General features: G+C 45.6%; 1 long non-coding RNA gene and 4 pseudogenes across 2 annotated transcripts; 2 read left to right on the top strand and 3 right to left on the bottom strand.

Moving 5' to 3' along the window:
- Window positions 1-36,342: 36,342 nt before the first annotated feature.
- Window positions 36,343-47,107, bottom strand: LOC125554921 (BTB/POZ domain-containing protein POB1-like; annotated as a pseudogene).
- LOC147976846 (uncharacterized) lies at window positions 40,474-43,851 on the top strand (annotated as a pseudogene). Its single transcript, XR_015601728.1, has 2 exons — window positions 40,474-41,929; window positions 43,285-43,851. The product of XR_015601728.1 is annotated as an uncharacterized LOC147976846 (transcript).
- A 2,156-nt stretch (window positions 47,108-49,263) lies between the features above and the next one.
- LOC147976845 (uncharacterized) lies at window positions 49,264-50,015 on the top strand. Its single transcript, XR_015602179.1, has 2 exons — window positions 49,264-49,420; window positions 49,709-50,015. It is a non-coding gene; the product is annotated as an uncharacterized LOC147976845 (long non-coding RNA).
- An 11,598-nt stretch (window positions 50,016-61,613) lies between these two features.
- On the bottom strand, window positions 61,614-64,718 carry LOC125554922 (BTB/POZ domain-containing protein POB1-like; annotated as a pseudogene).
- Window positions 64,719-67,904: 3,186 nt separating this feature from the next.
- LOC147976844 (uncharacterized) lies at window positions 67,905-68,722 on the bottom strand (annotated as a pseudogene).
- Between the last annotated feature and the right edge of the window lie 3,367 nt (window positions 68,723-72,089).

Raw genomic sequence — 72,089 nt, 5'->3', positions numbered from 1 at the left:
TCTCCATCATACGGAGTGACAAATCCCAGTCTTGATCCGTGTCAACCCAACAGACACTTTCGGAGATACCCGTAGTATACCTTTATAGTCACCCAGTTACGTTGTGACGTTTGGTACACCCAAAGCACTCCTACGGTATCCGGGAGTTACACAATCTCATGGTCTAAGGAAAAGATACTTGACATTGGAAAAACTCTAGCAAACGAACTATACGATCTTGTGCTATGTTTAGGATTGGGTCTTGTCCATCACATCATTCTCCTAATGATGTGATCTCGTTATCAATGACATCCAATGTCCATAGTCAGGAAACCATGACTATCTGTTGATCAACGAGCTAGTCAAGTAGAGGCTTACTAGGGACATGTTGGTGTCTATGTATTCACACATGTATTATGATTTTCGGATAACACAATTATAGCATGAATAAAAGACAATTATCATGAACAAGGAAATATAATAATAATCCTTTTATTATTATTGCCTCTAGGGCATATTTCCAACAGTCTCCCACTTGCACTAGAGTCAATAATCTAGTTACATTGGGATGAATCGAACACCCATGGAATTCTGGTGTTGATCATGTTTTGCTCTAGGGAGAAGTTTAGTCAACGGATCTGCTACATTCAGGTTCGTATGTACTTTACGAATCTCTATGTCTCCATTTTGAACACTTTCATGAATGGAGTTGAAGCGACGCTTGATATGCCTGGTCTTCCTATGAAAACTAGGCTCCTTGGCAAGGGCAATAGCTCCAGTGTTGTCACAGAAGAGAGTCATCGGGCCCGACGCATTGGGTATGACTCCTAGGTCGGTAATGAACTCCTTCACCCAGACTGCTTCGTGTGCTGCCTCCGAGGCTGCCATGTACTCCGCTTCACATGTAGATCCCGCCACAACGCTTTGCTTGCAACTACACCAGCTTACTGCCCCACCATTCAAAATATACACGTATCCGGTTTTTGACTTAGAGTCATCTAGATCTGTGCCGAAGCTAGCGTCGACCTAACCCTTTACGACGAGCTCTTCGTCACCTCCATAAACGAGAAACATTTCCTTAGTCATTTTCGGGTACTTCGGGATATTCTTGACCGCCGTCCAGTGTTCCTTGCCGGGATTACTTTGGTACCTACCTACCAAACTTATGGCAAATTTTACATCAGGTCTGGTACACAGCATGGCATACATAATAGAACCTATGGCTGAGGCATAGGGGATGACACTCATCTCTTCTATATCTTCTGCCGTGGTCGGACATTGAGCTGAGCTCAATTTCACACCTTGCAACACAGGCAACAACCCCTTCTTAGACTGATCCATATTGAACTTCTTCAATATCTTATCAAGGTATGTGCTTTGTGAAAGACCTATGAGGCGTCTTGATCTATCTCTATAGATCTTGATGCCTAATATATAAGCAGCTTCTCCAAGGTCCTTCATTGAAAAACTCTTATTCAAGTAGGCCTTAATGCTGTCCAAAAGCTCTATATCATTTCCCATCAAAAGTATGTCATCTACATGTAATATGAGAAATGCTACAGAGCTCCCACTCACTTTCTTGTAAACGCAGGCTTCTCCATAAGTCTGCATAAACCCAAACGCTTTGATCATCTCATCAAAGCGAATGTTCGAACTCCGAGATGCTTGCACCAGCCCATAAATCGAGCGTTGGAGCTTGCACACCTTGTCAGCATTCTTAGGATCGACAAAACCTTCCGGCTGCATCATATACAGTTCTTCCTTAAGATAACCGTTAAGGAATGCTGTTTTGACGTCCATTTGCCATATCTCATAATCATAGTATGCGGCAATTGCTAACATGATTCGGACGGACTTCAGCTTTGCCACGGGAGAGAATGTCTCATCGTAGTCAACCCCTTGAACTTGTCAATAACCCTTAGCGACAAGCCTAGCTTTATAGATGGTCACATTACCATCCGCGTATGTCTTCTTCTTAAAGATCCATTTATTTTCTATGGCTCGCTGATCATCGGGCAAGTCAGTCAAAGTCCATACTTCGTTTTCATACATGGATCCTATCTCGGATTTCATGGCTTCCAGCCATTTGTCGGAATCCGGGCCCGCCATTACTTCTTCATAGTTCGAAGGTTCACCGTTGTCTAACAACATGATTTCCAAGACAGGGTTGCCGTACCACTCTGGTGCGGAACGTGTCCTTGTGGACCTTCGAAGTTCAGTAGGAGCTTGATCAGAAATATCTTGATCATCATCATTAACTTCCTCTCTAATTGGTGTAGGCACCACAGGAACATTTTCCTGAGCTGCGCTACTCTCTGCTTCAAGAGGCAGTACTTCATCAAGCTCTACTTTCCTCCCACTTACTTCTTTCGAGAGAAACTCTTTCTCTAGAAAGGATCCATTCTTGGCAACAAAGATCTTGCCTTCGGATCTGAGGTAGAAGGTATACCCAATAGTTTCTTTAGGGTATCCTATGAAGACGCATTTTTCCGACTTGGGTTCGAGCTTTTTAGGTTGAAGTTTCTTGACATAAGCATCGCATCCCCAAAACTTTTAGAAACGACAGCTTAGGCTTCTTCCCAAACCATAATTCATACGGTGTCGTCTCAACGGATTTCGACGGAGCCCTATTTAAAGTGAATGCGACAGTCTCTAAAGTATAGCCCCAAAATGACAGCGGTAAATCGGTGAGAGACATCATAGATCGCACCATATCCAATAGAGTGCGATTATCACGTTCGGACACACCATTACGCTGAGGTGTTCCAGGCGGCGTGAGTTGTGAAACTATTCCACATTTTCTTAAGTGTGTGCCAAATTCGTGACTCAAGTATTCTCCTCCACGATCTGATCGCAAAAACTTGATTTTTCTGTCACGTTGATTCTCAACCTCACTCTGAAATTCCTTGAACTTTTCAAAGGTTTCAGACTTGTGTTTCATTAAGTAGACATACCCATATCTACTCAAGTCATCAGTGAGGGTGAGAACATAACGATAGCCACCACGAGCCTCAACACTCATTGGACCGCACACATCAATATGTATGATTTCCAATAGGTTGGTTGCTCGCTCCATTGTTCCTGAGAACGGAGTCTTGGTCATCTTACCCATGAGGCATGGTTCGCACGTGTCAAATGATTCGTAATCAAGAGACTCTAAAAGTCCATCTGCATGGAGCTTCTTCATGCGTTTGACACCTATGTGACCAAGGCGGCAGTGCCACAAGTATGTGGGACTATCATTATCAATCTTACATCTTTTGGTATTCACACTATGAATATGTGTAGCATTACGCTCGAGATTCATTAAGAATAAACCATTCACCATAGGAGCATGACCATAAAACATATCTCTCATATAAATAGAACAACCATTATTCTCGGATTTAAATGAGTAGCCATCTCGAATTAAACGAGATCCTGATACAATGTTCATGCTCAAAGCTGGTACTAAATAACAATTATTGAGGTTTAAAACTAATCCCGTGGGTAAATGTAGAGGTTGCGTGCCGATGGCGATCACATCGACCTTGGAACCATTCCCGACGCGCATCGTCACCTCGTTCTTTGCCAGTCTCCGTTTATTCTGCAGCTCCTGCTTTGAGTTACAAATGTGAGCAACTGCACCGGTATCAAATACCCAGGAGCTACTACGAGTACTAGTAAGGTACACATCAATTACATGTATATCACATATACCTTTCGTTTTGCCGGCCTTCTTATCCGCTAAGTATTTGGGGCAGTTCCGTTTCCAGTGACCACTTCCCTTGCAATAAAAACACTCAGTCTCGGGCTTGGGTCCATTCTTTGGCTTCTTCCCGGCAGCTTGCTTACCGGGCGCGGCAACTCCCTTGCCGTCCTTCTTGAAGTTCTTCTTACCCTTGCCTTTCTTGAACTTAGTGGTTTTATTCACCATCAACACTTGATGTTCCTTTTTGACTTCTACCTCTGCTGATTTCAGCATTGCAAATACTTTAGGAATGGTCTTTTCCATCCCCTGCATATTGAAGTTCATCACAAAGCTCTTGTAGCTCGGTGGAAGCATCTGAAGGATTCTGTCAACGACCGCGTCATTCGGGAGATTAACTCCCAGCTGAGTTAAGCGGTTATGTAATCCAGACATAGTGAGTATGTGCTCACTGACAGAACTATTTTCCTCCATCTTACAGCTGAAGAACCTGTCGGAGACTTCATATCTCTCGACCCGGGCATGAGCTTGGAAAACCATTTTCAGCTCTTCGAACATCTCATATGCTCTGTGTCGCTCAAAACGCTTTTGGAGCCCCGGTTCTAAGCTGTAAAGCATACCGCACTGAACGAGGGAGTAATCATCAGCACGTGTCTGCCAAGCATTCATAACGTCTTGGTTCTGTGGGACGGGTGCGTCACCCAGCGGTGCTTGTAGGACATAATCTTTCTTGGCAGCTATGAGGATGATCCTCAGGTTCCGGACCCAGTCCGTATAATTGCTGCCATCGTCTTTCAGCTTGGTTTTCTCTAGGAACGCGTTGAAGTTGAGGACAACGTGGGCCATTTGATCTACAAGACATATTGTAAAGATTTTAGACTAAGTTCATGATAATTAAGTTCATCTAATCAAATTATATAATGAACTCCCACTCAGATAGACATCCCTCCAGTCATCTAAGTATAACATGATCCGAGTTAACTAGGCCGTGTCCGATCATCACGTGAGACGGACTAGTCAACATCGGTGAACATCTTCATGTTGATCGTATCTTCTATACGACTCATGCTCGACCTTTCGGTCTTCTGTGTTCCGAGGCCATGTCTGTACATGCTAGGCTCGTCAAGTCAACCTAAGTGTTTGCATGTGTAAATCTGTCTTACACCCGTTGTATGTGAACGTTGGATTCTATCACACCCGATCATCACGTGGTGCTTCGAAACAACGAACTGTCACAACGGTGCACAGTTAGGGGAAACACTTTCTTGAAATTATTATGAGGGGTCATCTTATTATTTACTACCGTCGTTCTAAGTAAACAAGATGCAAAAACATGATAAACATCACATGCAATCAAATAATAATAGTGACATGATATGGCCAATATCACATAGCTCCTTTGATCTCCATCTTGGGGCTCCATGATCATCTTGTCACCGGCAATGACACCATGATCTCCATCATCATGATCTCCATCATAGTGTCTCCATGAAGTTGCTCGCCAACTATTACTTCTACTACTATGGCTAGCACGTTTAGCAATAAAGTAAAGTAATTTACATGGCGTTTCTCAATGACACGCAGGTCATACAAAAAAATAAAGACAACTCCTATGGCTCCTGCTGGTTGTCATACTCATCGACATGCAAGTCGTGATTCCTATTACAAGAACATGATCTCATACATCACATATATATCATTCATCATTCATCACAACTTTGGCCATATCACATCACAAAGCACTTGCTGCAAAAACAAGTTAGACGTCCTGTAATTGCTGTTGCAAGTTTTACGTGGCTGCAATAGGGTTCTAGCAAGAACGTTTTCTTACCTACGTAAAAGCCACAACGTGATTTGTCAACTTGTATTTACCCTTCACAAGGACCCTTTTCATCGAATCCGCTCCAACTAAAGTGGGAGAGACAGACACCCGCTAGCCACCTTATGCAACTAGTGCATGTCAGTCGGTGGAACCAGTCTCACGTAAGCGTATGTGTAAGGTCGGTCCGGGACGCTTCATCCCACAATACCGCTGAAGCAAAATAAGACTAGTAGCGGCAAGAAAGTTGACAACATCTATGCCCACAACAAATTGTGTTCTACTCGTGCAAAGAGAACTACGCATAGACCTAGCTCATGATGCCACTGTTGGGGAACGTTGCAGAAAACAAAAATTTTCCTACGATTTCACCAAGATCCATCTATGAGTTCATCTAGCAACAAGTGATCGGATTGCATCTACATACCTTTGTAGATCACGCGCGGAAGTGTTCAAAGAACGGGGATGAGGAAGTCGTACTCAACGTGATCCAAATCACCGTAGATCCTAGCGCCGAACGGATGGCACCTCCGCGTTCAACACACGTACGGTCAGCGTGACGTCTCCTCCTTCTTGATCCAGCAAGGGGGAAGGAGAGGTTGATGAAGATCCAGCAACACGACGGCATGGTGGTGGATGTAGCAGTCACCACAGCAAGGCTTCGCCGTTCTACTACGAGAGGGAGAGGTGTTGCAGGGGAGAGGGAGGCGCCAAGACTCAAGGGTGCGGCTGCCCCCTCCCTCCCCCCTTTATATAGGCCCCCTAGGGGGTGTGCCGGCCCTAGGAGATGGGATCTCCTAGGGGGGGCGGCGGCCAAGGGGTGGAGTGCCCCCCAAGCCAGGTGGGGCGCCCCCCACCCTAGGGTTCCCAACCCTAGGCGCATGGGGTGGGCCAAGGGGGGCGCACCAGCCCACTATGGGCTGGTTCCCCTCCCCACTTTGGCCCATGGGGCCCTCCGGGATGGGTGGCCCCACCCGGTGGACCCCCGGGACCCTTCCGGTGGTCCCGGTACAATACCGGTGACCCCCGAAACTCTCCCGATGGCCGAAGCTGCACTTCCTATATATAATTCTTCACCTCTTGACCATTCCGGAACTCCTCGTGACGTCCAGGATCTCATCCGGGACTCCGAACAACTTTCGGGTTACTGCATATTCATATCTCTACAACCCTAGCGTCACCGAACCTTAAGTGTGTAGACCCTACGGGTTCGGGAGACATGTAGACATGACCGAGATGGCTCTCCGGTCAATAACCAACAGCGGGATCTGGATACCCATGTTGGCTCCCACATGCTCCTCGATGATCTCATCGGATGAACCACGATGTCGAGGATTCAAGCAACCCCGTATACAATTCCCTTTGTCAATCAGTACGTTACTTGCCCGAGATTCGATCGTCGGTATCCCAATACCTCGTTCAATCTCGTTGCCGGCAAGTCACTTTACTCGTACCGTAATGCATGATCCCATGACCAGACACTTGGTCACTTTGAGCTCATTGTGATGATGCATTATCGAGTGGGCCCAGAGATACCTCTCCGTCATACGGAGTGACAAATCCCAGTCTTGATCCGTGTTAACCCAACAGACACTTTCGGACATACCCGTAGTATACCTTTATAGTCACCCAGTTACGTTGTGACGTTTGGTACACCCAAAGCACTCCTACGGTATCCGGGAGTTACACGATCTCATGGTCTAAGGAAAAGATACTTGACATTGGAAAAACTCTAGCAAACGAACTATACGATCTTGTGCTATGTTTAGGATTGGGTCTTGTCCATCACATCATTCTCCTAATGATGTGATCTCGTTATCAATGACATCCAATGTCCATAGTCAGGAAACCATGACTATCTGTTGAACAACGAGCTAGTCAACTAGAGGCTTACTAGGGACATGTTGGTGTCTATGTATTCACACATGTATTATGATTTCCAGATAACACAATTATAGCATGAATAAAAGACAATTATCATGAACAAGGAAATATAATAATAATCCTTTTATTATTGCCTCTAGGGCATATTTCCAACAATATCATGTCACATATTTTGATTGCATATGATGTTTATCTTTTATACATCTTATCTTGCTTTGATTGACGGTAGCATTATAAGATGATCTCTCACTAAATTTCAAGATAAAAGTGTTCTCCCTGAGTATGCACCGTTGCCAAAGTTCGTCATGCCCAGACACCACGTGATGATCGGGTGTGATAAGCTCTACGTCCATCTACAACGGGTGCAAGCCAGTTTTGCACAGGCAGAATACTCAGGTTAAACTTGACGAGCCTAGCATATGCAGATATTGTTGGGTAACGTAGCATCTAGCAACAAGGGAGGAGTGGATCTACATACCCTTGTAGATCGCGCGCGGAAGCGTTCAAGAGAACGGGGTTGATGGAGTCGTACTCGTCGTGATCCAAATCACCGATGATCCTAGCGCCGAACGGACGGCACCTCCGCGTTCAACACACGTACGGAGCAGCGACATCTCCTCCTTCTTGATCCAGCAAGGGGGGAGGAGAGGTTGATGGAGATCCAGCAGCACGACGGCGTGGTGGTGGAAGTAGCGGGATTCCAACAGGGCTTCGCCAAATGCTGCGGGAGGAGGGAGATGTGTCGTGGGAGGGAGAGGGAGGTGCCAGGGCTTATGTATGGTTGCCCTCCCTTCCCCCACTATATATATGGCCAAGGGAGAGGGGGGGCGCATCCTTGGCCCTTCCTCCAAGGAAGGGTGCGGCCAAGGGAGGAGTCCCTCCTCCCCAAGGCACCTCGGAGGTGCCTTCCCCCTTTAGGACTCTTCCTTTCCCTCTTCTCTTGGCGCATGGGCCTCTTGGGGCTGGTGCCCTTGGCCCATATAGGCCAAGGCGCACCCCTTACAGCCCATGTGCCCCCCGGGGTAGGTGGCCCCACCCGGTGGACCCCCGGGACCCTTCCGGTGGTCCCGGTACAATACCGGTGACCCCAAAACTTGTCCCGATGGCCAAAATAGCACTTCCTATATATAATTCTTTACCTCCGGACCATTCCGGAACCCCTCGTGACATCCGGGATCTCATCCGGGACTCCTAACAACTTTCAGGTTATCGCATACTAATATCTCTATAACCCTAGCGTCACCGAACCTTAAGTGTGTAGACCCTACGGGTTCGGGAGACATGCAGACATGACCGAGATGACTCTCCGGTCAATAACCAACAACGGGATCTGGATACCCATGTTGGCTCCCACATGTTCCACGATGATCTCATCGGATGAACCACGATGTCAAGGACTTAATCAATCCGGTATGCAATTCCCTTTGTCTATCGGTACGATACTTGCCCGAGATTCGATCGTTGGTATTCCGATACCTTGTTCAATCTAGTTACCGACAAGTCTCTTTACTCGTTCCGTAACACATCATCTCGTGATCAACTGCTTGATCACATTGTGCACATTATGATGATGTCCTACCGAGTGGGCCCAGAGATACCTCTCCGTCACACGGAGTGACAAATCCCAGTCTCGATTCGTGCCAACCCAACAGACACTTTTGGAGATACCTGTAGTGTACCTTTATAGCCACCCAGTTACGTTGTGACGTTTGGCACACCCAAAGCACTCCTACGGTATCCGGGAGTTGCACAATCTCATGGTCTAAGGAAATGATACTTGACATTAGAAAAGTTTTAGCATACGAACTACATGTTCTTGTGCTAGGCTTAGGATTGGGTCTTGTCCATCACATCATTCTCCTAATGATGTGATCCCGTTATCAACGACATCCAATGTCCATGGTTAGGAAACCGTAACCATCTATTGATCAACGAGCTAGTCAACTAGAGGCTTACTAGGGACATGGTGTTGTCTATGTATCCACACATGTATCTGAGTTTCCTATCAATACAATTATAACATGGATAATAAACGATTATCACGTACAAGGAAATAGAATAATAATCAATTTATTATTGCCTCTAGGGCATATTTCCAACAGTCTCCCACTTGCACTAGAGTCAATAATCCAGTTCACATCGATATGTGATTAACACTCAAGGTCACATCCCCATGTGACTAACACCCAAAGAGTTTACTAGAGTCAATAATCTAGTTCACATTACCATGTGATTGACACTCGATGAGTTCTGGGTTTGAACATGTTATGCTTGTGAGAGATGTTATAGTCAACGAGTCTGAATCTTTCAGATCCGTATGTACTTCGCAAATCTCTATGTCATCTTGTAGATGCAGCTACTACGCTATATTTGGAGCCATTTCAAATAACTGTTCTACTTGGAGCTATTCTAAAATGTTGCTCCATTATACGTATCCGGTATCTCTACTCAGAGCTATCCGGATAGGTGTTAAGCTTGCATCGACGTAACCCTTTACGACGAACTCTTTTACCACCTCCATAATCGAGAAAAATTCCTTAGTCCACTAGTTACTAAGGATAACTTTGACCGCTGTCCTGTGATCCATTCTTGGATCACTCTTGTACCCCTTGACTGACTCATGGCAAGGCACACTTCAGGTGCGGTATACAGCATAGCGTACTGTAGAGCCTATGTCTTAAGCATAGGGGACGACCTTCGTCCTTTCTCTCTATTCTGCCATGGTCGAGCTTTAAGTCTTAACTTCATACCTTACGACTCAGGCAAGAACTCCTTCTTTGACTGATCCATCTTGAACACCTTCAAGATCATGTCAAGGTATGTGCTCATTTGAAAGTACCATTAAGAATTTTGATCTATCCTTACAGATCTTGATGCTCAATGTTCAAGTAGCTTAATCCAGGCTTTCCATTGAAAATACTTTCCAAATAACCCTATATGCTTTCCAGAAATTCTACGTCATTTCTGATCAACAACATATATTCATCAGAAATTCTATAGTGCTCCCACTCACTTCTTTGGAAATACAAGTTTCTCATAAACTTTGTATACACCCAAAATCTTTGATCATCTCATCAAAGCATACATTCCAACTCCGAGATGCTTACTCCAGTCCTTAGAAGGATTGCTGGAGCTTTGCATACTTATTAGCATCTTTCAGGATTGACAAAACCTTCCGGTTGTATCACATACAACCTTTCCTCAAGAAAATCGTCGAGGAAACAATGTTTTGACATCCTATCTGCAAGATTTCATAAATAATGCAGTAATCACTAATATAATTCCAACAGACTCTTAGCATCGCTACGAGTGAGAAAGTCTCACCACAGTCAACTCCTTGAACTTGTCGGGAAACTTCTTAACGACAAGTCGAGCTTTCTTAATGGTGACATTTACCATCATTGTCCGTCTTCCTTTTAAAATCCATCTGTACTCAACAGCCTTACGACCATCGAGCTGTTCTGCCAAAGTCTACACTTTGTTTTCATACATGGATCCTCTCTCGGATTTTATGGCCTCGAGCCATTTATCGGAATCCAGGCCCACCATCGCTTCTCCATAGCTCGTAGGTTCATTGTAGTCTAGCAACATGACTTCCAAGACAGGATTACGTACCACTCTGAAGTAGTACGCATCCTTGTCATCCCACGATGTTTGGTAGTGACTTGATCTGAAGTTTCATCATCACTATCATAAGCTTCGACTTCAATTGGTGTAGGTGCCACAGGAACAACTCCTGTGCCCTACCACACACTAGTTGAAGAGACGGTTCAATTACCTCATCAAGTCTCCACCATCCTCCCACTCAATTCTTTCGAGAGAAACTTTTCCTCGAGAAAGGACCCAATTCTAGAAACAATCCCTTATTGCTTTCGGATCTGAGACAGGAGGTATATGTTGGGGAACGTTGCAGAAAACAAAAAATTTCCTAATCGTTTCACCAAGATCATCTAGGAGTTCATCTAGCGACGAGTCATCGGATGCATCTACATACCTTTGTAGATGGCGCACGGAAGCGTTCAAAAGAACGGTGATGATGTAGTCGTACTCGACGTGATCCAAATCACCGATGACCAGCGCCGAACGGACGGCACCTCCGCGTTCAACACACGTACGGGACGGGAGACGTCTCCTCCTTCTTGATCCAGCAAGGGGGAAGGAGAGGTTGATGAAGATCCAACAGCACGACGGCGTGGTGGTGGATGCAGGGCGTCACAGAAGCAGGGCTTCGCCAAGACTACGAGGGAGAGACGTAACGGGGGGAGATGGAGGCGCCAGGGGCTGGTGTAAAATCCCTCCTCTTCCCCCCCACTATATATAGGGGTGCCATGGGGGGGGGCGCCGGCCCTAGTAGATGAGATCTACTAGGGGGGGCGACGGCCAAGGGGAGGTTTCCCTCCCCCCCAAGGCACCTAGGGGTGCCTTCCACCACATGCACTCTTCCATGGTGGAAACCCTAGGCGCATGGGCCTATAGGGGCTGGCGCCCCAGCCCACTATGGGCTGGGTTCCCTCCTATTTCAGCCCATGGGGCCCTCCGGGATAGGTGGCCCCACCCGGTGGACCCCCGGGACCCTTCCGGTGGTCCCGGTACAATACCGATAACCCCGAAACTTGTCCCGATGCCCGAAATAGCACTTCCTATATATAATTCTTTACCTCCGGACCATTCCGGAACTCCTTGTGACGTCCGGGATCTCATCCGGGACTCCAAACAACATTCGGGTTACTGCATATACATATCTTCAAAACCCTAGCGTCACCGGACCTTAAGTGTGTAGACCCTACGGGTTCGGGAGACAAGCAGGCATGACCGAGACGACTCTCCAGTTAATAACCAACAGCGGGATCTGGATACCCATGTTGGCTCCCACATGCTCCACGATGATCTCATCGGATGAACCACGATGTCGAGGATTCAATCAACCCCGTACTCAATTCCCTTTGTCAATCGATATGTTACTTGCCCGAGATTCCATCGTCGGTATCCCAATACCTCGTTCAATCTCGTTACCGACAAGTCACTTTACTCGTACCGTAATGCATTATCCCGTGACCAGACACTTGGTCACTTTGAGCTCATTATGATGATGCATTACCGAGTGGGCCCAGCGATACCTCTCCGTCATACGGAGTGACAAATCCCAGTCTTGATCCATGTCAACCCAACAGACACTTTCGGAGATACCCGTAGTCTACCTTTATAGTCACCCAGTTACGTTGTGACGTTTGGTATACCCAAAGCACTCCTACGGTATCCGGGAGTTACACGATCTCATGGTCTAAGGAAAAGATACTTTGACATTGGAAAACTCTAGCAAACGAACTATACGATCTTGTGCTATGTTTAGGATTGGGTCTTGTCCATCACATCATTCTCCTAATGATGTGATCTCGTTATCAATGACATCCAATGTCCATAGTCAGGAAACCATGACTATCTGTTGATCAACGAGCTAGTCAACTAGAGGCTTACTAGGGACATGTTGGTGTATGTTATTCACACATGTATTACGATTTCCGGATAACACAATTATAGCATGAATAAAGACAATTATCATGAACAAGGAAATATAATAATAATGCTTTTATTATTGCCTCTAGGGCATATTTCCAACAGTCTCCCACTTGCACTAGAGTCAATAATCTAGTTACATTGTGATGAATCGAACACCCATGGAATTCTGGTGTTGATCATGTTTTGCTCTAGGGAGAGGTTTAGTCAACGGATCTGCTACATTCAGGTCCGTGTGCACTTTACAAATTTCTATGTCTCCATTTTGAACATTTTCACGAATGGAGTTGAAGCGACGCTTGATGTGCCTTGTCTTCTTGTGAAACCTGGGCTCCTTGGCAAGAGCAATAGCTCCAGTGTTGTCACAGAAGAGCTTGATCGGCCCCGACGCATTGGGTATGACTCCTAGGTCGGTGATGAACTCCTTCACCCATATTGCTTCATGTGCTGCCTCCGATGCTGCCATGTACTCCGCTTCACATGTAGATCCCGCCACGACGCCTTGCTTGCAACTGCACCAGCTTACTGCCCCACTATTCAAAATATACACGTATCCGGTTTGTGACTTAGAGTCATCCAGATCTGTGTCGAAGCTAGCGTCGACGTAACCCTTTACGACGAGCTCTTCGTCACCTCCATAAACGAGAAACATTTCCTTAGTCCTTTTCAGGTACTTCAGGATATTCTTGACCGCCGTCCAGTGTTCCTTGCCGGGATTACTTTGGTACCTTCCTACCAAACTTACGGCAAGGTTTACATCAGGTCTGGTACACAGCATGGCATACATAATAGAACCTATGGCTGAGGCATAGGGGATGACACTCATCTCTTCTATTTCTTCTGCCGTGGTCGGACATTGAGCTGAGCTCAATTTCATACCCTGCAACACAGGCAAGAACCCCTTCTTAGACTGATCCATATTGAACTTCTTCAATATCTTATCAAGGTATGTGCTTTGTGAAAGACCTATGAGGCGTCTCGATCTATCTCTATAGATTTTGATGCCTAATATATAAGCAGCTTCTCCAAGGTCCTTCATTGAAAAACTTTTATTCAAGTAGGCCTTGATGCTGTCCAAGAGTTCTATATCATTTCTCATCAAAAGTATGTCATCTACATATAGTATGAGAAATGCTACAGAGCTCCCACTCACTTTCTTGTAAACGCAGGCTTCTCCATAAGTCTGCGTGAACCCAAACGCTTTGATCATCTCAACAAAGCAAATGTTCCAACTCCGAGATGCTTGCACCAGCCCATAAATCGAGCGTTGGAGCTTGCACACCTTGTCAGCATTCTTAGGATCGACAAAACCTTCTGGCTGCATCATATACAATTCTTCCTTAAGGAAACCATTAAGGAATGCCGTTTTGACGTCCATTTGCCATATTTCATAATCATAGAATGCGGAAATTGCTAACATGATTCGGACGGACTTTAGCTTCGCTACCGGTGAGAAAGTCTCATCGTAGTCAACCCCTTGAACTTGTCGATAACCCTTAGCGACAAATCGAGCTTTATAGATGGTCACATTACCATCCGCGTCTGTCTTCTTCTTAAAGATCCATTTATTTTCTATGGCTCGCCGTTCGACGGGCAAGTCAGTCAAAGTCCATACTTCGTTTTCATACATGGATCCTATCTCGGATTTCATGGCTTCTAGCCATTTGTCGGAATCCGGGCCCGCCATCGCTTCTTCATAGTTCGAAGGTTCACCGTTGTCTAACAACATGATTTCCAAGACAGGGTTGCCGTACCACTCTGGTGCGGAACGTGTCCTTGTGGACCTTCGAATTTCAGTAGGAGCTTGATCAGAAGTATCTTGATCATTATCATTAACTTCCTCTCTAGTCGGTGCAGGCACCTCAGGAACAGTTTCTTGAGTTGCGCCATTTTCCGGTTCAAGAGGTAATACTTCATCAAGCTCTACTTTCCTCCCACTTACTTCTTTCGAGAGAAACTCTTTCTCTAGAAAGGACCCATTCTTGGCAACAAAGATCTTGCCTTCGGATCTTAGGTAGAAGGTATACCCAATCGTTTCTTTAGGGTATCCTATGAAGACGCATTTTTCCGACTTGGGTTCGAGCTTCTCAGGTTGAAGTTTCTTGACATAAGCATCGCATCCCCAAACTTTTAGAAACGACAGCTTAGGTTTCTTCCCAAACCATAATTCATACGGTGTCGTCTCAACGGATTTCGACGGAGCCCTATTTAAAGTGAATGCGGCAGTCTCTAAAGCATAGCCCCAAAAAGATAGCGGTAAATCGGTAAGAGACATCATAGATCGCACCATATCTAATAGAGTGCGATTACGACGTTCGGACACACCGTTACGCTGAGGTGTTCCAGGCGGCGTGAGTTGTGAAACTATTCCACATTTTCTTAAGTGTGTGCCAAACTCGTGACTCAAGTATTCTCCTCCACGATCTGATCGCAGAAACTTGATTTTCCTGTCACGTTGATTTTCAACCTCACTCTGAAATTCCTTGAACTTTTCAAAGGTTTCAGACTTATGTTTCATTAAGTAGACATACCCATATCTACTCAAGTCATCAGTGAGGGTGAGAACATAACGATAGCCACCGCGAGCCTCAACGCTCATTGGACCGCACACATCAGTATGTATGATTTCCAATAAGTTGGTTGCTCGCTCCATTGTTCCTGAGAACGGAGTCTTGGTCATTTTACCCATCAGGCATGGTTCGCACGTGTCAAATGATTCATAATCAAGAGACACTAAAAGTCCATCTGTATGGAGCTTCTTCATGCGTTTGACACCTATGTGACCAAGGCGGCAGTGCCACAAGTATGTGGGACTATCATTATCAACCTTACTTCTTTTGGTACTCACATTATGAACATGTGTAGCATCACGTTCGAGATTCATAAAGAATAAACCATTCACCATAGGAGCATGACCATAAAACATGTCTCTCATAAAAATGGAACAACCATTATTCTCGGATTTAAATGAGTAGCCATCTCGAATTAAACGAGATCCCGATACAATGTTCATGCTCAAAGCTGGCACTAAATAACAATTATTATGGTTTAAAACTAATCCCGAAGGGAGATGCAGAGGCAGCGTGCCGACGGCGATCACATTGACCTTGGAACCATTCCCGATGCGCATCGTCACCTCGTCCTTTGCCAGTTTCCGCTTATTCCGCAGCCCCTGCTTGTTGAAGTTCATCACAAAGCTCTTGTAGCTTGGTGGAAGCGACTGGAGGATTCTGTCAATGACCGCATCATCCGGGAGATTAACTCCCAGCTGAGACAAGCGGTTATGCAACCTAGACATAGTGAGTATGTGCTCACTGACAGAACTATTTTCCTCCATCTTACAGCTGAAGAACTTATCGGAGACTTCATATCTCTCGATCCGGGCATGAGCTTGAAAAACCATTTTCAGCTCTTCGAACATCTCATATGCTCCATGTCTCTCAAAACATTTTTGGAGCCCCGGCTCTAAGCTGTAAAGCATGCCGCACTGAACGAGGGAGTAGTCGTCAACACGTGTCTGCCAAGCGTTCATAACGTCTTGGTTCTGTGGGACGGGAGCTTCACCTAGCGGTGCTTGTAGGACATAATCTTTCTTGGCAGCTATGAGGATGATCCTCAGGTTCCGGACCCAGTCCGTATAGTTGCTGCCATCGTCTTTCAGCTTGGTTTTCTCTAGGAACGCGTTGAAGTTGAGGACTACGTTGGCCATTTGATCTACAAGACATATTGCAAAGATTTTAGACTAAGTTCATGATAATTAAGTTCATCTAATCAAATTATTAATGAACTCCCACTTAGATTAGACATCTCTCCAGTCATCTAAGTATTACATGATCCGAGTTAACTAGACCGTGTCCGATCATCACATGAGACGGACTAGTCAACGTCGGTGAACATCTTCATGTTGATCGTATCTTCTATACGACTCATGCTCGACCTTTCGGTCTTCTGTGTTCCGAGGCCATGTCTGTACATGCTAGGCTCGTCAAGTCAACCTAAGTGTTTGCATGTGTAAATCTGTCTTACACCCGTTGTATGTGAACGTCTGAATAAAACACCCGATCATCACGTGGTGTTTCGAAACAGCGAACTGTCGCAACGCTGCACAGTTAGGGGGAACACTTCTTGAAATTATTATGAGGGATCATCTTATTTACTACCGTCGTACTAAGTAAACAAGATGCAAAACATGATAAACATCACATGCAATCAAATAATAAACGTGACATGATATGGCCAATATCACATAGCTCCTTTGATCTCCATCTTGGGGCTCCATGATCATCTTGTCACCGGCTTGACACCATGATCTCCATCATCATGATCTCCATCATCGTGTCTCCATGAAGTTGCTCGCCAACTATTACTTCTACTACTATGGCTAACGTGTTTAGCAATAAAGTAAAGTAATTTACATGGCGTTCCTCGATGACACGCAGGTCATATAAAAGAATAAAGACAACTCCTATGGCTCCTGCCGGTTGTCATACTCATCGACATGCAAGTCGTGATTCCTATTACAATAGCATGAACATCTCATACATCACATATAGATCATTCATCATTCATCACAACTTTGGCCATATCATATAACAAACCACTTGCTGCAAAAACAAGTTAGACGTCCTCTAATTGTTGTTGCAAGTTTTACGTGGCTGAATTAGGGTTCTAGCAAGAACGTCTTCTTACCTACGTTAAAGCCACAACGTGATTTTTCAACTTCTATTTACCCTTCATAAGGACCCTGTTCATCGAATCCGCTCCAACTAAAGTGGGAGAGACAGACACCCGCCAGCCACCTTATGCAACTAGTGCATGTTAGTCGGTGGAACCGGTCTCACGTAAGCGCACGTGTAAGGTTGGTCCGGGCCGCTTCATCCCACAATACCGCTGAAGCAAGAAAAGACTAGTAGCGGCAAGAAGGTTGACAAATCTACGCCCACAACAAATTGTGTTCTACTCGCGCAAGAAGAACTACGCATAGACCTAGCTCATGATGCCACTGTTGGGGAACGTTGCAGAAAACAAAAATTTTCCTACTCGTTTCACCAAGATCATCTAGGAGTTCATCTAGCGAGGAGTCATCGGATGCATCTACATACCTTTGTAGATGGCGCACGGAAGCGTTCAAAAGAACGGTGATGATGTAGTCGTACTCGACGTGATCCAAATCACCGATGACCAGCGCCGAACGGACGGCACCTCCGCGTTCAACACACGTACGGGACGGGAGACGTCTCCTCATTCTTGATCCAGCAAGGGGGAAGGAGTGGTTGATGAAGATCCAGCAGCACGACGGCGTGGTGGTGGATGCAGGGCGTCACAGAAGCAGGGCTTCGCCAAGACTACGAGGGAGAGACGTAACGGGGGGAGATGGAGGCGCCAGGGGCTGGTGTAAAATCCCTCCTCTTCCCCCCCACTATATATAGGGGTGCCATGGGGGGGGCGCCGGCCCTAGTAGATGAGATCTACTAGGGGGGGCGGCGGCCAAGGGGAGGTTTCCCTCCCCCCCAAGGCACCTAGGGGTGCCTTCCACCACATGGACTCTTCCATGGTGGAAACCCTAGGCGCATGGGCCTATAGGGGCTGGCGCCCCAGCCCACTATGGGCTGGGTTCCCTCCTATTTCAGCCCATGGGGCCCTCCAGGATAGGTGGCCCCACCCGGTGGACCCCCGGGACCCTTCCGGTGGTCCCGGTACAATACCGATAACCCCGAAACTTGTCCCGATGCCCGAAACAGCACTTCCTATATATAATTCTTTACCTCCGGACCATTCCAGAACTCCTCGTGACGTCCGGGATCTCATCCGGGACTCCTAACAACATTCGGGTTACTTCATATACATATCTTCACAACCCTAGCGTCACCGAACCTTAAGTGTGTAGACCCTACGGGTTCGGGAGACAAGCAGACATGACCGAGACGACTCTCCAGTCAATAACCAACAGTGGGATCTGGATACCCATGTTGGCTCCCACATGCTCCACGATGATCTCATCGGATGAACCACGATGTCGAGGATTCAATCAACCCCGTACTCAATTCCCTTTGTCTATCGATATGTTACTTGCCCGAGATTCGATCGTCGGTATCCCAATACCTCGTTCAATCTCGTTACCGACAAGTCACTTTACTCGTACCGTAATGCATGATCCCGTGACCAGACACTTGGTCACTTTGAGCTCATTATGATGATGCATTACCGAGTGGGCCCAGCGATACCTCTCCGTCATACGGAGTGACAAATCCCAGTCTTGATCCATGTCAACCCAACAGACACTTTCGAAGATACCCGTAGTCTACCTTTATAGTCACCCAGTTACGTTGTGACGTTTGGTATACCCAAAGCACTCCTACGGTATCCGGGAGTTACACGATCTCATGGTCTAAGGAAAAGATACTTTGACATTGGAAAACTCTAGCAAACGAACTATACGATCTTGTGCTATGTTTAGGATTGGGTCTTGTCCATCACATCATTCTCCTAATGATGTGATCTCGTTATCAATGACATCCAATGTCCATAGTCAGGAAACCATGACTATCTGTTGATCAACGAGCTAGTCAACTAGAGGCTTACTAGGGACATGTTGGTGTCTGTTATTCACACATGTATTACGATTTCCGGATAACACAATTATAGCATGAATAAAGACAATTATCATGAACAAGGAAATATAATAATAATGCTTTTATTATTGCCTCTAGGGCATATTTCCAACAGTATACCCAACTGTTTTGGGTGTCCTATGAAGATGCATTTATCCGCTTTGGGTTCGAGCTTATCAGCCTGGAACTTTTTCACATAAGCGTCGCAGCCCCAAACTTTTAAGAAATGACAGCTTAGGTTTCTCTAAACCATAGTTCATACAGTGTCATCTCATCGGAATTACGTGGTGCCCTATTTAAAGTGAATGCGGTTGTCTCTAATGCCTAACCCATAAACTATAGTGGTAATTCGATAAGAGACATCATGGTATGCATCATATCCAATAGGGTGCAGTTATGATGTTCGGACACACCATCACGCTACGGTGTTCCAGGATGTATTAGTTGTGAAACAATTTCCACAATGTCTTAATTCTGTGCCAAACTCGTAATTCAGATATTCATCTCTATGATAATATCATAGATATTTTATCCTCTTGTCACGACGATCTTTCAACTTCACCCTGAAATTACTTGAACCTTTCAATAATTCAGACTCATGATTCATCAAGTAAATATACTCAACATCTACTCAAATCATCTGTGAAGCAAGAACATAACGATATCCACTACATGCCTCAGCACTCATTGGACTGCACACATCAAAATGTATTACTTCCAACAAGTTGCTTTCTAGTTCCATTTAAAAAATGAGGCTTTCAGTCATCTTGCCCATGTGGTATGATTTGCATGTCTCAAGTGATTCAAAATCAAGTGAGTCCAAACGGTCCATTTGCATGGAGTTTCTTCATGCATATACACCAATAGACATGGTTCGCATGCCTCAAACTTTTCAAAAACGAGTGAGCCCAAAGATCCATCAACATGGAGCTTCTTCATGCGTTTTATACTGATATGACTTACGTGGCAGTGCCACAAGTAGGTGGTACTGTCATTACTATCTTATATCTTTTGGCATGAACATGTGTATCACTATGATCGAGATTCAATGAACCATTCATTTTAGGTGCAAGACCATTGAAGGTATTATTCAAATAAACAGAGTAACCGTTATTCTCCTTAAATGAATAGCTGTATTGCGATAGACATAATCCAATCATGTCTATGCTCAACGCAAACACCAATCTCGATGGTAGAGGGAGTGTACGATATTTGATCAACCTTGGAAAATACTTCCAACACATATCGTCATCTCACCTTTAGCTAGTCTCCGTTTATTCCGTAGCTTTTATTTCGAGTTACTAACACTTAGCAACCGAACCGGTATCTAATACCCTGGTGCTACTAGGAGTACTAGTAAAGTACACATTAACATAATACATCCAATATACTTCTATCGACCTTGCCAGCCTTCTTATCTACCAAGTATCTAGGGTAATTCTGCTCCAGTGGCTGTTCCCTTTATTACAGAAGCACTTAGTCTCGGGTTTGGGTTCAACCTTGGGTTTCTTCACTAGAGCAGCAGCTGATTTGCCGTTTCATGAAGCATCCCTTCTTGCCCTTGCCCTTCTTGAAACTAGTGGTTTCACCAACCATCAACAATTGATGCTCCTTCTTGATTTCTACTTTTGTGGTGTCAAACATCGCGAATATCTCAAGGATCATCATATATGTCCCTGATATATCATAGTTCATCACGAAGCTCTAGCAGCTTGGTGGTAATGACTTCGGAGAAACATCACTATCTTATCTGGAAGATCAACTCCCACTCGATTCAAATGATTGTTGTACTTAGACAATCTGAGCACAAGCTCAACAATTGAGCTTTTCTCCCTTAGTTGCAGGCTAAGAAAATCGTCGGAGGTCTCATACCTCTTGACATGGGCACGAGCCTAAAATCCCAATTTCAGCCCTCGAAACATCTCATATGTTTCGCGACGTTTCAAAACGTCTTCGGTGCCTCAACTCTAAACCGTTTAACTGAACTATCACGTAGTTATCAAAAATGTGTATGTCAGATGTTTGCAACATCCACAGACAACGTTCGAGGTTCAGCACGCTGAGCGGTGCATTAAGGACATAAGCCTTCTATGAAGCACTGAGGACAATCCTCAGTTTACGGACCTAGTCCGCATAATTGCTACTATCAACTTTCAACTAAATTTTCTCTAGGAACATAACTAAACAGTAGAACTGAAGGCGAGCTACGACATAATTTGCGAAGACCTTTTGACTATGTTCAGGATAATTAAGTTCATCTTATGAACTCCCACTCAGATAGACATCCCTCTAGTCATCTAAGTGATTACATGATCCGAGTCAACTAGGCCGTGTCCGATCATCACGTGAGACGGACTAGTCAACATCGGTGAACATCTTCATGTTGATCGTATCTACCATACGACTCATGCTCGACCTTTCGGTCTCTTGTGTTCCGAGGCCATGTCTGTACATGCTAGGCTCGTCAAGTCAACCTAAGTGTTTCGCGTGTGTAAATCTGTCTTACACCCGTTGTATGTGAATGTTAGAATCTATCACATCCGATCATCACGTGGTGCTTCGAAACAACGAACTGTCGCAACGGTGCACAGTTAGGGGGAACACTTTCTTGAAATTATTATGAGGGATCATCTTATTTACTACCGTCGTTCTAAGTAAACAAGATGCATAAACATGATAAACATCACATGCAATCAACTAGTGACATCATATGGCCATCATCACTTTGCTCCTCTTGATCTCCATCTTCGAGGCTCCATGATCATCATCGTCACCGGCATGACACCATGATCTCCATCATCATGATCTCTATCATCGTGTCTTCATGAAGTTGTCTCGTCAACTATTACTTCTACTACTACAGCTAACGGTTAGCAATAAAGTAAAGTGATTACATGACGTTTATGTTGACACACATGTCATAAATAAATTAAGACAACTCCTATGGCTCCTGCCGGTTGTCATACTCATCGACATGCAAGTCGTGATTCCTATTACAAGAACATGATCAATCTCATACATCACATATATCATTCATCACATCCTTTTGGCCATATCACATCACATAGCATACCCTGCAAAAACAAGTTAGACGTCCTCTAATTGTTGTTTGCATGTTTTACGTGGCTGCTATGGGTTTCTAGCAAGAACGTTTCTTACCTACGCAAAAACAACAACGTGATATGCCAATTGCTATTTACCCTTCATAAGGACCCTTTTCATCGAATCCGATCCGACTAAAGTGGGAGAGACAGACACCCGCTAGCCACCTTATGCAACTAGTGCATGTTAGTCGGTGGAACCAGTCTCACGTAAGAGTACGTGTAAGGTCGGTCCGGGACGCTTCATCCCACAATGCCGCCGAATCAAGATTGGACTAGTAACGGTAAGCATATTGAACAAAATCAACGCCCACAACTACTTTGTGTTCTACTTGTGCATAGAAACTACGCATAGACCTAGCTCATGATGCCACTGTTGGGTAACGTAGCATAAATTCAAAATTTTCCTACGTGTCACCAAGATCTATCTATGGAGTCATCTAGCAACGAGGGAGGAGTGGATCTACATACCCTTGTAGATCGCGCGCGGAAGCGTTCAAGAGAACGGGGTTGATGGAGTCGTACTCGTCGTGATCCAAATCACCGATGATCCTAGCGCCGAACGGACGGCACCTCCGCGTTCAACACACGTACGGAGCAGCGATGTCTCCTCCTTCTTGATCCAGCAAGGGGGGAGGAGAGGTTGATGGAGATCCAGCAGCACGACGGCGTGGTGGTGGAAGTAGCGGGATTCCAACAGGGCTTCGCCAAGCGCTGCGGGAGGAGGGAGATGTGTCATGGGAGGGAGAGGGAGGCGCCGAGGCTTATGTATGGTTGCCCTCCCTTCCCCCACTATATATAGGGCCAAGGGAGAGGGGGGGCGCAGCCTTGGCCCTTCCTCCAAGGAAGGGTGCGGCCAAGGGAGGAGTCCCTCCTCCCCAAGGCACCTCGGAGGTGCCTTCCCCCTTTAGGACTCTTCCTCTCCCTTGATTCTTGGCGCATGGGCCTCTTGGGGCTGGTGCCCTTGGCCCATATAGGCCAAGGCGCACCCCCTACAGCCCATGTGTCCCCCCGGGGCAGGTGGCCCCACCCGGTGGACCCCCGAGACCCTTCCGGTGGTCCCGATACAATACCGGTGACCCCGAAACTTGTCCCGATGGCCGAAATAGCACTTCATATATATAATTCTTTACCTCGGACCATTCCGGAACCCCTCGTGACGTCCGGGATCTCATCCGGGACTCCGAACAACTTTCGGGTTACCGCATACTAATATCTCTATAACCCTAGCGTCACCGAACCTTAAGTGTGTAGACCCTACGGGTTCGGGAGACATGCAGACATGACCGAGATGACTCTCCAGTCAATAACCAACAGCGGGATCTGGATACCCATGTTGGCTCCCACATGTTCCACGATGATCTCATCGGATGAACCACGTTGTCAAGGACTTAATCAATCCCGTATGCTATTCCCTTTGTCTATCGGTACGATACTTGCCCAAGATTCGATCATTGGTATCCCGATACCTTGTTCAATCTCGTTACCGGCAAGTCTCTTTACTCGTTCCGTAACACATCATCCCGTGATCAACTCCTTGATCACATTGTGCACATTATGATGATGTCCTACCGAGTGGGCCCAGAGATACCTCTCCGTCACACGGAGTGACAAATCCCAGTCTCGATTCGTGCCAACCTAACAGACACTTTTGGAGATACCTGTAGTGTACCTTTATAGCCACCCAGTTACGTTGTGATGTTTGGCACACCCAAAGCACTCCTACGGTATCCGGGAGTTGCACAATCTCATGGTCTAAGGAAATGATACTTGACATTAGAAAAGCTTTAGCATACGAACTACATGATCTTGTGCTAGGCTTAGGATTGGGTCTTGTCCATCACATCATTCTCCTAATGATGTGATCCCGTTATCAATGACATCCAATGTCCATGGTCAGGAAACCGTAACCATCTATTGATCAACGAGCTAGTCAACTAGAGGCTTACTAGGGACATGGTGTTGTCTATGTATCCACACATGTATCTGAGTTTCCTATCAGTACAATTATAGCATGGATAATAAACGATTATCACGAACAAGGAAATATAATAATAATCAATTTATTATTGCCTCTAGGGCATATTTCCAATAGATATGGCCTCGGAACACTGAGACCAAAAGGTCGAGCGTGAATCATATAGTAGATATGATCAACATAGCGATGTTCACCATTGAAAACTACTCCATTTCACGTGATGATTGGTTATGGTTTAGTTGATTTGGATCATGTAATCTCTTAGAAGATTAGAGGGATGTATTTCTAAGTGGGAGTTCTTAAGTAATATGATTAAATTGAACTTAAATTTATCATGAACTTAGTCCTGATAGTATTGTGCAAATTAAGTTGTAGATCAATAGCTCGCGTTGTTGCTTATCTGTGTTTATTTTGATATGTTCCTAGAGAAAACTATGTTGAAAGATGTTAGTAGCAATGATGCGGATTGGATCCGTGATCTGAGGTTTATCCTCATTGCTGCACAGAAGAATTATGTCCTTGATGCACCGCTAGGTGACAAACCTATTGCAGGTGCAGATGCAGATGTTATGAACGTTTGGCTAGCTCAATATGATGACTACTTGATAGTTTAGTGCACCATGCTTAACGGCTTAGAATCGGGACTTCAAAGACGTTTTGAACGTCATGGACCATATGAGATGTTCCAGGAGTTGAAGTTAATATTTCGAGCAAATACCCAAGTTGAGAGATATGAAGTCTCCAACAAGTTCTATAGCTAAAAGATGGAGGAGAATCGCTCAACTAGTGAGCATGTGCTCAGATTGTCTGGGTACTACAATCGCTTGAATCAAGTGGGAGTTAATCTATCAGATAAGATAGTGATTGACATAATTCTTTAGTCACCATCAACAAGTTAGTAGAACTTTGTGATGAACTATAGTATGCAAGGGATGACGAAAACGACTCCCGAGCTTTTCATGATGATGAAATCGATGAAGGTAGAAATCAAGAAAGAGCATCAAGTGTTGATGGTTGACAAGATCACTAGTTTCAAGAAAAGGGCAAAGGAAAAAGGGGAACTTCAAGAAAAACAGCAAGCAAGTTGCTGCTCAAGTGAAGAAGCCCAAGTCTGGTCTAAGCCTGAGACTAAGTGCTTCTACTGCAAAGGGACTAGTCACTAGAAGCGGAACTACCCAAGTGATTGGCGGATAAGAAGGATGGCAAAGTGAACATAAGTATATTTGATATACATGTTATTGATGTGTACTTTACTAGTGTTTATAGCAACCCCTCAGTAATAGATACTAGTTCAGTTGCTAAGATTAGTAACTCGAAACGGGAGTTGCAGAATAAACAGAGACTAGTTAAGGGTGAAGTGACGATGTGTGTTGGAAGTGGTTCCAAGATTGATATGATCATCATCGCACACTCCCTATACTTTTGGGATTAGTGTTGAACCTAAATAAGTGTTATTTGGTGTTTGCGTTGAGCATGAATATGATTTGATCATTTTTATTGTAATACGGTTATTCATTTAAGTAAGAGAATAAATTGTTGTTCTATTTACATGAATAAAACCTTATATGGTTACACACCCAATGAAAATAGTTCGTTGGATCTCGATCGTAGTAATACACATAATCATAATATTGAAACCAAAAGATGCAAAGTTAATAATGATAGTGCAACTTATTTGTGGCACTGCTGTTTAGCTCATATTGGTGTAAAGCGCATGAAGAAACTCCATGCTGATGGGCTTTTGGAATCACTTGATTATGAATCAGTTGATGCTTGCGAACCATGCCTCATGGGCAAGATGACTAAGACTCCGTTCTTCAGAACAATGGAGCGAGCAACAAATTTGTAGGAAATCATACATACTGATGTATGTGGTCCCAAGGTTGTCAGAATCGCGATTCTATTGTACGATTCTACGACTTTACGATCCAAACTAACCCCTCCGATTCTACGACTTTAGTCTATAGAATCTACGTTTCTACGATCCTGATAGTGAAGAGTCTACGATTTGCGATCCTACCATCAGAGCTCCGATTCGATTCAGAATCACGATTCTGACAACCTTGTATGGTCCGATGAATATTGAGGCTCGCGACAGGTATCATTATTTTCTGATCTTCACAGATGATTTGAGCAGATATGAGTATATCTACTTGATGAAACATAAGTCTGAAACATTTGAAAAGTTCAAAGAATTTCAGAGTGAAGTGGAAAATCATCGTAACAAGAAAATAAAGTTTCTACGATCTGATCATGGAGAAGAGTATTTGAGTTACGAGTTTGGTCTTTAGTTAAAACAATGTGAAATAGTTTCACTACTCACGCCACCTGGAACACCACAGCATAATGGTGTGTCCGAACGTCATAACCGTACTTTATTAGATATGGTGCGATCTATGATGTCTCTTACCGATCTACCACTATCGTTTTGGAGTTATGCATTAGAGACAGCTGCATTCACGTTAAATAGGGCACCATCTAAGTCCGTTGAGACGACACAATCTGAACTGTGGTTTGGCAAGAAACCAAAGTTGTCGTTTCTTAAAGTTTGGGGTTGTGATGCTTATATGAAAAAGTTTCATCCTAATAAGCTCAAACCCAAATCGGAGAAATATGTCTTCATAGGATACCCAAAGGAGACTGTTGGGTACACCTTCTATCACAAATCTGAAGGCAAGACTTTTGTTGCTAAATTCGGAGTTTTTCTAGACAAGGAGTTTCTCTCGAAAGAAGTGAGTGGGAGGAAAGTAGAACTTGATGAGGTAACTGTACCTGCTCCCTTATTGGAAAGTAGTTCATCACAGAAATCTGTTCCTGTGACTACTACACCAATTAGTGAGGAAGCTAATGATGATGATCATGTAACTTCAGATCAAGTTACTATCGAATCTCGTAGGTAAACCAGAGTGAGATCCGCACCAGAGTGGTACGGTAATCCTGTTCTGGAAGTCATGTTACTAGACCATGACGAACTTGCGAACTATGAGGAAGCGATGATGAGCCCAGATTCCGCGAAATGGTTTGAGGCCATGAAATCTGAGATATGATCCATGTATGAGAACAAAGTATGGACTTTGATGGATTTGCCCAATGATCGGCAAGCCATAGAAAATAAATGGATCTTCAAGAGGAAGACGGACGCTGATAGTAGTGTTACTATCTACAAAGCTAGAATTGTCGCAAAAGGTTTTTGACAAGTTCAAGGTGTTGACTACGATGAGATTTTCTCACTCGTATCTACGCTTAAGTCTGTCCGAATCATGTTAGCAATTGCCGCATTTTATGAAATCTGGCAAATGGATAAACAAAACTGCATTCCTTAATGGATTTACTAAAGAAGAGTTGTATACGATGCAACTAGAAGGTTTTGTCGATCCTAAAGGTGTAAACTAAATATGCAAGCTCCAGCAATCCATCTATGGACTGGTGCAAGAATCTCGGAGTTGGAATATACGCTTTGATAAGTTGATCAAAGCATATAGTTTTATATAGACTTGCGGTGAAGCCTGTATTTACAAGAAAGTGAGTGGGAGCACTACAGCATTTCTGATAAGTATATGTGAACGACATATTGTTGATCGGAAATAATGTATAATTTTCTGGAAAGCATAAAGGAATATTTGAAAGGAGTTTTTCAAATAAAGACCTCGGTAAAGCTTCTTACATATTGAGCATCAAGATCTATAGAGATAGATCAAGCCGCTTGATAAGTTTTTTCAATGAGTCCATACCTTGACAAGATTTTGATGTAGTTCAAAATGGAACAGTCAAAGAAAGAGTTCTTGCCTGTGTTACAAAGGTGTGAAGTTGAGTAAGACTCAAAACCTGACCACGGCAGAAGATAGAGAGAGAATGAAAGTCATTCCCTATGCCTCAGCCATAGGTTCTATAAAGTATGCCATGCTGTGTACCAGACCGATTGTATACCCTGCCCTGAGTTTGGCAAGGGAGTACAATAGTGATCTAGGAGTAGATCACTGGACATTGGTCAAAATTATCCTTAGTGGAATAAGGATATGTTTCTCGATTATGGAGGTGACAAAAGGTTCGTCGTAAAGGGTTACGTCGATGCAATTTTTGACACTGATCCAGATGACTCTAAGTCTCAATCTGGATACATATTGAAAGTGGGAGAAATTAGCTATAGTAGCTCCATGCAGAGCATTGTTGAGATAGAAATTTGCAACATAATTACGGATCTGAATATGGCAGACCCGTTAACTAAACTTCTCTCACAAGCAAAACATGATCACACCTCAGTACTCTTTGGGTGTTAATCCCATAGCGATGTGAACTAGATTATTGACTCTAGTAAACCCTTTGGGTGTTGGTCACATGTCGATGTGAACTATGGGTGTTAATCACATGGTGATGTGAACTATTGATGTTAAATCACATGGCGATGTGAACTAGATTATTGACTCTAGTCCAAGTGGGAGACTGAAGGAAATATGCCCTAGAGGCAATAATAAAGTTATTATTTATTTCCTTATATCATGATAAATGTTTATTATTCATGCTAGAATTGTATTAACCAGAAACGTAATACATGTGTGAATACATAGACAAACAGAGTGTCACTAGTATGCCTCTACTTGACTAGCTCGTTGATCAAAGATGGTTATGTTTTCCTAACCATAGACATGAGTTGTCATTTGATTAATGGGATCACATCATTAGGAGAATGATGTGATTGACTTGAACCATTCCGTTAGCATAGCACTTGATCGTTTAGTTTGTTGCTATTGCTTTCTTCATGACTTATACATGCTCCTATGACTATGAGATTATGCAACTCCCGTTTACCGGAGGAACACTTTGTGTGCCACCAAACGTCACACCGTAACTGGGTGATTATAAAGGTGCTCTACAGGTGTCTCCGAAGGTACTTGTTGGGTTGGCGTATTTCGAGATTAGGATTTGTCGCTCCGATTGTCGGAGAGGTATCTTTGGGCCCTCTCGATAATGCACATCACTTAAGCCTTGCAAGCATTGCAACTAATGAGTTAGTTGCAGGATGATGTATTACGGAACGAGTAAAGAGACTTGCCGGTAACGAGATTGAACTAGGTATTGAGATACCGACGATCGAATCTCGGGCAAGTAACATACCGATGACAAAGGGAACAATGTATGTTGTTATGCGGTCTGACCGATAAAGATCTTCGTAGAATATGTGGGAGCCAATATGAGCATCCAGGTTCCGCTATTGGTTATTGACCGGAGACGTGTCTCGGTCATGTCTACATTGTTCTCGAACCCGTAGGGTCTGCACGCTTAAGGTTTCGATGATAGTTATATTATGAGTTTATGAGTTTTGATGTACCGAAGGAGTTCGGAGTCCCGGATGAGATCAGGGACATGACGAGGAGTCTCGAAATGGTCAAGACGTAAAGATCGATATATTGGACGACTATATTCGAACATCGGAAAGGTTCCGAATGGTTCGGGTATTTTTCGGAGTACCGGGGAGTTACGGGAATACGGGGGAAGAAGTATATGGGCCTTATTGGGCTTTAGGGGAGAGGGAGAGGCAGGCCGCGCGCCCCCCCAAGGCCTAGTCCGAATTGGACTAGGGGGAGGGGCGCGCTGCGCCCCCTCCTTCCTTCTCTTCCCTCTTCCCCTTCCTTGTTTCCTACTCCTACTACATGGAAGGACTCCTAGTTGGACTAGGAAAAGGGGAATCCTACTCCCGGTGGGAGTAGGACTCCCCTAGGGCATGCCATAGAGAGGGCCGGCCCTCCCCTCCTCCACTCCTTTATATACGGGGGCAGGGGGCACCCCATAGACACACAAGTTGATCTTCGTGATCGTTCTCTTAGCCTTGTGCGGTGCCCCCCTCCACCATAATCCTCGATAATATTGTAGCGGTGCTTAGGCGAAGCCCTGCGACGGTAGAACATCAAGATCGTCACCACGCCATCGTGCTGACGGAACTCTTCCCCGATACTTTGCTGGATCAGAGTCCGGGGATCGTCATCGAGCTGAACGTGTGCTAGAACTCGAAGGTGCCGTAGTTTCGGTGCTTGATCGGTCGGGCCGTGAAGACGTACGACTACATCAACCGCGTTGTGCTAACGCTTCCACTTTCGTTCTACGAGGGTACGTAGACAACACTCTCCCCTCTCGTTGCTATGCATCACCATGATCTTGCGTGTGCGTAGGAATTTTTTTGAAATTACTACGTTCCCCAACAGATTTTCCTCTTCACATCTCTGACCTTCTTCGACTTCCAGTCCGTAAGCTGCACTTGCATGTCTAGAAGGGCCTGTTCTATGCCCTGGAGACCTTGCGTGCCAACCCCCTTGCGCCACCCATGCATGACCGCGGCATCATATGATTCTTCCTGCTGCCACGCCTCCTCATACATGAACCTGCGCTGGTACCTTTCTTCTGGCAAGATTACCCCCTTCATCTTCACCACTCTCATACAGTGGTCTGACTTTGGCGTTGGACAGTGTCGCACAAATGAAGATGGGAACAATGCCATCATCGCTGGATTCGCTAAGAATCTATCAAGGCGAACTTTCACGTTTGAGTCGCCATGTTGCATATTATCCCACGTGAATGGCACACCCTGGTAGCCCAAATCGTGTAGTTCACAATCATCCACACATTGCCTAAAACCCTCCATCTGCCACTCCGGGCGGTCATGGGCACCAAAATACTCCGAGCTATCGAGAATTTCATTAAAGTCACCTCCACATAGCCACGGGGCATCACTTTGAGCCTTCAACCATCTCAGCAAATTCCAACTTTCTGCACGTTCACTTCGTCTAGCTTTCGCATAGAAACCCGTAAACCGCCACATTTTATTACCACCAATATTCTTAACCAATACATTAATATGCTGGTTTGAAAAATTATTAAGAGTTACATCAACCTCTTTTGACCAAAACAAAGCTAGTCCACCACTGAGGCCATCGCTACTAACTGGAAACCCCGTGAACTTTTTTTCCCCTTGGAGGAATCCAACATTTGCCAATAGGGCCTTGTGAAGCGGCCGAATTGCAAACACGCCAGCGTAGTAGTACTGAGAAGTGCCTATATTTTCAGAATTCTTAAAACTCCCAATAATGTTTCTCGTTAGGGAAAACATTATCACTCAACCGGTGGATGTTTGTGTGTGCGTCGACCTCCACCGTGGCTGTCGGATTTGATTTGAATTGAACGACTCAGAAACAATTTCTATCCTAGTATAGTTTTTTGCAATTCGCCCCTTGTTTCAATTGGCTTGACCGAAATAAATGGTCTGTTGTGGACCGAACACGCGTGACCAGCAGCCTAGACGAGCGCCCCTGCCTGTAGATCGTCGTCGCTGAGCGCGGCCGCTTGTAGGTCGCAGTCGTCGAGTGCCACCGCCTGTAGGTCGTCGTCGCGAGCGCATCCATGCTGGATCTCCGCCGCCAAACGCCTCCCGGCAACCGGATCAATGGATCCGGCAAGATTCACCACGTCGGCATGGAGCGCCATCAACCTCACCTCCTTCATGGCACCACCAGCACTACTAGCAGCCACATCACCACGCCGTACGTCCACGTCCACTCCAAGTTTCTGCAGCAACAACAACATTGTTGCGGAACGGTGGCAGCAAAAGATGACTGTGTTACTACACAATGCGGCCGGAGATGTTGTTGCAACTTTGGCAACAAGGGTTTTGTTATAGAAAATTAAGCGCGGCGGGAGATGTCTTTGCAATTTTTTGCAACAAGGGTCTTGTTGCAGAAAATTAGAAAAGATATTTTGCAACAGGGAGTTGTTGCAGAGAATTAGAGAAGAGAAGGTTTCACAACAAAGGTCTTGTTGCATGAGAATAATGAAGAAGAGGTTTCCCAGCAAAAGTATTGTTGCGGAAAATTACATAAGAGAAGCTGACATCACATGTCACACAACCAGACGGCTCACTAGACGCCGTATCTTCCTAAAAGACCCGCCGGCCGACCGTAGCACGCCCTTTTCTTTATGGTTTCAAGTAAAAGGGGAATGCATCATTTTTCCTTTTTGCCCATCTTATCAGTTCTAGCCAGCGAGGACCTTCAATACATGCATAGAGGTAAAGGAGTCGTCGAGAAGAGGGGAGTAGAGTGATGTCACTAGGCAGAAGGGAGGAGTGTGAGGTGAGAAACATTCGGTACTTCAGTAGACATGTCATGCCATGATGTGCGGTGAAACTAGATGTCCTTGCTATGCCCGACACCTAGGTGATCGCGATGGCATGGCCTACCACGATGGCGAGTCTACCTCCCCAGATGGCCTTTTGTCATTGCTTCGGTTCTCCGATCGCGGTTTATTTCCCTTAAAACTCCGTGTTAAGATCAAACTTAGATTTATATCCTACGACATGATAGAATATCTCGTATCAATCAATTTTACCAAGAGAAGCGCAAAAAAATGTGACACTAGTGGTGCTACCATGTGTTGGTTGCGTAGTATAGCAAGACAAGACTTGGTAGCACTAGAATTTGACTTCTCCGGACGAATATTTTTGAGCTAGCAAATTAGCAACGTATGAGGCTAGAAACAGTACCATTTTTCAAAATATAAGTGTATATTACGCATGAGTTTACACATCAGAGACCAGTGCAAGAACATGCGGTGCCCCATGTTTGGTTTTGGCAATTGATGACAATCTCTATGGACTAATGGTTGCCTTGAGTTATATATAAAGATTTTGTCCATAGGCTTTTCTTGGAGTACATGTGTTGGTTTCAAGGAGAGTTTGTGTCAACCAAGGTGAAATTCAAGGAATTATCCAAAGATTGGTCATGTGAGTGTCGAGCTTATTGCAAGCATGTCTTGAAGAAGAAAATTGTGTGATCATTCATATCTACCTTCGAGACATCATCCAAATGAAGAGGATTGGAAAAATTTAAGGTTGATCAAGATTAAGTCAAGAATGAATTAAGTTGATCAACTCACAAAGCGCAGAAGATGTACCGAGAGGGATCAAGTGATCCCATGGTATGGTAAGCATTGTCAATTTTGCTTTGTGTACTAACCCATGGTCTTCGTGAGAGTTCTTTGTGGGGTTAGGTTGCGGTGTGCAAGTTCAAGTGGAGAATCATTAAGAGATCAAATGCTTGAAGCTTGCCGTCCATTGTGGTGACGATGGACATGTGAAGATGTGCGGAAGAGTGACTCACCCATAGTGGAGTATGGGGGAGCAATCAACTAGTCTTCATCGAGCCAACACAATCAAGAAAGGTGGTCTAACTTGAGGAAGTCAAGATCGTCATCATCTAGCTCAAGTGGACCATGTGCAAGGCAAAGATTTGCCCTTGATAGGTTTTTTATTTTACCGGTCTCATGATGGTAGTTAGGAGACCGGGTTATAGGATCGATTGCCGTACTATCAAGGGGGCTCTCGATGAGTAGCTTGATCGTATCGTTCGTTGAGATCTCAAACCATTGCATCCTTGCATCATCTTTCTTGGTTCTTGTTTGGTTCTCTTTGTGAGTCTTAGATCTTATGGTCATCTTGATGACAAGCTCGAGTTCATCGAAAACGGAGTTCACATGCATCTTCTATGATGTTTTCGATGTTGAAGGTTTTGCCGGTTCTTCTCGTTTGGAGGTTTCACTCCTCTTTTTGTTAGGCATACCTCCCCTACCTCTTCTTACTATAAACAGTCGTTGTTTTGATGCTACTCGTCGTCTTGTTTCCAACAAGTTTGAGTTTGCTTAATTCGGAGCTCACATGCAAAAGTTATGGCAGTTCTTATTTTCTTGAGAGTGGCTTTTGTCTGGTCCCAGCGGTAGTACCGCTTGGAGCTCTCAGCCGTAGTACCGCTGCAGTGCCGTTCTTCTACCGCCTCGATTTTGGGTCCTGCTCTTTTCGTGTCGGGTTTAGCAGTAGTTGCACGGCAGTAAGGCACGGTAGTACCGCCTAAGCGGTAGTACCGCTCTGGTCGGGCGGTAGTACCGTTTCTGCTTCACTGCCGCCATACTCTGCTCTGCCTGCCTCTTTTGGTCCCGTGTTCTGCTCCTCCAGCGATAGTACCACTGGGGTGAGCGGTAGTACCACTGGGGTGAGTGGTAGTACCGGTTATATGCGGTACTACCGCCCCAAGGTTCATGTTTTGTTGCTCCTCTTCCCTGCTTCTTCCGCCCAAGCGGTAGTACCGCTTGTGTACGGGCTGAGCACATAACGGTTGGATTTTCCCCCTCCTATAAAAGGGGGTCTTCTTCCCCAATGAACCTTATCCTTTGAACTCGTGTTCTTCCCCCCATTCTTGACCTTCTTCGAGCTTTCTAACTCTCAATCCCTCCATGGATTCTTGCTAGTTTTTCAGAGAAAAGAGAGAGGAGATCTAGATCCACATTTCCACCAATCACTTTCTCCTCTATGTGAGGGGAACCCCTTGGATCTAGATCTTGGAGTTCTTTGTGTTCTCCTTCTTGTTCTTCCTCTCATTTTCCTCCCTAGCATTAGTTGCTTCGGTGGGATTTGAGAGAGAAGGACTTGGGCACTCCGTGTGCCCTTGCCATTGCATTTGGTGCATCGGTTTGAGTTCTCCACGATGATATGTGAAAGTTACAAGTCGAGAAGCTTATTAATCTTGGGTGCTTGGTACCCTTGAGCTTGTTCCTCTTGGGTGCTTGGGCGCCCTAGACGGTTGGTGGTGTTCGGAGCTCAATCATTGTGGTGTAAAGCTCCGAACAAGCATTGGGGTCTCCAATTAGGTGTGGAGATCGCCCTGAGCAATTTGACGGGTACCGGTAACCGCCCCCAAGGGTTGCCAAAGTGTACGGGTTCGGTGACCGCCCCCAAGGGTTGCCATTTGTACGGGTTCGGTGACCGTCCTCAAGGGTCCCTTAGTGGAATCACGGCATCTTGCATTGTGCGAGGGCGTGAGGAGATTACGATGGCCCTAGTGGCTTCTTGGGGAGCATTGTGCCTCCACACCGCTCCAAACGGAGATTAGCATCCGCAAGGGTGTGAACTTCGGGATACATCATCGTCTCCGCGTGCCTCGGTTATCTCTTACCCGAGCCCTTTACTTATGCACTTTACTTTGTGATAGCCATATTGTTTCTTGTCATCTATCTTGCTATCACTTAGTTGCTTATCTTACTTAGCATAAGTTGTTGGTGCACATAGGTGAGCCTAGTTGTTTTAGGTTTTGTGCTTGACAAATTAACCGCTAGGTTTATTCCGCATTTGTTCAAGCCTAAACCGTAATTATTTTAAAACGCCTATTCACCCCCCCCCCCCTCCCCCCTTTAGGCGACATCCACGATCTTTCAACCAGGACACCAAGTTTCAACAAGCTAGGGTAAAGTGCCGGATCAAAAGCATAACATTGCAGATTGATAGCATTTAGCAGAGACATCAGCAAAATAAGTTCCATGAGAAGGCATATCTTCATGGAATCCACTAATAGTTACTGGATCCAATCCTAAAAAGTGTTGTGGCTTTAGTTCAGCTTTAAACTAAAGCGAACTAAAGCTAAAACTGAACTAAAGCCCCAACACTTTTTGGGATCGGAGGGAGTAGTTTTTAACATAAATAGCCAAATATATGCCAAGCCAAGCGCTGCAAGAGAACGACCCAGCTACAAAACCATAGCCGCACCATGCATCCAAGAAAAGTAACAGCAAACATACGTACAAATCCTACTACAACTGCAGGGACAAGGGACCAAAGCATAGCAGAAAACGGCATATAGTAGCAATATCTTGACACCGACAAGAATGTGATCATGAAGAAGCAGATAACTCATTCCAGATTTTTTTTTTTTAAAACTCATTGAAGATCAATCCATGATCTGCTCAGCATCAGGCCTACAATTTGTAGTGTAAGAGCCCAAGTAATAAGATATCAAGTTCATAAGTCCGACTGCTCCGCCACCGTCCAGTCAACTCTCAGATGCAGCACGTCATCGATGAAGAGGTTGTTGTCAGCAATAAAGTTCGACCATGCAGTACCAAAGACATCATTGCATCCATGCTTGGATCCAGTACTGAAGGAACCCTGACCCTCAAACCTGCTCACAAATTTGCCCGAACGCCTTTGTCCTTGCAGCAAACTCATACTGTAATGTCACACGCTTTGAACTCTTGCTGACGTACAAGAATAGGCCAAAGCTATACAGCCCACTCACCTTGTTCCCGACAGATTGTGCTAAGAGAAACAAGTTAAGGCCTGCATGATGGAGCGAATGCGACAAAACCTCTGTATAACGGTTCTGTTTGGAATGAAAAAATCGGGAGCAGTCCTCATGCTTTAGATCCCAGTAAGCTATAACCTGTGGGCAGGGTCCATCAAATGCAACTAACTTCACAGGTTTGAACAAGTAATCTCGCTCTTCAAGCTGCCATGTTGTCGCGTCTACTGCACGGTCACCATACAAGTGTCATGGGTAAGCTTTGTGCAGAAGTACCTCACTGATACACTTATTTACTTGATCATGGTCTATATCATCATCAGTGCACAGTAGGACCTTCTGCAGTCCATTATGGCTCATATGACTGAAGCGCACCAGCGGAAGTAAACGAGAACTCAGGATCTTGCGCCTTTCCTTCAGATCTGGGTATCGCGAACGGGACCAACTGAGCATGAAGTCATATATGTCATCTTCAGTTCGTACATGTAATCCAGTACTTGAGAAGATGGCTTCGATCCCAGCAAGAGGGAAATTCTTAAGTTCGCCCGTGAACCTGAAAAGGAGACATACAATGCCTTGAGTACACTCTATACATGATTTGGTGACAACAATGCCCAAAGATTTTTCTCAGGAAATAAAATAAAAAATATGTCTCCTTTCAATTGGGATCACTCACTCAAGCACATCCTCATATTTGAAGGCTAGGAATTCCTTGGCTGCAACTACCAAACGTTCAACTTCAACTGGCACTGAAATGGAGCATGAATGCTTTAAATAGATCAGCGCAGATTCTGTGGTCATGGGCAACCTTGTGAGCAACTGACTGCAGTAACTCACGCACGAAAGAACCTCATATTTATCGGCAGCCATCAAGATGTTGAGCAGAAGAGTGGGCTCGGTTGTTGTCAACTTCCCACTATGCATAAAGCTTAAAATCTCCATAAGGGCATTTTCCTCTGTTCCATGTAGAATAAACATAAAACAGCAAAATGATTAAGAAAATAATTAAGAATTAAGAACTTGACAAAAACGGAAGGTTTTTGTGCCTAAGTTATTGAAGTATTATTATTGACATTTAGTATTGAGGAAATATACCTATGGCAAAAAGTAGACAAAATATTCATTTGGTAGGTAAAATTGAAGAATGAAAAGAGACTAATAAACATTTCATTATCAAAGAGAGAAAGAAGAGTGAAGAAACTCAGAAACATAAATCACTATTTATTATATGCAATCATGTTTTTGTTTTAGAAGTACAGAAAATAGTAGCATCACCACAACAATTAATCAGAACCAATTATAAGAGGAAGAATGTTACATTTGAGTCATAACGTTGCCTGAATCAGCAATCCTAAGTGTTGGACGTGTCTGGTCAGATTCTTTCATGCCATTTGAGAACAACTAAGAAGCATGAAATTTTATTAGAAAGGATGAACAGACAATAAAGCAAATGTATTTCAAATTGTTATAAGTATTACCTTGAGAAAGAAAGGACTTCTAACAGAAAGAATCGCTGAATTGATATGAATTGTCTTTACTCGTAAAACTGGTGTGCCTGCCATGGTTGAGGAAGATAACAAGGAAAGTGAGCAAACAAGGAGAAACACTAGACAAATAAAAAATACCATGGTGCAGATTCATTTAATTGCTCATCAGCAAATATGGTAAAAATGATTAACTAAAATCACGAAAATTAGGAATGCACTCACGCAGCTGCATCCAGCAACAGAGGCATGCTTGTAGCTCACTCGGTAATCATAAATGATTCCCATAACCCAAGGATCATATCAGAATTTTGTATATATAAACATGTACCCAGTAAATAACGGAAAAGGCACCCACAAAGTTTTATACTCCCTCTGATCCAAAATAGGTGTCGCAGTTTTGAACTAAGATTAGTTCAACCTTAGTTCAAAACTGGCACACTTGTTATGGATTGGAGGGAGTATCATTTAGTAGCAGAAATAAGTCAAGTAGCTAAAAAGGGGGGAAAGGGGGTTAATTAACTAAGACCTGGTGGGAAGGCGCGACTGCCAGTGTTGCCATTTGCCCCTAACTTACATGTGTTGCAAAAGAAGCAGCCAAGGCATACGTTTGATCAGGACATTTGCCAGTACCAAATTTACCAGTATACACCAGGTATTTATATTATTCTACTTATAAAAGTAAACACTCATCGGGCAGGGTGATGATGATCTTAAATGTTTCAACAGGCAGAAAGAACGGAGATAAACAATAACAGTGTACGAACAGAAAAGAACAACCCCAGCTATTTGCACAAACGAAATTAACCCTCCAAACAAAAGAAAAATAATGAACAACCTGTGTTATACTCGTGGATTGTGGTGGTGAGATCCTTGGACTCTCTCGACGCTCCCCAACCACGGCGACCTCACGCCCCGCGCCCGCCATTGCCTCCGCCACAGATCTCGCCGCGCGAGCTTCCCGCTATGCCTCCGCGGCGTCGAGGGACGGCGACGGCTACCGGAGACGCCCCCCTCCCCGCTCCCCCACCCGTCTCCCGCCATCCCCCCCCCCCCCCCCCCCCCCCCCCCCCAATTTCAGGAAGCCTCTGCAGAGTTGGTGAGATTGATCTCTCTGATCCCTCAGGCTGTTTCCATGGCGTCGGGGAGCCGAAGCTGGGTAGAGCGGGCGACAAGGATTCGCGATGCTACGGCGGCGTGGATCTGGCGGGTTCAGGAGTGGAAGGCGGCATATCAGGCGGTGGCGGCGGCGAGAGATCCAGTCACGCGAGCCGCGGCGAGCAGCTACGCAGATTCTTGCCGCCTGCGAGCAGAAGAGCACCAGAGGTTGCTGGCGAATCTACGACGAGGCTACAGTGGTGCAAAGGCAGAGGATGCCTCCATACCCAAACTCCATGTCAGCGGATTTTGTGAAATGGGCGAGGACAGAGGCGAAGTCCGACGATCCTCGCAGAGCATTGAGATGGGAGAGCATGCTTGGTGTGATCCCTGCAGGCGCCCCGCTTCAGGGGATCTCGACTTGGCCTCCGGCTTCGCTGGATTGAGCCCTGGAGTTGTCGCCACTCCTCCCGGCTCGCCCATGAGCTTCAGAAGAGATGCTTCCCCTCCGCCGATGTTCAAATCGCCGATGAGGCGCGGTGGAGGCCGGAGTGTCAATGCCAGGAGGGCCCTGCGGGTCAGTGAGAGGACGGCGGACCCCGCTGGCTCTGCCCCCATGCCTTTTGCGAGAAAGGTGGTTGCGCCTCTTCAAAAGGCGTCTCCTCCTTTGGCTCTGCTGCTGGAGCCCGAGCGTGGGCGGGCTAGGGTTCGTACGACCCGAGAGAGATCCAGAATTCCAACCTAGTGTGGATTCAGAAAGACAAATTTGCTAGTGGAGTATTCGTGGAAGCTGACTGCCACCCGATCGGAAGGTCAAATCGATTACCAACTCCAAAACAGTTCTCATTCTCTAGAGATTACTGGGCTAGAAAGTTGGGCAAGATCCCCTTTGCCGCTGTGGTCAAGATGGCTGGAGGAGGTCGGGATGGCAACAGTCGGGGTGGAAGATATGGCTCGGGGAGAGGCCGCTCTGGTCGCCCTCCTGCTCCTTCGTTGTCGGACCAGGTGGGGGCTGCGCCGCCGCCGGTTCCTCAGACGGTGCAGTCTGCTCCCCCGTTATCGATCTATGCCAAGCCCCCTTTGTTTCCGGTCGGCTCTGCACAAGCCATGATGCAGTCTGGTGGGCAGGTCTATGGATACCAAGGTGGATGGAACCCGCAGATGCAGCAGATGCAAATGCCCCAGTGGCCTAATCAACAGCAGTTTCCATTCCAGTACATGCCCCCCCCCCCCGCAGGTATTTCCATAGCCCTTCAACCCTCAGATGCAGCAGAATCGGTATGTAGGGAGTGGATGCTCCACTAGGAGCAGTGTGCAGAGCAGCCAATCAGAGCCTGGCAAGAGCAAAAAGAAGAAAAATCAGAAGAATAGGCAAACTGCTGTGCAGACTAGCTCTAACAGTGAAGAGTCTGCTTCTTTTAATATTGATCCAAAATACATCGGTGCAATTTGCTACAACTGTGGACAACCTGGTCATTTTGTGGGAATGTGCCCCATCCCCAAGGCTTGTTTCATTTGCAGAACTCCTGGACATCACATGGATGCTTGCCCTACTTGGTACAAAACCATATCCTGCAGCTATGTACTGGGGGAGTGCCAATAATGGTCTGGGGTTTTTCCACATAGAGGCTAGTGGTAAAGAAGACAGTGAATGGCTGAACCTTGGGAATGTGGGTCTAGTTTTAGTTGAAAAAGGAGAGATAACTGAATCAGAGCTGGGAGTCTGCTTTTCTGAGATGTGGAAGACTAATTGGCCTTGGCAGATCAGAAAGTATGACAGCAAGAAATTCATTGTAAGGTTCCCTCCAAACAGAAAGATCAAGGAGCTAGTGGAATATCCTTCCATTAATCTGAAGAAGGAGGGTGTAACTATATCCTTAAGTGATTGGATGGGAGAGATGCCAGCTTATGATTATCTGGAGGAAAACTGGGTGGTGATTGAAGGAATACCCCCTAAATGGATCTCTTGGAGTACTATTTCTCAGGTAGCTACTATGCTTGGGGTCCTTGTGAATATAGACTGGCACACCATCTTCAGGAGCTTCTATGGGAAGGTGATAATTCAGGTTGCTGTGAGAGATGCTACTAAAATCCCTAGAGACAGAGTGGTGGAGATAAACCATAAGCTATATTTCCTGAAATTCTCTATGGAAGCTGAGTTAGGAAGTGGTCAATCAGATATACCTCCAGGACCTGATGATAACTCTTCACAGAAAAAGCACACTAAAGAGGAGTTTGACACCAGTGAAGATGACTTGCTTGGAGAGGATATGGACACTGGAAATAGCAATCAAGCTACCAAGGAAAGATCTAGTACTGCTGGACACAGTGGCACTGTTCATAAATGCTCCACCCCTACCCCTGTTGCCAATGACTCTGATATGGTCTCCTCCAAGCTATTAGGTGCCCCAAGGACCAAAAGCTATTTGGAGGTGGCAAAGAAGAATCAAGATGTCAACTTGGGTGGCCCACTTCTGGAGAAATTCGAAGCTGTTGCTGTTGGATCTAAATCTGAAATTCAGAAGAAACCTAGTACTCAACAGAAATGGGGCCCTGTGGTGGCCTCCAGGGTTAGCACCAGAATCAAAAAGGATGACAGGCTGCTATCCAAAAAGCTCAAGAGTTGAAGCAAATCAAAAACTTGGAAAAACCTATGTTGAGGAAAGGTACTCAAAATTCCTTTGCATGCCTTGATAATGATTTTCTAATAAAAACTGCAGAATGTTCAGGGATTAGCCTGGGCAACAGCAGTGATAACATTCAGAATAACATTTGCATTATTAAACATGTGGAATTAGATAGAATTACCAAGTTTAATTCTGATAATCCTGATATATTTTTACCTCACAGTATAGATATTACTGGTGCTGAATTTATGGGTGCTGAACCTGTTCTTGGGAATAGCAGTGAGAAAGAAGTGGGGGCTCAGAATACTGAGCTCCCTACTTCAGACTCCCCTTAGATAGAGGTTCATAAAAACTCTTCTTGTAAAGGAAGAAGAAAAATTAATTTTGATTGTAAATGATAGGTATTTTCTGGAATATTAGAGGACTTAACAGTCCTTATAAGGTGGACAAATTAAAAGAGCTCATTAGAGCCAACAACCCTGAATTTATTTGTATTTCTGAAACCAAAAAAATTAGATTTCTCTATTCTGCAAATTGAAGCTTTTGACCCCAGGTCCAATTTCCACTGGAAATGGCTGCCTGCTATAAACACTGCAGGAGGGGTCCTGTTGGGGTGCAAGTTAGATATATTTGACATTATCCAATGTGATATACACAACTACTGCATCTCCTGTCTGATTAGGAACAAACAAGATAACTCTGTTTGGAGACTTATTTCTGTATATGGCTCTGCATATGACCAATTAAGATGGACTTTATTAATGAACTTCATTCCATTTTAGCTGGCTGGGCAGGTCCCACCCTGGTAGGTGGAGATTTCAATTTAATTAGAGAGGCTAGTGAAAAAAGCTCTGGTGCTATAAATCAGCACCGGGTTGACCTCTTTAATGATTGGATTAATAAATTTGGCTTGATTGAGTTAAAAATTAATGGTCGGAAATTTACTTGGGGGAATAACCAGGACAATCTAGTAATGGCTACTATTGACAGAGTTTTCATGTCCACTGATTGGGCCTCTGAATTCCCTGGAGTTCATCTTAAATCCCTTCCTAGATTGGGGAGTGATCACACCCCACTGGTTCTGAATACCTGTGCCTTTCACATTCCCAAAATTAAACATTTTAGATTTGAAAAATGGTGTCTGGAGGTTGAGGGCTTTACGGAGGTTGTTACTAAAGCCTGGACTGCCAAATGTCCTTTTACTAAGGCTATTGATATTTGGCAGTTCAAAATTAGAAATTCTAGAAAAGCCATTAAAGGCTGGATGGCCAATTATGAGGTTGTTCAAAAGAGGCAGAAACAAGCTCTGGTGGCTGAATATAACTGCCTAGATATTCTTTCTGAAACTAACCCTCCTTCCCCCAACACTAATAGCAGAATTAAAAAAATTGCAGGTGATTTAGAGGATATTTGGAGGAAAGAAGAAATCAAGGCCAGGCAGAGATCCAGAGAGAGGGATATACTTGAAGGAGACATGAATGTTGGTTATTTTAAAGCTATAGCAAATCAGAAGAGAAGGAGGAAGCAAATTCTGATGCTAGAAGGAGATTCAGGTAATGTGACCAAACATAAAGATATTATGAAAGTTGCTGTAAACTATTACAAAAAATTGTTTGGTTTCCAAGAGAAAATCAACATCGACCTGAAAGATGACTTTTGGGGAGATGGTGAGAAAGTGACGAATGTGCATAACAACATCCTGGATACCCCCTTCTCTGAAAAAGAGATTAAAGAGGCTGTCTTCGGCTCTTATGCAGAAGGAGCCCCTGGGCCGGATGGATTTTCCTTTTTATTTTATCAACAATTCTGGGACCTTATTAAAGGTGACATGTTTGCCTTATTCCGTGATTGGGAGAATGATGAGTTAGATTTGTATAGACTCAACTTCTCATTATTAACCCTAGTTCCTAAAGAAGCTGATGCTAGCAAGATAGAGAAGTTTAGACCTCTTCCATGATCAATTGTAGCTTCAAAATCTTTGCCAAGTGTGCCAATAATAAGTTTGGCCCTATTTGTAGAGATTTAATTTCTTTAAATCAGACTGCCTTCATAAAAGGCAGATATATTGCTGAGAGTATAATCATAGCTCATGAAATTATTCACTCTGTGTACTCCAGTAAACAATCTGGTTTTATTTTTTAACTAGATTATGAGAAATCTTATGACATGATCAACAGGGATTTCCTGCTTGACATGATGAGCAACAGAGGATTTAGCCCTAGGTGGATGAAGAAGGTTTCTTCTCTACTAAATAAAGGATCTGTTGGGGTTAATATAAATAATACCAACAGTGATTTCTTTTTAACTGGTAAAAGAGTCAGACAGGGGGACCCTTATTCCCCCCTTCTGTTTAATTTAGTAGCTAATGTCTTTACCAGAATTCTTGCTAAAGCTGCTAGCAATAACATCCTAGAAGGACTGTTCCCTAGCTCTAATCCAGCTGGTGTCATTAGTATGCAATATGCTGATGACACTCTTCTATTCCTGAGTAATAACTCTGCTCAAGCCAAAAACCTTAAATGGTTATTATCCTGCTTTGAGCAAATTTCTGGGATGCGCATAAACTTTCATAAATGTGAACTGGTTCCCATCAATGTAGATAGAGAGGAGGCAAACATATTTTCTCAAATTCTGGGTTGTAAAATTAGTGATTTCCCCATTAAATATTTAGGAGCCCCTCTCCATCACAGAAAGCTGAAGAAATGTGAACTTCAGCCTACTGTGGACAAGATCATTAAAAAGGGAGCTGGGTGGAGGGGCTCTGTCCTCTGGCAAGAGACTCACTTTAGTGAAAACTTGCTTGGCCACTATACCTAGTTACCTCATGGGTATTTTTAAATTTCCCAAGTGGGCCATTAAGTTGATTAACTCTCAGCTGGCTCATTGCTTCTGGGATAACTATGAGGGTCACCACAAATATCACCTGGCTTCCTGGGGGTGTGTGGCTCAACAAAAACAACATGGGGGCCCTTGGTGTCCCTAATATTGCAGATATGAACTTGTGTTTATTAGCTTCATGGGTTAAGAGATATTTTTTTAGATCAGGGCAAGATTTGGCAACAAGTCATTGATGCCAAGTACAACACTCATAATCCTAATATTTTTGCTTGCTCTAATCTTGGTGCTTCCCCCTTTTGGAAAGGAATCCTATGGACTGCTAAAGCTACAAAAATAGGCTATTCCTGGACAATAGGAGATGGTAAAAGTATCAGGTTTTGGAGAGACCGTTGGATAGGGCATACCACCCTAGCCACGAAGTATTGGAATCTATATAGTATTGCCAATGAGGAGAACATCACTGTATGTGAGGCCTGGGATGGTACAAACCTGAAAATCACTTTTAGGAGATGTTTTTCTCCGGATATGTTAGCTGAGTGGAATGATCTTTTCAATGATGTCAAAAATACTGTCCTGGTGGACAAGAGAGACACTGTTTGTTGGGATTTTGTCTCTAAAGGTGTATACATTGTCAAGTCCTTTTACAACATTATCAACTTTAGAGGGGTCTCTCCTGGGAACAGTGTAGCCATCTGGAATATCAAAGTTCCTCTTCACATTCACATTTTTCTTTGCCTCATGTCTAATAACAAACTATTGACTAGGGATAATCTGCAGAAAAGACAAACAGTGGATAATGCTTCCTGTATTTTCTGTAGTGATCCTGAAACTGTAGAGCATTTGTTTTTTGATTGTGTTGTTTCGCTGGAGCTCTGGAGAGTGATTGGGGACATTTCAAACAACCATTCTGGGATGTCCGTGAATGACATGCTAGAATGGTGGTCCCTTAATAAAAATCACCCAGCAGATTGTCTTTTACACTCTGCTGTCCTATGGGCTTTATGAAAATATCATAATGATATGTGTTTCAATCATACCTCCTGGTCTGGGATGCAGGTATTGTGGAGGAGGATAGCTGCTACCTTAGACAGCTGGGCAGTTCGGTGCTCAGATCCTGTCAAAGGAAAAGTGCTGATCATGGTGCAGAAGCTGGAACAGATGGCAAGATCCCCGCCCCTCCTACTATGGCCGGATCCTGGCTAGGACTGAAGAAGTGCTCAAGAGGGACTGCGAGCGAGTGATTGCTTAGTATTGGCTTGCAGCTCCCCTGTGTTTTACTTTGCTTCGTAACATTCAGTTTAATAGCGACAGAAGCCCTGTGGGCTCAGTCTGGTGCTTTTGCTAGGGCAGCGCGTGTGCTGTTTTCTCCCCCGCGTTCTTGTAAACATACTGAATCTTGTCTGGTTTCTTTTGGTAATCCAATTGGAACCGGGGCTTTGAGCCCTTTTCCTCTAAAAAAACAAAAGAAAAATAATACCTCAAGCATCGAAAATGGATTGCAAATTGTACAAGAGATTCGTATGATTACCAACAGCTAAATCCATCCACCGCCCAGCCAGGGATAGGGAGGCAGTCTACGCACCTTCCTCCTCGCGGTGGCACGCCGGTTCCGGGAGGGATCCTCCGCCGCCGGAGACGATCTCTATCCGAAGCATCTTGTCGGAGAAGCGCTCTGAATCGAACGCGAACTCGAAGCTGGGTCCCCAGCCCTGGCGTGAGAGGTCAGTGTCCATCTCCGCTTCCGCTGCCGCGGCCGGCATCGTCGACCCTTGGGCGCCGGCCATGCGCTCCACCTCCTCTGGTAGAGGGGCTAACAAGGCGGCCGTAAACCCTAGCTTTGCGGTCGCGGTGGGGGAGGCGGTAGGATACTCTCAGCTTTTGGAAAACCGCGAACATCGTGGTGTGACATGTCTTTTTTTTTCTTTTTGAGAATCGTGTGGCGTGACATATGTCTGCAGATGTACCGTATGTTTTTTTTTAAATTGGAGTACTGAATGTTTCTCACGTTGTACTATTTTATTTTTCTTTTCATGGTAATTCCTGTTGTATCATATAGTCCATCCGTTCCAGTCTTTTGTAGACATTTCAACAAATGATTATATACGAAGCAAAATGAGTGAATCTACACTCTAAAATACGTCTATATACATCTGTATATTGTAGTCTATTTGAAATGTCTAAAAAGACTTATATTTAAGAACGAAGGGAGTAAGAAATATGGTACTTTATAAGTCAAATACACATCGACCTGACAAAACTGAAAAGGGAACAGAATGCTAGCTTTTGTACAAATATACATCAACCCAGAAAGAAAATTACAATCAAGACCAAAAAAATCCTCTGAACTTGATACCAACACCCGTCACCTATCTCTGCCATAGCAGTCATCTAAGGAAAAAAGATGAATCACCTCCTCACCCGAACTCGACACAGCTCCATCATTAATATGCAGTTTTGTGAACCTCCAAGGTGGCTCACCAAAGGCAAAACTATTGTCGTTGATCAAATCAGACAGGGGCAACACCTCGGACACACCATCGAACTTCAGATCTGACACCCATCATGATTAAGACATCGAAGGAGAAAACCATGCATACATGTCATCCACGAACAACGAACTCTAATCCCTACATTGTACTAAATCAAATCAAAGACATTTTTTTGAGACCAAGTACTATTATTTTTGAGCATTTTGTACTATCAATTCTATCTCTCAGCTTTATTTGGGGAAAGCCATCACGGCAAGGCTACGGAAAGTATATAAGTATTACTTTCACAAGTGCATATTATTATAACTTAGGATCTTAAATTGTCCCCTTAAGACCGACCCTTTTAGTACTGTTTGGGGCTATTTTAGCCCTTTTAGGGTTGCTTTGTCTTTTAGGAGTGTTTTGGCCTTTTTAAGTCTTTTGGGCCTTTTTTTAACCTAAAGAACAGAAGACCCAGAAAACCCAGACAACCTAGAAGGCAAAAAATCAACTTGGGATGGCCCGACCCTTTTCTCTGGCTTGTTAGGCACCCCTCAAAAAATTCTGACATGTTAGGCCGATCCACGCCTCCATCAGGCCGGCACAAGACGACCCGTCAAGGCAAGGCCTTTACATGATGTCAAAAAAAAAGGCCAGGCCTTTATAAGGTTAGGTCGGGTTGTGGCACCCGAATGGCCAGGTTTGATCCCCATTAGGGACCAAATTGCAATGATGCACCGAAACACGCGTGCCACTCAACCATGCAGGGAGAGGGTACGTGAGAAACCATGTGTCAAACAACAACAAAGAAAGCCAACCGGCGCCGCCCCGTCTCGAGTCTTCATCGCCGCTGCCTAGCACCATGCTTGCCTCCCGCGCACGTTGGTGATGAAGATGAAGGCACCAACCCAATCAATTTAAAATTGCATGGTCATTCGGGTATTTTGAAACAGCCGACCACATTTTTGGTAGATATCAGCGACAAAAAATTTTCTGATAGTTTTTTAGAAACCTAACCCAAAAGTGATAGTTTTATGCAATTTACTCAAAGTTTGGAGGTACCAGTGTGCATGTTCTGATTCCACCACAGCCGCCGGCGCCCACAAGAACCCCCAAGACGCCGAATCCACGGAAGGCATTGAGAACACAGGCCAGGAGCGCTGCCCACGGAGCCCTCGCGCATGTGGAAGCGAGGCAGAGTTAGGGCCCACAACAGCAACCCGGCGCACGGCCGGGGCAGGGCGGGGCGGCGAGGCAATGCGAGGACGCCGGCAACCTCACGAGACAGTAGCAGTAATCTGACGGGTAGGTAAGTTATTTTCTTTTTGCGGGTACGACAGGCAAGTGAGTTTAGTTGAGTTAATACCTTAGGGAGTTCATATTTGAGTTCATCAGGAGATATTTGAGGGAACTTTACGACCATTTGCCCAACAAACCATGCAAGGACCGATTGATTTCACCATGCTGATATAGGGAGACAAGATTAAGATTTTTCGTTTTTCAGTTTTACAATGGAAATGCTTCACTTTGTTGCTGATGCGTACAAACACAAAGAGCATCTACAAGCAGAGAACAACGGAAAAAATAGATCTAATAATATTGATCTATTGGCACTACATAGACTTCACATTAAAGAAGCAAAAACCAATTTTAGCTGGTTACAAAGCATCATCAACACAGAAAGGCTCACCTCTTCAAATTATCAAACAATGACATGAACACAATGAATGCAGTAATCTTCCTCCAGGTTTCACTGACCTATGTGTATTACATGCATCATTTTTCATAACTTTGAGGATAAGAATACGTACAATATATGTCATTAATTACCAAATTATTATTCTACTTCAACTATTGTGAACAAAAGTTAACTAAAAACGGACACCACCTTTTAGTACTTGGTCATGATATCTTATGGATGCACTTACATGTCTATGTCTAGAAGTCTAGATATGGCACGTCATTTCATATCCTTTGGACTTTATGTGTTGTCACTCTGGCTTTCAATTGGGACCGCCTATTGGTACTTGGTAATCTTATCTTGTGGATGCACCTTTATATGTCTTTTTCTAGAAGTTCTGAGTTGCCACGTAATTCCATATCCTTTTGACATTATATATTGTCCCTCTGGCTCTTGCTGGAATGTATACTGAAAGAATGGATAGAAGGTCTGTCATCGCTTGTTTTCTCGTGATGCTTGTGTTGCTCGAAAGCGCATCTGCAGGTGTGTTCTCACATTTGCTGTTCTTAATTAAGTAGAGTTCCTTCTCTATAAAAAAAAAGTAGAGTTCCTAGAGTAGATGTTATTTCAAAAGAATAACCTTGAAAAATCTACATAAGATTTCTAGTCGTATTACCAAGAGTTTTCTCAAATATTATGTTGATACAGATTGTGTGGATGTCCCTGAGGGTTTTCGCATCGTACCGCTTTTATGCAGTGTTGGAAAAATCATGTGTTACAATCAATGTCTCACTATTATGGTATTAATTTTCATTGGTTTGTGATGCGCAGACTGTGAGGATGTTCAATTTCAGATCTTGTTCTGCATCAAATCATCATGCGAGGATATATGCAAGTTTCAGTGGAAGGGTAAGAAGGTCTACAACCCTTGGTGCGATAAGTTCTTCGGTGGCTACTGCCACTGCAAGATTTGCCATGATTAATAGAACTTAATGGATATGTTAGGCGCACTTCATGCTAGAAATAAATAATTCATAACTTTGTGTCCTGGATCACTGATTTATGCATGGGATTGTATGCTTGGCAGCGCGTCATGCCATGTGAGACATAATCTATACTAAAAGGGTTGGGCACGCTATATGCTGCGCCGTCGGTGTTGTTGGTTTCCAAAAAAAACAATACTCACCATGTTTCAAAATATAATGTGTATTAATTTTTCGAAAAGCCCAACCTTTTAAGTTTGGTCAAATTTGTAGAGAAATATATCAAAATTCATAGTATCAAATCGGTATGATTAGATTCATCTTGAAATGAATTTTCATACCTTTTGTTTTGTATTATGGATGTCGATATTTTTTGCTCTGAGCTTGGTCAAAGTTAAAAAAATAACTTTCCAAAAAAGTAATGCCCCTTATATTGTGGAGCTGGTGGAATATTTAGTTTGGCCAGTGGGGGAGATGATGGAGTGTGTGTTTTTTTATGCCGTGATTTGATGGGCCTTTCATGTTATCCGCTAACCAACATATATTTATGTGGGAAAATTTCTGTGTCAGTGCCTCCATATACTATATTGATGCTACAATATCACATGGTGGCACTTCTTTTTTTAGATGATGGGAGGATATGCGGAATCGATGTGTTTTTATAGGCCGGTTGCTGCTGATTGATTTGAAAAATCGTTAGCATGGTCAAAATCGTATACCAAATCCAAAATTGAATACCTCGGTTGCATGAAAAAACTTCAAAATTAGCGAACATAGAGAATTAAAAGAATCGAATGGGAGAGCTTATTGAGAAATAGTTAAGCCGATTAAAATCGGATGACCCAATCTAAACTGAATACCTCAATTAATTGTGCTCAATTGAATGTGGGCTCTTTGAAACTAGAGGACATAGTGTTATAGAGGATTGTCTCATGGAAAAGTTGTTTGAAGGCAAATATCGTATACTCCATCCGTCTCATAATATAAGAGCACTCGTGTAAAAAAATGCTCTTATATTATGAAACGAAGGGAGTAGTTATGAACAAATATAGCGAACGAAACTGATGAGTACATTATTTTTCTGAGCAAACATTTGACTTTGGTCTACAACAAGAAAACAGCAACTTCTGTACTCATCAGTTCTTGAATGCCACCCTTGTGTGGCCGTGTGGTAAGAGGAGATTGTCGTCAAGTGCGTCTCCTGCACATGTACGATAAACCAGTCCAAGGTGCCCTTGTCAGCATTGCCATGTAACCAGTAAGTTACATATATTGAGTAAGAAGCAACTAAGCAAGGCCTACGTTTGACCTGCATATCGTGCTAATACCAAGTTTACCTGTATACAACAGGTATTTGTACCACTTAAAAGCAGTGAAAAAAAAGAAATAACTAACGCCCACACGTATGGCATCTTGCAAATCGCCCACACACCTCCTTTATCATTTATTTTGCCACAAGTGTACATATGACATCAGCAGGAAACTTTTTGACTTTCGGCTTAAAAATATTTAATCCCCTAATTGAAAAATCAAATTAAAAATCCGTTTTCACCATTAAATCCGTCTTGACAAGATCTTCAAAACTAGACCGCATGTTGATATGTTTCGAAGAAATTTTTTTTGCCCAAAAGTTGCCATGATGTTTACACTGTAGTTGTCATGGTGCTTAAACTAAAGTTACCATGTGACAATTTCAGTTTGTAGAGCATGGCAATTTTGGTATTTTGATAATGGCAACTCCAGTATTTTGACCATGAAAATTATTTTTTGTATGAACCACGGCAATTTTAAGTGCATGTATAATGGCAATTTTAGTTTATGGTTCATGGCAAGTCTAGTTTCTTAATTCCTTGTTTTATAAATGTCAAATTTTACTTTTAAATGTAGAAGAAAATAGCCGAAACATATCATGGTAATTTCATTGTAAACACCATGGCAATTCATGTGCACTAGACATGACAACTTTTAACCCAAAAAAAATTCATCGAAATATATTAATATGAGAAGATCTCGTTGCGAGGGATTTAATGGTGGAAATGGATCTTCAATCGAATTTTCATTTAAGAGATAAAACATTTTAAAAACTGAAATCCAAAAAGATTCTCACATGCATGCATGCGGTGACATGGCACAGTCTGTATGTTATAGGGCGTGTGGGCGGGTTTTGCTCCCACCACACGTGTGGGCGTTAGCGTTGTCTAAAAAAATAGCGTGGTATAGAGTTCTGAGAAATATTTTGCTAAATAAATTGGTGTACAATATCTCGCTAACAGCATGGTACAGCACACTAATAGCGTATATTAAAGGACCCGTTGTTTCGTCATAGCACATGATTTTTTTTTCATTGCTTAAAAGTAAACACTCATCACGCAGGCTGGTGATAATAATCTTAAATGTCTCAACACACAGAAAGAACGGGGATGAACAGGCCAAAAGGCAGACCAATGTTGACCTGAAATGCTATGAAAAAAATCTATTCATCGTTCCAAATACACAAGTACACAACCATTAAGTCAATACCGCATTTGTCAATAGTATGTTCTTCCTTCTTTTTGTTGCATCTGGAAATATATAACAATCTGCAGATTTGATGTATGGACAGCACATAATCTGCCAACTACTTCTACTGAGTAAATAAATTTGAGTTCGGTTTGAGCAAAGCTTTCAGTGTAAGATGACTATTACAGTTACACCACATCAGCTCAGCGACAATGGTTGCGGTAGTCAGCTCTTCTCTGGCGTGTCCACGTTTTTGCCTCGGTTTGCTTGTAGTTGTGGAGTCGAAACTACGGCGGCGGGGCCCTGTGGTGTATGATGACTAGTTGTAGGTGGCCCGTTCGGCGATCTTCCGATGCCAGCCGTGCCTGATTTTGTTATTCTGAGTTCTCCGTCAGAGTCGGAACTGTGTTGTCTGGCCGAAAGATCGACTTGTCGTCGATTAGGGTGGGCTTTGCCCTATGTGTTTTAGTCAATAGGAGTGGGCTTGGCCCTTGTTGTTTCGGTTTTTGCCCTGTTTTTCGTAATTAACTGTTAGACTAAGTATATATTAGATATACGTGTTGTAACATAACCTGTATTTGTACAGTTCCCTCTTATAAATATATGACAGCCGTACCCATCAAAGGTATCGAGCATTGTTCCAAACCCTAATTTGTCTAACATGGTATCAGACGACGCGTTCGATCCGCGCCGTGCTTCCGCTTCCTCTGTCGCCGCCGCGTCGGCCTTCGCCGTCGTGCCGCCTCCGTCCACCCTGGCGACGGAATCGCCGTTCATGGCGTCCGCCCCGCTCGCCTGGGCCCATCCGGCCGCATCGGGGTCGCGCCCGCCAGCGCCCCGATCGCCTGCGTCTTCGCTCGCACAAGATGCGGCCCTGGCGCCGAACTCCTTCGATCCCGCGTCTTCTCGCTTGCACGTGATGCACCGCTGGCGGCAAGCTACGTTGCTCCCATGCAGGATCGGGATCGTGTATGTGATGCATCCCTGGCGGCAACCTACGGTACTCCCATGCAAGCTCGGGATCGCGCCCCTGTGCAGCCGCCTTACGGCGCCGCTGCGACCTATACTGTGCCGCCGGCTTCAGCCCCTCGTGGTGCTCCTGTCCAAGTGCCGTACGACGGGCCGTATTCAGGGCCGTACGTCGCGCCGTCGTCGCCGTACATCGCGCCGTCACCGTATGCCTCGTCCTCCGCGGTGCCCTATGACGCGCCGTATGGCACGCCCTACACCGCCCCTGTGCCGTACATCGCGTCGCTGCAGCCCTACGGCGTACCTCCTACGGCGCCCCACGGTCATCACCAACACTACCATACGTCTTCGTCGGCCGATGCGCTGATTCCGTACAGTGCTTCTCCGACGTACGACTCGCAGCTTTCCTCACCGGTGGCTGAACCAGGACCGTTCCACTTCGCTCATCTGGTGACGGTGAAGCTCTCTGCCGACAACTACCTTCTGTGGCGCGCTCAGGTGTTACCGCTCATGCGTAGTCACTACCTTGAGGGGTATGTCGACGGTACGCTGCCGTGTCCCCCGGCCATGGTTCCGGTGCCGTCGGCCGCTGGTGGCTCCGTCATGGTGTCCAACCCTGCGCATCGTTGGTGGATCGCTCAGGATCAAGGTATTCTGGGTGCCATTCAGTCCTCGCTCACACCCTCCGTGGCCGGCATGGTGGTCTTTGCCGCGACATCGAGGGATGCATGGGCCACGCTCGACTCCAGCTTTTCCTCGCAGTCACTGGCCCGTTCCTCTGCCATTCGTAACCAGCTGGGTGAGGTCAAGAAAAATGATCTCTCCATCACGGCCTTCTTCAACAAGGTCAAAAGCTTGGCTGATACACTGTCGTCTATTGGGAAGCCTCTTCGTGACGAGGAATTTACTTCGTTCATTCTCAATGGGCTTGATGAGGACTATGATTCTCTCGTTGAAAACATCAATGGGCATGACACGCCGATGCCTCCTCGTGATCTCTATGCACGCCTCCTCAACACTGAACAGAGGCTCGCTGCTCGCCGCTCCATTGGCGTCTACACGGAGGGCCCGTCTGCGAACGCTGCTCTCCGCGGGGGTGCCCGCAGTGCCAAGCAGAAAGTGCCACAGACCTCGGGCAACCAGCCCCGTCCACCCTCTCCACCTCCGACGGCTGGCCGCAAGCGGCTTCACTGCGAGGCATGTGGTGGTGGGGTTGAGTACCAACTCTGCGGCATTGAGGGGCACTTGGCGTCTCGCTACCATCATCGCTTTAAACGAGATTTTTTGGCATTGGGAACAATGGGAAGGGCAATGAGAAGCAAGCGGATCTCGCTACACTGGATCCTGGGTTCACTCCTTCATACTTGGTAGATCCTGCCTGGTACATGGACACGGGCGCTACGGACCATTTACGAGCCAGCTTGACAAGCTGGCCACTCGCCAGCCCTACACCGGTCACGATCAGGTCCGCACGGCCAATGGATCAAGTATGCCCATCTCACATGTTGGTCAGGCATCTCTCCTTTCACGTACCACTAAAACCTTGCGTCTGCTTGATGTCCTTCATGTTCCTTCAGTCACACGTAGTTTACTCTCGGTTCCTAAATTAACTCGTGACAACAATGTGTTTGTTGAGTTTCACCCTTTCCATTTTTTTGTTAAGGACCGGGACACGAGGGACGTTCTTCTTAGTGGTCGAGCTCGCGACGGCTTATACGCGCTTGATGTGCCACGAGTATCTCAAGTTTTCAGTGGTGTTCGGGTGTCATCGTCGCAATGGCACTCTCGCCTTGGCCACCCCTCTACTCTCAGTGTGCGCCATGTGCTTCATCGTCATCGTCTTCCTGTTGAGTCGAGTAATAAGGAGTTTCTAGTGTGTGATGCATGTCAACAAGGCAAGAGTCATCAATTGCCTTTTTCTGTATCAAGTCGTGTTGTCACGGCTCCTCTTGAGCTTGTGTTTTCAGACGTGTGGGGCTATGCCCAAACTTCTGTTAGTGGTCACAACTATTATGTCAGTTTCATCGATGCTTTCAGTCGCTTTACTTGGATTTATCTTATTAAGCGCAAATCTGATGTGCTTCATGCCTTTATGCAATTTCAAGCACATGTTGAACGATTGCTTAAGCATAAAATTATCCATGTTCAGTCAGACTAGGGGGTGAGTATCATAACCTTAACACCTTCTTTCAGAAGCTTGGCATCTCACACCATGTGTCTTGTCCTCATACATATCAGCAGAACGGTGCAGCTGAGCGCAAGCACCGTCACATAGTTGAAACTGGCCTAACACTTCTTGCACATGCCTCTGTCCCGTTTCGGTTCTGGAGCGATGCTTTTGTTACTGCCTGTTTTTTGATAAACAGGATTCCCACACGATGTCTTCACATAAAGTCTCCGCTAGAAGTGTTGCTTAATGAAACTCCAGATTACTCCCTCCTCAAAGTGTTCGGTTGTGCGTGTTGGACGCATCTTCGTCTGTACAATAAGCATAAACTTGAGTATCGATCCAAACAATGTGTGTTTCTTGGGTACAGTCCTCTCCACAAAGGTTACAAGTGTCTTCACATTCCGACAAATCGTGTTTACATTTTTCGTGATGTTGTGTTCGATGAGACTGTCTTCCCGTTTTCCACGCTCACATCACCCACCGATACTCCCGTCGCCGAGTTGCACTCTTTTCTAGTTTTGCCTGATCAATTTGTGGATGCTGCATATTCTCCTCTGTTGTTGCCTAACCATGGTGCAGGGACTGGACGAGGCGCTCGACTTGAGCTTCTGGATGATGATATGGCCACACCTGCGCCAGCTGCTGCTACGCTGGACAAGGCGCTCGACGAGGCTGCCCCCACCACTACCCCGCCTGACCCCGACGTCGATCACGCGTGCATGTCCCATGCACGTGGATCTGATGGGGTGCCCGAGTCGCCGGGGCCAGCGGCCTCGCTGTCGCCTGGGCCGGCCGAACCTACGGAGCTGTCGGCCGAGCCGGCGGGACCCGCGACGCTCTCCCCTGGGCCGGAGGCCTCGCAGCTTACCGAGTCTTCGTCGCCTGGTTCATCGACGCCGGTCACGCCCGGTCTCTCTTCGCCGACCCTGACCGTGCCACCGGATGCGGCTGTTGACTCGCCCGCCTGTGCGTCCTCCTCGCCGCTGATGGACAGTGGCTCCTCTTGTGTGGTAGCTCCAGCGCCATCTCCACCTGTTGTCCTGCGTCCTCATACTCGCAGCAAAAGTGGCATCTTCCAACCGAAGAAGCGCACTGACGACACTGTCGCGTGGCTTGCGGCCTATGTGGCGCATGCTAAGGCTGACCCTACGACTGAACCACGACATTTTCGAGCAGCGCTTGGCATCCCACATTGGCGTGCTGCGATGGAGCAGGAGATTCATGCCCTTCAAAGAAACAACACTTGGCGTCTTGTTCCACCTCCATCTGGTGTCAATATCATTGACTCTAAATGGGTATTCAAGGTGAAGAAACATGCTGATGGCTCCATTGAGAGGTACAAGGCACGTCTGGTTGCCAAGGGATTCAAACAGCGGTACGACATTGATTACGAAGACACATTCAGTCCTGTTATTAAACCAACTACTATCCGTGTTCTTATCTCTTTGGCCCTTACTCGCGGATGGTCGCTTCGATAGCTTGACGTTCAGAATGCCTTTCTCCATGGAGTTCTGGAAGAAGAGGTTTATATGCGTCAGCCGCCAGGTTTTGTTGACCCTGCTAAGCCACATCATTTGTGTCGCCTTGTTAAAACTCTCTATGGTTTGAAGCAGGCCCTGCGTGCGTGGCATGCCTGTCTTGGCGCTGCTCTTCATGCACATGGTTTTGTTCCTTCTACAGCAGACACGTCTCTGTTTATTCTTCAGCGACCTGAAGTGACTATGTACATTCTGGTCTATGTTGATGACATCATACTTGTTAGTTCGTCTGCTTCTGCTACGGATCGGCTTGTGTCCTCTCTTGGAGCTGAGTTTGCTGTTAAGGATCTTGGGAGACTGCATTATTTTCTGGGCCTAGAGGTTCTTCATTCTGATAGTGGCTTGACTCTTACTCAGAAGAAGTACTCTCAGATCTCCTGCGTCATGCAGGTATCTTGCAGTGCAAGTCTGCAATGACTCCCATGTCTGCCACAGACAAACTGACAGCTCTTGCTGGTAACTTGCTCTCTCCTGAGGATGCCACTGAGTACCGCAACATTGTGAGTGGACTGTAGTACTTGCTCATTACTCGACCAGACATATCATTTGCAGTTAACCGTGTGTGCCAGTATCTTCATACACCACGTGATTCTCACTGGTCAGCTGTTAAGCGCATCTTGTGCTATGTTCTCACACTGGTTCATATGGTCTCCATCTTCAGCCTGCACAATCTGGACTGATGTCAGCATTTTCTAATGCCGACTGGGCTGGCAGTCCTGATGATCGGCGATCCACGGGGGGACATGATGTGTTTTTTGGGCCTAACTTGATCGCCTGGCAAGCTCGCAAGCAAGCTACGGTGTCTCGGAGTAGTACCGAAGCTGAGTACAAAGCTGTTGCTAATGCCACAGCTGAGATCATGTGGGTACAATCGTTGCTTCGAGAGTTGAAGGTCTCCCCAACTCAGCCTCCTGTTCTTTGGTGTGATAACATCGGTGCCACATACCTTTCATCCAATCCAGTATTTCATGCCCGAACGAAACACATCGAAGTTGACTATCATTTTGTGAGGGAACGTGTTGCTCAGAAGCTCCTTCAGATTAAGTTTGTTTCTTCTAAGGATCAGCTTGCTGATATCTTCACTAAACCCTTGCCCTTGCCTTCTTTTGAAGGATGTCATCGCAATCTTAACCTTCTGAGTGTTTCAGGACATAGTTAAGATTAAGGGAGGGTGTTAGACTAAGTATATATTAGATATACGTGTTGTAACATAACCTGTATTTGTACGGTTCCCTTTTATAAATATATGACAGCCGTACCCACCAAGGGTATCGAGCATTGTTCCAAACCCTAATTTGTCTAACATTAACCGGGCATGCAATTCTCTTTTATTTAATTAATAGATAAGGCAATCTTTTTCTTTGTTTCGAAAAAAACGTCAGCTCAGCCACAAAACTTATGGTTATGGATCACCCGTGGCCATAAAACCAGAATAACATGGCTAGGAAATTAGCCCAGGCCTTGCAATGGATTGCAAGTTTTAGAAGCATATGTAAGATTGCCAACAGCTGCATAAACTCATCCCGAGGCAGGCCTGGGAGGCACTCAACGCCTCTACGCACCTTTCTCCACGCGGTGTCGTCAAGGAAGGGTCCTCCAGCAACGTCACATCAAAAATTAGTTCTCGTCAACCTCCATATTAATATCAAACATAGATTTACATTTTTCAACATGATCGAAATATCCTGTGTCAACCAATGCAATATTACTGATAAGTGCAAAAAATGCAACACTTTAGTGGTGCACTGTGTTGAGAAATTAAGCAATTGTTCGATTAATTTAATTCAATAATAAATCATGAACATGACATAGGCCGTGCTAATGACATACTGAATTTTGATGATATACGCACGTACTAGGCAGATAATAGAAACATCTATGCAAACCACTAGTACTGCACATATGAAAATAAACAGGAGCGGGGTAAATGTGTTATACCCTCCAGTAGGACAGTCGGCCGTAGCATCAGTGGAGGCGGTGGCCTCGTTGGCGATCCTCTTGTCAGCAGCGGCCCACGCGGTCGGCGTCAGTGCTCATGGTGAAGACGAAGGTGACGTTGAAGTAGTTGATGTAGAGGAAGTAGTTGAACAGAGGCGAGCAATCAGTAGGAGACACTCCCAAAAACCGAATCGCCTCTCTCCGTACAGGATCTGAATTCCCGTCAGCTGTGTACACGGTAGATAGGATGGCCTAATAAGCACGTTTAATTATAGATGTTTCATCTCCATAATAAGCATGTTTAGTTACAGACGTTTTCATCTCCACAATAAAACGTATTTAATATAGACGTTTACATTTCGGCAATGAATATGACGTCTCGTATTCTCTTCAGTTTTGACCGGCAAAACATTGCATCAGCTCGACTCATCCCCGCGGCAGCGTGTGTGGAACACCTTTCCTTCCTTCACACCAACTCATACTACTGGGGGAAAAGCTCACCTTATAAGTTGGTGTACATCTCTCTTAACTAGCTATGTGGAACTAAACTTTTCACCACTCTCTTGATGGCATGGACCCTTAGGGATTTTCAGAAATTGTTAAATGGGCCTATAGGCCAACTAATATTCAGCACACTGCACTGCCGCTAGCGCAATATCGATGCAAGGCTTGGTAGAGCTAGATTTTTACTTCTCTGGATTTCGTGCTAGCAACGCACAAGGCTACAAAATAGCACATTTGTTCAGATGACGAACATTCTCTTAGTGCTCAGATTTTGAAAGCTGTTTAGTTCCCAAACTGTACATTCCTGGAGGCAGGTTTGGGACCCATCCATCTCAGATTTGACGAGCGATATTAGATGGAAAGGAGATATTAGCTCAAGGAATCATCAGGAGAGTTGGGGATGGAGAGAGCACGGATATATGGTCAGATAACTTATCTGGATCCCTCGGGATAGCTTCAAAAGGCCAATTACATCCTTAGTGCCGAACCCACCACGGCGAGTATGTGATCTTATTGATACTACTTTAGCACAATGGGATGAGGGGTTGATTCGCTCAGTTTTTATCCCGGTTGATGCAAACGAGATTCTAAAACTACTAGTGTGTACACGGAGGCAGCCGGACTTTTGGGCTTGGCATGAAGAAGCAACAGGCTGTTTCACTGTTCGGTCGGCATACCGCATGATACTGTGAACAAAGACAAGTAGAGAGGGATGGTGGAACGAAGCTGAGGGCTCATCCGCGGGGCAGAACAACAGGTTTTGGAGTACTATATGGCATATCCAAGTACCCTCAAAACTTCGTTTGTTCCTCTGGCGACTTGCAAGGCATTCTATGCCCAGCGGTGAAGTTCTTCATCACCGCCATATGGCCGATACAGACTCATGTTGCTTGTGTGGGGCTAGGGACACATGAAGACATGCACTTCTCTCGTGCGCTCTATAAAGGAGCGTGTGGGCTCTCGTACCCAAGGAGCTGGTTGAGAAAATTATCATACACCAAGAGGAACACGCTAAAGACTGATTATTTGCTCTACGTGAAATACTAGAGGCTCCTGATTTCATTCATGTTGTGGTAACCATTTGGGCAATCTGGGCTGCACAAAGAAAGGCAATTCAAGAAGATATCTTCCAGTCTCCACACGCTACAGCGGCGTTCATTAATAAGTTTCTGTCAGAGTTGGAGATAGTAAACAAAAGGGAGACACAAGCGGTACCAGGAAGAGCCATGCAGAGTGCAACTTGGGTGCCGCCAATCCAAGGTTGTGTGAAGATCAATGTTGACGGTGCAGTGGCTGTGAGGAGGAAGCATGGTTCTGTGGGTGCAATATGTAGAGACCAACAGGGCAACTTTCTGGGGGCCTCGGCGATCGTTTTCAAGCATATCACAGACCCTCAAACGCTTGAAGCCCTAGCTATAAGAGAAGCTCTCTCTTTGGCGGATGATTTATATGCACGAAATATATAGGTTGCCTCTGACTGCAAGGTGGTTGTTGACGAACTGCATCATGGCAAGCTAGCAACTTATGGAGCAGTTCTTCGCAAGACATCGGACCGTTCGTCTAGTTTTTGTCATGCAATATAGGACATGAATTTAGGAGCTCAAATTATGAAGCTCAAAATTTAGCGAAACATTCTCTCTCCCTCGCGGTCGGCCGCCATGTGTGGTTAGGTTAGTTGGGAGATCTTCATTTCGTCCCTATAAACATTGTGACGGGTTAATAAAGTTTCGTGAGATTGTCTCAAAAAAAAAAGCTTCAACAAGGGCAAAGCGCTGGGTCCAACAGACAACATTACAGATTTTAGAGGAGAAACATCAATAGAATAAGTTATATACCACGGTGCCTGCTGGGAGGTTTTCGAAGCCCCGAATACTTTCTTTTTGCCTGGAAGTTTATGACAAGCAAACTGGGAGGTGTACATACCAATTCAATGAAATTTCATTTATTAAAAAAAACAAGTTACCAAAAAGCTCCCAGGTACAGAAAGCTCTCACGGACGAAGGAGCAATATCTTGCAATAACGAGAACAGGGTCATGAAGAAGCAACAGCTAATTAAAGATATTATTAGGTCGTGATCCGGGTCAGTGTCGGGCCTATAATCTTGTGGTGTGAGATATCAAGTTCGTAACTCCAACTACTCCAGAACCGTCCAATCAGCTCTAAGGTGCAGCACGCCGTCGATGAAGAGGTTGTCATCAGCAATGAAAGTCGACCATGCAGTACCAAAGAAATCACCGCATCCAAGCTTTGAACCCCTAGTGAATGAACCCTTGCCCTCAAACCTGCTCACAAATTTCCGTGACGCCTTTGTCCATGCAGCAAACTCATACTCTAATGTCACGCGCGCACGCCTTGAGCTGTGGCGGATGTATAATGACAGGCCAAAGCTGCACAGCCCACTCACGTGGTTCCTGTGACATCGTGCTATGAGAAGCAAGTCAAGCCCCGCATGATGCAGCGGATGCGAGATGATCCCGGCTGTATCACCGTTGTGTTGTGAGGAGAAAACTTGGGAGCACTCCTCACGCTTTAGATCCCAATAAGCTATAACCCGTGGGCAGGCTCCATCGAACGCAACTAGCCTTACAGGTTTGTACTCGTAAGTTCGCTCTTCGAAGTGCCTGCCAACAGGCTGCCGCGTCTACCGCAAGATCACCATGCGCGTGTGCTGGGTAAGCTTTGTGCAGAAGTACCTCGGTGATACACTTACTTGATCATGGTCTATATCATCACTGGTGTCTGCTAGGACCTTCCGCAGCGAAGCACAGGTCAGATGACAGAAGCGCACCAGTGGAAGTAGACGAGAACTCAAGATCTTACGTCTTTCCTCCAGCTCTGGGCATCGGGCCCACTTGAGCAGAAAGTCATATATGTCATCTTCAGTTGGTACTTGTAGGTCGATACTCGAAAAGATGGCTTCAATCCCAAGCAGAGGGAAGTTCATCAGTTCAACGCTGGAACCTGAAAAGGGACAAATCATGCCCTCAGTACACTTTATACATTGTTTTGTCTACATTTCTCTGAGTAGAAAAGGAAACAATGGCTCCAGGCATGCAAATGGGGACAACTCACATATTAAAATCCTTGTAGTTGTTGGCAATGAATTCCTTTGCTGCTACTATCAAACACTGAACTTCAGCTGCCGCTAAACTCGAGCATGGATGGTCTAGGTAGAGCAGTGCAGATTCCTTGGTCAAAGGCAAACTCATGAGCAAGTGACAGCAATGCCTCATGCAAGCAACAACTTCAAATGAGAACATTTACGGTACCCTGGTACTTCCTAAGCAGAGGCAGGAGTACCACTTAAATCTAGCCCTTTATTCAAAAGGGCAGTTTAGTCATTTTTGTTTGACCTCATCTAATCGCTGATCTATCTCGGAAAAAAATCCCAATCTGATCATAAATCTCGGCTCCCAGAAGCGAAACTCTAGGGTATCGCTCGTGGTCACCTGTTTGTTCTTTTGCGCCACCATGGCCACAGGGGCCGGTGCCACTTCCACGCGTGCTTGCATCTGGTCTGCATTGTCCTCCCTAATCCCAAACCTATGGCGATCACCCCGCAGCCGCCAAATCCCCTTCGTGCACGCCATTGTTGGATCACAATCAAGCGATATACCCTTCTGCCTGCCATTGCTGGATCTCAATCATGCGATATACCCAGCAGTCTGTGATTACTAGATAATTGTGTGCAGTTTAATAATCACATCATTTGCTCCGTAGACAAAATTGATGAGTGGATATTAACATGTACATGGGAAACGAAAACAGAAATTCACAATCTGCAGCGAAGAACAAAGGAAAATAGTGAACTCGTTTGCGCTACTCATCAGTTCTCTAGTCAATGTGTTCAGAAATTGTCTTCGCGGTCCAATTAAATTTAGTTAGAGTCTGGTGTGTGCGTCTATATCGTGGAAGCTACAACGATTCAACTGCCGCAGATGCCCACGCGACAGAGCCCCAGCCATGCGACCTCATGTCGTTGTGTCCATCACCGTTTAGCGCGGCCCTATTCTGGTGGCGACGGTACGGTTGACGCCAATCTTCTGCCCAACCGGTAGTCGTCGCTCAAGCAAGCATGCCGACGGCCAACCATGGTCGACGCAGATTCTACGGTTCCAGTGCGCGTAGAACAGGCTGATCGCCGGCATCTATCTCGTAAAGAGTTCAGAAATAACCAACAGCGATTGACTGAGTCTAGATGATGTGCATCAGCCGTAACGCACTCAGATTTAATGTGGATAAAAAGATCAGGCATAACTGCCTAAATGATTACGTTTTTACCCCTAAGCTCAAGGTACTCCCAAGTGTTTTCTGGTAGTACTCCGTAGTAGTTAGGTTGGAGTACCAGATAAGATCAGCCATTGGATTAGGCAAAATGAAGGGCTTATATTGATTCCAGGGTTATTCCAGGGTACAGTAAAAGAACTCCTTCAAATTTGTCAGCAGCCATCAAGATGTTGAGCAGAAGAGTGGGCTCTGTGGTTGTCAACTTTCCGCTGTATATAAATCCTAAAAGCTCCATAAAGGCGTGTTCATCTGTTCCAAGTAGAATGAGAAAAAAAAGGATTAAGGAAACAATTCAACAAATAAAAAGGCGCAACCAAGTGCCACGGCTTTATCAGCGCATAGTGCCAGCACCAGATTTACCTGTGTACAACAGGTATTTGTACAACTTACAAGTAAGGGATTACCGCGCGCAAGCAGGCTAACATAAGCGCAAATGTTGTTTGAGCATGCAAATAAAGATTCGATTGGAACAATGAAAAAGACAGACATTTGATAATAATATATGTTCTCATTTGTTTTATTCTCCTTTTAGATTGCAATAATCGGCAGATTTGACGTATGGGCGCAGAGCATAATCTGATAACTGATGTGTAAATCTGAAACTGATTCAACAGGCACAACTTTCAGTGTCAATTTTTATGGACTTCTCAATCAATTCCCCGTTGACCCCATCACTACCCCGAACAGAGGGATACATTACAAAATTCGCCCAAGCATGGAAAGTATATTCCACAAATTGTGCAAGAGAATCATACCATCCGACGGCGTGGGAGGAGGCACACGCACCTTCCTCCATGTGGGGATCCTCGTCGTAAGGGAGGGATCCTCCGGCGACGTCTTCGCTGGCGGCGGCAACGATCTCCAACCGCAGCACCCTGTCGGAGAAGCTCTCTGCGTCGAACGCGAACTTGTAGCTGGGCCCCCAGCCCCCGTGCGAGGACTCCGGGCCCATCTCCGCCACCTTCGACCCTTCGGTGCCAGCCAAGCGCGCAGAGCATCCATCTGCCATGAAAAAAAATTATATGAGACCAGGTCTCACGGTTAGCAGGTAAGACCCGTCCTGATGGATGACACGTGGCATTCACAAATCACAAAACATCTAATCTCCCCCCCTTTCCCCGATTTTAAGTGGGGGGTGAGGGATACTTTGAGATTTGTGAATGCCACGTGTCATCCATCAGAATGGGTCTCGCATGAGACCTGGTCTCATAGAATTCTTCCCCGTCTGCCATGGTGGTAAACCCTAGCTAGCCACGAAGGCTTCTTAATTTTTTCAGACCCGCGAACATTTCCTTCGAGCAAACCAAAAGTTCAGCGCAAAAGAACAATAGAAACACAGCGTCCTTAGAGCATCTCCGGCCACGGCCCCAACAGGCTCTTCCCAGGCGATTTCTCGGCGCCGGCGTTCAAAAATCGGCCCAGTCACGTCTCTAGAAGCCTGTTTTTCACCGGTTTGGACCGAAATTGGTGCCGGCGGACCCAGGTCGAACCCGGCATGCTGGGGGTGTTGAAAATATGCCCTAGAGGCAATAATAAATTAGTTATTATTATATTTCCTTGTTCATGATAATCATTTATTATCCATGCTATAATTGTATTGATAGGAAACTCAGATACATGTGTGGATACATAGACAACACCATGTCCCTAGTAAGCCTCTAGTTGACTAGCTCGTTGATCAATAGATGGTTACGGTTTCCTGACCATGGACATTGGATGTCGTTGATAACGGGATCACATCATTAGGAGAATGATGTGATGGACAAGACCCAATCCTAAGCCAAGCACAAGATCATGTAGTTCGTATGCTAAAGCTTTTCTAATGTCAAGTATCATTTCCTTAGACCATGAGATTGTGCAACTCCCGGATACCGTAGGAATGCTTTGGGTGTACCAAACGTCACAACGTAACTGGGTGACTATAAAGGTACACTACAGGTATCTCCGAAAGTGTCTGTTGGGTTGGCACGAATCGAGACTGGGATTTGTCACTCCGTGTAAACGGAGAGGTATCTCTGGGCCCACTCGGTAGGACATCATCATAATGTGCACAATGTGATCAAGGAGTTGATCACGGGATGATGTGTTGCGGAACGAGTAAAAGAGACTTGCCGGTAACGAGATTGAACAAGGTATCGGGATACCGACGATCGAATCTCGGGCAAGTATCGTACCGCTGGACAAAGGGAATTGTATACGGGATTGATTAAGTCCTTGACATCGTGGTTCATCCAATGAGATCATCGTGGAACATGTGGGAGCCAACATGGGTATCCAGATCCCGCTGTTGGTTATTGACCGGAGAACGTCTCGGTCATGTCTGCATGTCTCCCGAACCCGTAGGGTCTACACACTTAAGGTTCGATGACGCTAGGGTTATAAAGGAAGCTTGTATGTGGTTACCGAATGTTGTTCGGAGTCCCGGATGAGATCCCGGACGTCACGAGGAGTTCCGGAATGGTCCGGAGGTAAAGATTTATATATAGGAAGTCCTATTTCGGCCATCGGGACAAGTTTCGGGGTCATCGGTATTGTACCGGGACCACCGGAAGGGTCCCGGGGGCCCACCGGGTGGGGCCACCTATCCCGGAGGGTCCCATGGGATGAATTGGGAAGGGATCCAGCCCAAAGTGGGCTGGGGCGCCACTTCCCTTATGGCCCATGCGCCTAGGGTGAAGGGGGAACCCTAAGGAAGAGTCCCAAGGAGGGAAGGCACCTCCTAGGTGCCTTGGGGGGGAGGGAAACCTCCCCTGGCCGCCGCCCCCTCCTCAGATGGGATCTGAGGGGGCCGGCCCCCCTCCCCTTGGGCTCCCTATATATAGTGAGGGTAGGAGGGCCTCTTGACACACCCCTTATGCCTTTGGTGCAGCCCCTCCCTCTCTCTAAGTCCTTCTCCTCTCCCGTGGTGCTTGGCGAAGCCCTGCAGGATTGCCACGCTCCTCCACCACCACCACGCCGTTGTGCTGCTGCTGGATGGAGTCTTCCTCAACCTCTCCCTCTCTCCTTGCTGGATCAAGGCATGGGAGACGTCACCGGGCTGTACGTGTGTTGAACGCGGAGGTGCCGTGCGTTCGGCACTTGATCATCGGTGATTTGGATCACGACGAGTACGACTCCATCAACCCCGTTCACTTGAACGCTTCCGCTTAGCGATCTACAAGGGTATGTAGATGCACTCTCCTTCCCCTCGTTGCTAGTCTCTCCATAGATAGATCTTGGTGACACGTAGGAAAATTCTGAATTTCTGCTACGTTCCCCAACAGGGGGGGCCCGGGCGAGCGGTTTTGGCGCGAAAGCGGATGGGCTCGCCAAGTTAGCGAGACGCTGCTTTGTCGCCCTCATCGCCTTGGTTCCCGCGGGAATCAACGCGAAGGCTGCCGCGCTGCCGTGCCGGTCAGCCTCCATTGATGCCTCATGGGCGGCGCAGTGAACGTGCGTGAATGCGCCGCGTCGCGCGTCCAGCCACGCGTCGCCCGGCATGCAGGCCGTCGCCGCCCGGCGATGGCTATAAAAGGCGACCTCCCCGCTGGTGGACGCCACAGCTCTCACTTTCCCCCCTGCCTGGTGTAGATAGCGACACTCCCCTCTTCCCGCCGACGAGAAAGATGGCTGAGAGGTGCCCAGGTGATGACGCGGCGACGAACGGCTTCGGGCGCCGCCACCTCCAAAAGGCGGAGGCACGGCTGCTGTACGAGGCGGAGTACCCGGCGCCCCCAGACATGAAGGTGTCGGGGACGTGGAGGCTGAGCGCCGGTGGCGTCCCGGTGCCCCCGGTACCCGAAGGGGCGGCGCGGCAGGCTCAGATCGCTCGAATCCGCTCGTCCCTGACGGAGGAGCGGCGGAACAAGCTGCGCTACGCCGCCGACAGCCACACCCTCTGGACCATGTACTTCCAGCGCCGCCGCAAGGAGCAGACCGCCTCCAACAATGGTGTCATCCTGCGGGGGCGCCACAACGCTGACGGGCGGCGCGAGTGGTGGGGCGTGCCCGACCGCACCCTCGAGGCCGTCCTCGACCACATCGAGTGCGGCAACGTGCCACGCCTCGAGTACCCACCGTGACCGTCCTTCTCTCGCGCCGCGATAGCTCCTGGACGCCGCGACGGATGGAGCCGGGGTCTTCCTGGTCGTTGGGCTCCGGCTCGCCGGCCACGCTCCGCCCCGTCAAGCCTGAGCCGGAGAAGACGCCGCTCGGGCGCCGCACCCGCAACGGCTCTCTCATCATCAACGAGGGTGCCCAGCCCACCCCGCCTGCTCCGGCTGCGGGGAGGCGCTCCCTCCGCCTGGTCCGGCCGAAGCCCGAGCCGGGGCTGCTCCCGGTGAAGCCGGAGCACGTCGAGATGGCAGCCCCCGACGACGAGTCTGCCTTCAAGTGGACGAAGGAGGACTACGTCCGGGAGCAGGTCCGTCGCCAGCGACAGGCGTACGCGGAGCTCCAGGTTCGGCGCCACGGGCGCGAGGAGGGCAGCGTCATCGTCGTCGACAGCGACGAGGAAGACGAGGCCGGGCCGTCCAGCGCGCCACCACGCCTAGGCGACCCTGGCCAGGGCTGCAGCAGGGACGGCGCCGGTCCAAGCCAGCCGCGCGACGACGACGACGACGACGATGATGGCGACGGCGGCGACTACACCCGCTTCTACAGGCTTCTCGGCATGTAGACGACGGCGGCGACGGCATTGGCGGCTAGGCGTAGTTTGGCGTAGTTCAGGCGTAGTTCAGGCGTAGTTTGCATGTTTTGATGTTTTCTGTTCAAATTTCAACGAAGTTTCGCTGAGTTTGTGCAAATGTCGCTGAGTTTGCACATATTTTCGTACGCGACATCGCCGAACCGGGGCGACCTGTGGGCCACGACTGGGAGCTAGGTCGTCCCCACGCGCCAATCTAGCGCCGGCTCGCCCCCAGGAGGCTCATTTTCGGCGTACTGGGGCCGAATGGCTGGAGATGCTCTTAGTGACATGAGGAGAAGCTAACGCAACCCCCCCTCGCTCCCCACGCATGAACTTGGGCTGGCCCACGTGCGACGAGTGTCCTTCCTTTTTTCCTTCTTTGTTTTATTTTTTATTTTTTGCCTCTTTATTAGTTTTTGAAGATTCCAAAAAGGGTACGAATTTAAAAAAATGTTCATTAATTTTTAAAAAGTTTTTTAATCACAAATTTTAAAATTGTACCTGGTTTCAAAAGATATTCTGGACTTTGAATTTTTTTGCGAATTTGGAAAATGTTCTCACATTTCAAATAATGTTCAAAATAATCATGAACCTTTTTAAAAAAATCATTAATTTTCAAAATGTTCGCAATCCATAAAATGTTGGTTAAATTAAAATAATATTAGTTGATTCTAAAAATGTTCACACATTTCAAAAAAAATCATGAATTTCAAATATGTTCCCAAAATTGTAGAATTTCAAGATTTTTAAAAAAATGTTCATTTAATAAAAATTTGTTCCAAAATTTCAAAAAATATTCGCCATTTGAAAAATTGTTTCCAAACTCCAAAAAATGCAAAAAATTAAAAAAATGTTCCCAGATTTCAATTAAAATTTCAAATTTTAAAAGTTTGGGAAATTAGAAAAATGAATAAAAACAAAAAATGATAAAGTAAAAGGAAAGAAGAACAAAGGAAACCGAAAAAAGACAGAAAAAATGACAAATTGGCTCACGAAACTAATGGAAAGGAGAGGAAAAACACAAAACTGAAGAAATGGGCCGACCCACTACCGCGGGCGGGAGTGCATGTTAGGTGGCTATCCCCCACCCACACAGGAAATAGGATTATTGACCTTTGTACTGTGAGTTCACTTATCTATTTTGATTAACAAGTATAAACCGAACCGAACAAATTAAATTTGGTAGATACAAGTGAAAACCAATTTTTTCTGTAGTTGCGACAAAAACCGAAAGTTCTGTTTTTTCGGCTTTGGTTTGCTCTTTGGTTCATGGCTTTTATGCCAACCGTGACCCAAGAGGGTCACGACACAAACTGTCGTTGCCGTCGTGCTTGCCAGAGGGGGCAAGGGTTTTCACCCTGAGTGTCAGAAGGTAGGGAGGGTGCCAGAGTGATGCCCCAGGAGGAAGGCGACACATGCAGGCATAGTCATCGCCATCGAGGTTTAGAGCTTTCTCTTGGGCCCTCCAACCACATTTGACATCTTTGCCAGGACCTCCCCGCACAGCGCACCTCCCCACCCACATGGTCAAAACACTCTCCCAGCACTAGTCTCAATGTTGCTTGCTGGAGAGCCATCCATGAACCCCGTAATCTAGGGCCGCTGCCCCGACATCCATGGCCCCGAGCTCGCCCCTTCTGAAGCCTACAACAACCGAACACCAGTGGAACAGGCAGAAAGGCTACTCCTTCCCCACTCTTGGACATCCCCCAAGCTTGTGCCCGGATCATGAGCATAAGCAAATCAGGACACCAGTGGCCCACCCTACCCCGGTGAGCAAAGAGTGAGTCCCCGACGGTCAGGGGAGGGGACAGATCCATGACCCACCTGGCGGCATACCCACACCTCTTGGCACTGGTCGAAACATGGGAGGTAGCCAGTCCTATACAACATCGGCCCGCACAATCCTGGTATGGGGCCCACCCACTAGTAGAAAACGGGCCTATTGTCCCGGTTCATAAGGGCCTTTTGTCCCGGTTCCAGAACCGGGACTAAAGGGTCGTTACTAATGCCCTGACCCTTTAGTCCCGGTTCTAACCAGAACCGGGACAGATGGGCCTCCACGTGGCCTGCGCGCTGAGCCCAGGCAGGAGGGCCTTTGGTCCCGGTTGGTTCCACCAACCAGGACCAATAGGCCTCCACGCGTCAGCATTTCTGTGGCTGGGGTTTTTGTTTTTTTTTTGAAGGGGGGGGGGGGTTGGGGGTTTTGGGGGGTTAATTTAGGTGTTTCATATATTGTGTTAGCTAGCTATAATTAATAGAGAGAAGTGTCCTCTCTTATGTCCGTGCTTGGTCGACACTACGTACTATACATACGTATAGAGAGGACTAGACACGCTAGCTAGCTAGTAAGCAAACGAAGGAAACAGAAGATCGTCATGCATGAACATATATGCATACGGAGAGAAGTGATATTGACCACCTCTCCTTCTCCAAGAGATTGGTCGAACAACAAGTTCTCGTATATCTATCCGACACTACCGGCTACATATATACAATAATTATCTCTTACAAATATAATCATACGGACGCATGGTCCACATAGTATTCTCCGTCTTCAGCGATCACGTGGTCAAGAAAGAATGTCGCCAATTCCTCTTGAATTGCTCGCATGCGAGCTGATGCTAGGAGTTCATCCCGCTTCCGAAACATCTAATTTGAAGAAGGGGGTCAATACACACACATATATATATATATATATATATATATATATATATATGAATGAATGAAACTCAACACAAATGATGGTAGTAAAATAAAATTGTGAATATTGTTATTTACGCACTTCATATTGTTCGTCAGAGTACCCGCCCCGCTCACAGGTCGTGTGGCGGATGGACTCGCAAACGTAGTATCCACAGAAATCATTCCCTTGTTCCTGCCACAACCACTTTACAAGAAACAGAGGTCAATCAAACTGATAAGAAAGAATGCTAAATGGTATTGATGAAACTAGCGCTTGAATCACTAGGAGATGCGTGGAACATGCTACTATAGTACTTACTTTCAGGTGTCTAAATTCCAGCTCCTTCGGCAGTCCCGGAACTTTTCTAGTGAATTTTCTCCAAACCCTGCCAGACAATGAAAACAATTACTTGATATCAGGAAATGAACAAAGTTGCTGATATGGTGGATAATGATCGATTTAACTTACTTCTTGAGGATTTCAGTCATGTCCGCACACTCCTAGGGATCTTTTCATTTAGAGTCCAAGATAGTTACTACTCCCTGCTCAAGCCTAATCTCTAGGAGAATATAGTGGTACCTGCGCACGCATGCATAACTCATCAATTACATTACTATAACCTGGACTAATATATAAGGGAAACCGAATATGCACAAGACAGTAACACTCACTTGAAGTTGTAAGGAATGAGTATTATTTCTTTGTTTTCATTTATTTTGAATGATCGTAGCAAGTTGGCCTCGGTATCTTCCGGACGATGTTCAACCTCAGTTGCATCTATGAGATATGTGTTAACGAACCCAATATCACTGATTTGTCTTTTCTTCAATTCGGCGATCTTCAATCTGCATAATATAGTGAGGATAATTATAAATACATGCAATGAAAGAGATGAGCTATATATAGAGACTTAATGACAGAAGTAGTAGTACTTACAGACAGTAGCGGGTGACCGTTGTTTTATCGAGGGC

The sequence above is a fragment of the Triticum urartu genome, chromosome 4A (assembly GCF_056163025.1).
Source record: "Triticum urartu cultivar PI428250 chromosome 4A, HENAU_Tu73, whole genome shotgun sequence".
Classification (NCBI taxonomy): Eukaryota; Viridiplantae; Streptophyta; class Magnoliopsida; order Poales; family Poaceae; genus Triticum; species Triticum urartu.
The sequence above is the reverse complement of the archived record's forward strand: the minus strand, read 5'-3'. Positions and strand labels throughout refer to the sequence as shown.